This window comes from Capricornis sumatraensis, chromosome 10 (assembly GCF_032405125.1).
Source record: "Capricornis sumatraensis isolate serow.1 chromosome 10, serow.2, whole genome shotgun sequence".
NCBI classification, from domain to species: Eukaryota; Metazoa; Chordata; class Mammalia; order Artiodactyla; family Bovidae; genus Capricornis; species Capricornis sumatraensis.
Genome location: NC_091078.1, coordinates 23,032,333 through 23,104,421, shown reverse-complemented (window position 1 = coordinate 23,104,421; position 72,089 = coordinate 23,032,333). Strand labels below are relative to the sequence as shown.

The following is a 72,089-nucleotide window of genomic DNA, read 5'->3' as shown; positions in this document are numbered from 1 at the left end:
TGGAGAACACACCACTAATATAGATTAAATTAACACCTCTTTTCCTTTATTGCAACCTGACTGGGATTACAATATGGCACAAGGTAAGGAGAGGCTCCGAGTTTACCGCCAGACTCTGTTGGGGGAGCTCAAGGCAGCTGCACAGAAGCCCACTAACCTAGCTAGAGTAGGAGATGTTCAACAAGGCCCCACTGAGAGTCCAGCTGCTTATCTGGAAAGGCTGATGAAGGCCTTTAGACAATACACCCCCAAGGACCCAGAAGCAGAAGGCACTCAGGCTGCTTTGATAATGCATTTTGTCAACCAGGCGGCTCCAGACATCAGGAAAAAGTTACAAAAACTAGAACGCCTGGGAGAAAAGAGTATCCAGGACTTAATAACAGTGGCAGAAAGGGTCTGCAATACTCAAGAGACCCCCGAGGAAAAACAAGCTAAGGCAGCAGACCGCCAGACCCACAATATGGCGCACATCCTGCTACCGGCAACAGTTCCTGATTCGGGAGAAAGGGAGCGCCAGCTGCACCGCCTAGCGGCTGAAGGTAAGAGCCGCCCCCGTACGCAACCAGCATTAGGAAAGAACCAATGCGCCTATTGTAAGGAGGAAGGACACTGGACCAAAGAATGCCCTAAGAAAAAGAAGGGACCATGAAAGACCCCTATCCTGGCTGTCAATGAACTGAGTGACTAGGGGAGACGGGGTTCGGTGCCCCTCCCCGAACCCAGGGTAACCCTAAGAGTGGAGGGGACCCCAATTGACTCCCTTGTCGACACAGGGGCTCAATATTTGGTTTTGCTGGAGCCCCAAGGGAAACTGGCCAGAAAGACTTCATGGGTGCAGGGGGCCACTGGGATGAAACAATATCAATGGACTACCCGAAGATCGGTGGATCTGGGCACGCACCGGGTATCCCACTCCTTTATGGTCATCCCAGAATGCCCCTTCCCACTGTTGGGAAGAGACTTGTTAACCAAGATGGGAGCTCAAATTCACTTCCTCCCAGGAGAAACTAAAATACTTGATCAGGCGGGCAGGCTGATTCAAGTACTGACAATTCAATTAAAGGATGAATATCGGCTGCACCAAAAACCGACCCTTCCCCAAATGGACATCCAGGAGTGGCTAGATGAATTCCCTGAAGCGTGGGCTGAGACAGGGGGAACCAGCTTGGCTAGGCACCGCCCTCCTATATATCTCAAGCCAGGGGCCAATCCCGTCCGAGTCAGACAATATCCTATGACCTTAGAGGCCCGACAGGGAATCATCCCCCATATCTGCAGGCTCCTAGCCCAGAAAATCTTGAGACCCTGTCAGTCGGTGTGGAACACTCCCCTGCTCTCTGTTAAAAAACCAAATTCTCATGACTATTGGCCAATACAGGACCTGCGGGAAGTTAACCACGGAGTTCTAGATATTCATTCTATGGTGCCAAACCCATACAACCTCGAGCTCGCTCCTGCCAGATCATCACTGTTATACGGTCCTAGATCTAAAAGATGCTTTCTTTAGTCTATCCCTGGTGCCCAAGAGCCAGGAGCTTTTCGCCTTTGAGTGGTCCGACCTGGAAGAGGGGCTCAACGGACAGCTGACCTGTATGCGACTGCCACAGGGATTTAAAAATTCTCCCACCATCTTCGATGAGGCCCTCCATGAAAACCTGGGTGAGTTTAGACAACAGCACCCCCAACTAACCTTGTTGCAATACGTAGATGACCTCTTAATTGCAGCAAAAGACCAACAGACTTGCCTCATGGGCACCCGAGAACTATTGCGGACCCTTGGAAAATTAGGGTACCGAGCCTCAGCCAAAAAGGCTCAGATATGCCAACCAGAGGTCACCTATTTAGGGTATGTGTTAAAAGAAGGGCAGAGGTGGCTGTCAGAGGCACGAAAGGAGACGGTACTCAAAATACCGACCCCAGACTCACCTCGAAGGGTGAGAGAATTCTTGGGGTCTGCTGGCTTCTGCCATCTTTGGATTCCAAACTATGCGGAACTGGCTAAACCCTTATATGAAGCCACCAAAAGTACCACCCCTTTCAGCTGGACAGAACAGATGGAGGCCGCCTTCAAAACTACTAAAACGGCTCTGCTGTCAGCCCCCACCCTAGGGTTGCCTGACGTCACAAAACCCTTTCTCCTGTATGTGGATGAAAAACAAGGAGTAGCAAAAGGGGTGCTGATGCAACATTTGGGACCTTGGAAATGGCCGTAACCACGGAAACGCAAATTGTGTGGGCAGAAGCACTACCTCCGGGTACTTCGGCTCAAAGGTCTGAACTAATCGCCCTAACAAAAGCCCTTCAGTTGGGAAAGGACAAAAAACAACATCATCATCAATAGCCGATACACCTTTGCTACTGCCCACATACACGGGGCCATCTACAGAGAGAGGGGACTCCTCACAGCCAAGGATAAGATGATTAAAAACAAAGAAGAAATAAAAGCTCTCCTCTCAGCATTATGGCTTCCTAAAAAACTAGCACAAGAGACTTAGACTGGATAAAAAGCCTGCCTATGGCCCAACAGCTGGCCGGGTGGTGGAGAAGAGCAGACAGCTCTCTAATCCTCCCAGAAAAACTAGGAGAACAAGTATTACTAAAAATGAATCATGCCACTCACCTGGGAACTCGCAAGATGCAAGACCTGATTAGACATGCCAAGATTGCCATGAAAGATGTCAGGACGATAATAGGAGACATCGTATCAAACTGCAAATCATGCCAGCTTACGAACGCTGTTCCTCATCCAGCCGACCAAAGAATTAGAGAACGGGGGACAAGACCAGAAGCTTACTGGGAGGTGGACTTCACTGAGATAAAACCGGGTAAATATGGATACAAATACCTGTTGGTGTTCATAGATACCTTCTCAGGGTGGGTAGAAGCTTTCCCCACCAAGAAAGAGCACAGGTGGCAGCCAAAAAGCTGATTGAAGATATCTTGCCACGGTTCAGGTTTCTGGCACAGGTGGGGTCAGATAATGGGCCAGCCTTCGTGTCTCAGGTAAGCCAGGGGGTAGCCTGGGCTTTGGGAGCTAGATGGAAGCTGCACTGTACCTAAAGGCCCCAGAGCTCAGGGCAAGTGGAAAGGATGAATAGGACGCTTAAAGAGACATTAACAAAACTAATTGCTGAGACTGGCAGGGATTGGGTGGCTCTCCTTCCCTTTGCCCTGTACTGGGTGTGGAACTCACCCTACCAACTGGGACTCACCCCTTTTGAAATAATGTATGGGATACCTCCCCCAATAATCCCCAACCTAAAGGCAGAAGTGTTAAAAGAAATAGATAATCAGAAGTTGCTTTTTTGTCTCCGGTCCTTACAATACTCCCACAGGGACACATGGAAGAGGCTCAAAGTGCTATATGAATCAGGTCCTCCACCTGAACCTCACCGCTACCGGCCAGGAGACTGGGTGTACGTGCGCCGTCATCACCAAGAGACCCTAGAGCCTAGGTGGAAGGGACCCTTCCTTGTTGTCTTGATGACACCAACTGCTCTCAAAGTTGATGGCATCTCTGCTTGGGTCCACTACACCCACACACGGCCTGTGGACCCATTCGCCTTATGAGAAGAGTTCCTCCCCCAGTGGAAGGCCAAATTGGACAAAACTAATGCACTCAAGCTAAAACTGCGAAGACAACAAAAGTAGGTAAAATGGTAAAATGGCTACCCGGCTACTCCTGGTGCTCTCCCTCCTGGGCTGGAAGGCTTTAGGTGCGGCCCAGGACCAAAATCCACACCAACCTTTTAAAGTAACCTGGAAACTACTAAATGGAGAGACATACGAGGTGCTGAACTACACGGCTGCCACGCACCCTGTAAACACATGGTGGCCCGACTTATACTTCCACCTAAAAGAACTGATGGAGACTTCCTGGGCATGCGCTTATCTGCAGAAAATGGATTTCTATGCGTGTCCGGAGCACAAAAGAGACCAGATAAAGACTTGTGGTGGCATGCAGAGTCGTGACTGTAAGGCATGGGAATATGTGACTTCAAATGATGGCTGGTGGAAATGGAGTGTGGCCAGGCCGTCGGACCTGGTCACGATGACTTTTGTAAATCCTATCACCTCAGACATGTGGAACAAGTGATTTACCGGTAATTGCCCTGATTGTGACCTCGTCAAAGTCTCCTTCACTTCTGAAGGACAGAGGGACGTAAGATGGACATTGGGACTCGTCTGGGGTATACAGGGCCTCTGATTATCTTACTTTTGCTACTCACCTTCGGGCCGTGTTTATTGAACAAGTTAATGACCTTCATCAAGAGCCGCATCAACACTGTGCAGCTTATGGTACTCAGGTCCCAATATACAGCTCTGCCAGCAGCCCCCTTAGTGGAAGAAAATATAGAGCTGGTTACAGATCCATGATTGGGTCTGTCCTGGGTCCTTGAGAAGGGAGGAATGAAGAGCCTAAGCCACCTCATTTTGCCAAAAAAAAAAAAAAAAAGACTCCATTTTAGAGTTCTGAGGAAAAGAGACGTTGGAAATCCCCTGACCTCACCCCACCACCTGCGAGCCAATCACATCCCAGATCAAGATCTCCTGACTTTACATTCAGGACTTATGACCTGCCCAGGAAATTCGAATTAAGCCCGGGAAATGGGAACCAATCAGATCTAACCCTTCCACAGAAGGTAACCAATTAGATGTCTCTCAACCCAGAAACTCCAGTTTTTCGAATTTTTCACGTGAGAATACCCTATATAAGCAATGTAACCCAGAGTTCAGGGCTCCTCTCCTTAGCCGCTGCGTCGGCAACAGTGGGAGCCCCAGCTCGAGCTTGGTAATAAAAACTCTCTTGCCTTTGTATCTGATATCGGCTCCCTGGTGGTCATCAGGAGATTTCACGACTTGGGCATAACACATCTCTATTACTGCCCTGCAAATAGGTTCATCAGTACCATTCTTCTAGATTCTGTATATATGAATTAATATATATTTGTTTTTCTCTTTCTGACTTCACTCTAAATAACAGACTCTAGGTTCATCCAGCTGACTACCATGGACTCAAATTTATTCCTTTTTATGGATGCATAATATTCCACTGCATATATTTATACCACAACTTGATCCATTCATCTGTTGATGGACATCTAGATTGCTTCCATATCCTGGCTATCGTAAAGGCAGTGCTGCAATGAACATTGGGGTGCACATGTCCTTTTGAATTATGGTTTTCTCAGGGTATATGCCCAGTAGTGAGATTGCTGGGTCATATGGTAGTTTTCTTCCTAGCTTGTTAAGGAATCTCCATACTATTCTCCGTAGTAGCTGTATCAATTTATATTCCTACCAACAGTGCAAGAGAGTTCTCTTTTCTCTATGTCCTCTCTAGCGTTTATTGTTTGTAGGTTTTTTGACAATAACCATTCTGACTAGTCTGAGGTGATACCTCATTGTAGTTTTGATTTGCATTTCTCTAGTAATGAGCAATGTTGAGCATTTTTTCATGTATTCATTGGCCATCTGTATGTCTTCTTGGGAGAAATGTTTGTTTAGGTCTTCTGCCCATTGTTTTTAACTTTAAACTTTTTATTTTGTGTTGGGTATAGCCAGTTAACCGGAGAAGGCAATAGCACCCTACTCCAGTACTCTTGCCTGGAAAATCCCATGGATGGAGGAGCCTGGTGTGCTGCAGTCCATGGGGTGGCTGAGAGTCGGACACGAATGAGCGACTTCACTTTCACTTTTCACCTTCATGCATTGGAGAAGGAAATGGCAACCCACTCCAGTGTTCTTGCCTGGAGAATCCCAGGGATGGGGAGCCTGGTGGGCTGCCGTCTATGGGGTCGCACAGAGTCGGACATGACTGAAGCAACTTAGCAGCAGCAGCATAGCCAGTTAACCATGTTGTGGCAGTTTCAAATGAACAGCACAGGGACTCAGCTATATATATATACATGTATCCATTCTTCTGCCGATTTTTTAACTGAGTTTCTTGTTTTACTGATATTGAGCTGCATGAGCAGCTTATATATTTTGGAGATTGCAGTCCATTTCTGATGTTTCACTGTCATGTTTCTTTGGTCTTTCCTAGTCTATAGCATTTCCTCTTTTTTATTCACGACAAGAAAAATTTTTAAGAATATTGTCCAATTATTTTGTTGAATGTCCCACAATTTGGGTTTGACTGATTTTTTTTCATCATGAAAAAATTAAGGTAATGTGTTTTTAGCAGAAATGCTACCATGTGACACTCTGAGGTATAACCTTCTCAGTACATCACACCCGAAGGCACATAACATTAATATGCATTATTATTGGTGATGAGAGCTTTAGTAATTTGGTTAAGATGATGTGTGTCAATTTTCTCCTCTGTACAGTTACTATTTTTCCCTGTATTTTTAAGTATGTTGTGTGAAGATATTTCGTGCCTATGCAAATATACTCCTATTATATTTTTTATCACCAATTTTAGAATACAGTGAAGATCTTGTCTTAAAAATAATTATTACTGTTCGTGCATGCATGCTAAGTCACTTCAGTCATGTCTGACTCTTTGTGACCCTATGGACTGAGGCCAACAAGCTCCTTACTTTTTCTGTTTCTGATATTCTTTCTGTATTTATGAAATCAAATTGTTACTAGTAAGAGTTTCATTATCTCAGCTTATTTATTTATACTAATTGGATATTTATTTTGTTCTGTTTATATTAGAATGAAATCATGTGTATTTTGTTTACATTATCTCAGACTTGTCCATGGGAGGCCCCTTCAAATCGTTGCCTATTGGCATAATACCATATTCTGAACATTTCTTACTTTCCATTACTACAAAATATTCCAGGATCATCTGTGTTTTCCCTGCCAAGCAATCTTTATATTTGTGTGTATGCTCTTAGTCATGTCTAACTCTTTGCTACCCTATGGACTATAGGCCACCAGGATCTTCTGTCCATGGGATTTTCCAGGCAAGAATACTAGAGTGAGTTTTCATTTCCTCCTCCAGCATATCTTCCCAACCCAGGGATTGAACCTGTGTCTCCTGGGGCTTCTGCATTGGCAGATGAATTCTTTACCACTGAGCTATCTGAGAAACCCAAATTAGTCAGTAATATTTAGGAAATAAGATATGAACATTAGATATTCTCATTACCTTCTGTGTATGTATGTTTTGCCTCTAAGCCCTCTAAGCAGATATGCATACATATAACTGAATCTATTTATATGTGGTAAAGAGTCCCTGCCAGTTCAGGGGATGGGGGTTCAATCCCTGGTTCAGGAAGATCCCCTGGAGAAGGAAATGGCAACTCAATACATATGAACAGAGGAGCCTGGTGGGCTACAGTCCATGAGGTTGCAAAAGATTTGGACATGACTTAGAAACTAAACAACACATTATATACAAGGTATGATTTCACATCGTTATCTCTGAATCCAGTCTAACTCCATAGGGTTTATTCTAATCTCTATGTTTTAAATTCCTTCATGCAACATAAGAAACCTCTCATTTCTTCAGGCATTTCCTAATTTACTCAATCCTGGAAAACTTTATATTTTATGTTAAATGTCTTCAAAGTTGTTAGCATATTTAATTTTTTGAAAAAGATATTTGCTAAATGTCATTTTTTAGTTTTTGCTTTTAACTTTCCAGTATATAGTCAAAATTCCCTGTTCAAATTTACTTAGATGAGTTATTTTCTATTTAATATTCTTAACTGTGATTATGTCAATGATTTTTAATGCAGTTGGGTTCATTTTTAGATGATGGAATCTAGAAAAAAAATCAGGGAAATAAGAACAGAATAAATATTTTAGAAGATACTGTTTGAAAATTGTCCAAAATTAATGATAAATAGCAGACCACATATCAGAGGCACTCATAGGTCACCAGATTATGAAAAATGCTAACAAAAATGCAAACACACACACACATACACATACACACACATACCCTTTAACGTATATTATTGAAGCTGATGAAAACCAGGTATAAACAAAAAATTGTATCAATCAGAAAAAATGGCATATAAATAAAAAATAGTTATAATAGGTGGCTAATAAAAAACCAGGGGCAAGCCTGAAGAAAATTAAATATTTAAAGTATTAAAAAAAAAGCAACTATCAATCAGAATTCCATAATAGTTGAAAATAACTTTAAAATAATAAAGGAGAAATGGGGATTTTTCATATAAAGAAAAATAGACAACTGCCAATCAACCTCAACTAAAAAATGTTAAAGGATTCTTCAGGTGAAAGTAATATATTTAAAATAACTTGGATCTACCTAAGGAAATCAAGTTGTTATAAATGGCATACTGTTGCTGCTGCTAAGTTGCTTCAGTCGTGTCCGACTCTGTGCAACCCCATAGATGGCAGCCCACTAGGCTCCCCCGTCCCTAGGATTCCCCAGGCAAGAACACTAGAGTGAGTTGCCATTTCCTTCTCCAATGAATGAAAGTGAAAAGTGAAAGTGAAGTCATTCAGTCATGTCCGACTCTTAGCGACCCCATGGATTGCAGCCTACCAGGCTCCTCCATCCATGGGACTTTCCAGGCAAGAGTACTGGAGTGGGGTACCATTGAATTCTTCAAAAATGGCATCAGTTCAGTTCAGTTCAGTTCAGTCGCTCAGTCGTGTCTGACTGCGACCCCATAAATTGCAGCATGCCAGGCCTCCCTGTCCATCACCAACTCCCGGAGTTCACTCAGACTCAGGTCCATTGAGTCAGGTATGCCATCCAGCCATCCTCTGTCATCCCCTTCTCCTCCTGCCCCCAATCCCTCCCAGCATCAGAGGAGTCTTTTCCAATGAGTCAACTCTTTGCATGAGGTGGCCAAAGTACTGGAGTTTTAGCTTTAGCATCATTCCTTCCAAAGAACACTCAGGACCGATCTTCTTTAGAATGGACTGGTTGGATCTCCTTGCAGTCCAAGGGACTCTCAAGAATCTTTTCCAACACCACTGTTTAAAAGCATCAATTCTTCGGTGCTCAGCCTTCTTCACAGTTCAACTCTCACATCCATACATGACTACTGGAAAAACCATAACCTTAACTAGACAGAGCTTTGTTGGCAAAGTAATGTCTCTGCTTTTGAATATGCCATCTAGGTTGGTCATAACTTTCCTTCCAAGGGGCAAGCGTCTTTTAATTTCATGGCTGCAATCACCATCTGCAGTGATTTTGGAGCCCAAAAAAATACAGTCTGACACCGTTTCCACTGTTTCCCCATCTATTTCCCATGAAGTGATGGGACCAGATGCCATGATCTTAGTAGATGAAGGTAAATAAATATTTACATTGTCCTTATATTTAATAGTTCTGAAAGATAACTATATAAAGCAAAAATAATATATATGAGCTCTGTTCTTACAGTATATGCAAAATTTAAAAGAATGTCCAAATGTCACAGTTAGTGGATAATTTTATCCTTAAAGATATTTCTGACATGGGGGATTTTATCTCTCTCCCTGCAATTTTTTTTTCATTATTTTATTTGCTTACTTGTTATTTTTTGGCCATATCACAGGGCATGAGGGATCTTCGTTCCCATCCAGGATTCAAACCAACGCCCTATTTAGTGGAAATCTTAACTGTCTGATAACCATGAAAGTCCCTGCAGAATTTTAAATTATAGATATTAAGTATCTTACAGTATATGTGAAGGTTGAAATTGATTTATTAAATAAATATATTTTATTAGCACCTCCATTATTTTATTTTATTTTTTTTATTTTTATTTTTTTAAATCTTTAATTCTTACATGTGTTCCCAAACATGAACCTCCCTCCCACCTCCCTCCCCATAACATCTCTCTGGGTCATCCCCATGCACCAGCCCCAAGCATGCTGTATCCTGCATCAGACATAGACTGGCGATTCAATTCTTACATGATAGTATACTTGCTCTCATTTCCACTTTCATTTTAGTCTTGGGTCTACACATATATGTTAAAGTGTTTACCATCAGTCTTTTTGCTGAAGGTTGAAGCTTTTTGCCGAAGCTCATCCTCTAGCCGTTTCTTTAAGAAAGATTCAGGGATGCAGAATTCTCCCAGTTCTTTTACATTTAAAACCATTTTTTCCAAAAGCTTAATTCATTGATTTAGCACTGGTAAAATGTTCAGAATGTATCAGACACATAGGCAATATCTGAGATAGATTGGGAAATATTTGCTAAATGGGACAGGCAAGGATCTAGCAACCCCCAGCATCTACAACTCTTCAGTAGAGTTGAATTAGTGAGACTGCTTTGGACTTGAAGCCAAGGTGTAAGCATTCTACATTCCCTTCAAATGAAAACCAGGTCTATACATCCTGAAACACCTGCTTTATTTTATTATCACTAGAAAATTTGGAAAGTAGAAGGAATTAACTTAGTTTGCTTACCATAAGGAGAGAGGAAATGCAGGTGTTCATTGTGACTTGGTGTGGGCACACTCAAGGGACTGTACAGCCAAGGGATGGACTGTGTGTGCCCTTTTAATTAACCCTGTTGCTGGAGTTATTTTTGTGACCCCATGGACTATAGCCCACCAGGCTCCTCTATCCAGGCAAGAATGTTGGAGTTGGTTGCCTTTTTCTTCTCCAGAGGATCTTCCGGACCCAGAGGTCAAACCCAAGTCTCCAGCATTGGCAGGCAGATTCTTCACTGCTGAGCCAACAGTGAAGCTCTCAGTTAATCCTGTGGGTGATGGTGATCAGTCACTCGGTTGTGTCCAACTCTTTGAGACCCCATGGACTGTTACCTGCCAGGCTCCTCTGTCTATTGGATTTCCTAGGCAAGAATACTTGAGTGGGTTGCCATTTCCTTATCCAGGGGATCTTCCTGACTCGGGGATTGAACACATGTCTCTTGTATTGCCTGCATTGGCAGGTGGATTCATTCCCACTAGCGCCCCCTTGGGTACCCCTAGTTAATTCTGCCAACCAGCAAAACAGGGCCTCAGTTCAGTTAGTTGCTCAGTGGTGTCCGACTCTTTGCGACCCCATGGACAGCAGCACGCCAGGCTTCCCTGTCCATCACCAACTCTGGGAGCTTGCTCAAACTCATGTCCATGCAGTCGGTCCATCCAATCATCTCATCCTCTATCATCCCTTTTTCCTCCTTCCTTCAATCTTTCCCAGCATCAGGGTCTTTTCTAATAGCATCAAAATCTCTCAAATTATTTTAGCTACTTTTATTCCCCAGAAGAGGGAAGAAAAGACCGTTTACTATACTAATTCCAATATTCTCCCTTTCTGAGCAACCTTATTGAGTGCTTATTATGTGCTTCATTGTACTAAGCATTTAATATACATGCCATCTCTTATTGTAATAACTTCATAAGCTAGAAACAATGACAATGAATATTATACATGAGCAAGACATTCTGATGAAAGATGCTAGAGATGTCTGTAGCAGAGCTTCTCAGAATTGAGTGTATTAGCACCATCCTGAAGATTAGTTAGAATAGAGATTGCTGGGTTCCAACGTTGTGACCTTGATTCTGTGAGTCTGGAGTGGGGGTTCCACATTTGAATTTCTAACAAGTTTTTGAATGATGGGATTTTGTTGCCTAGGGAACCACATCCTGAGAACTGCTGCTTGGTAGAAACATGAGGGTAAAAGTAGAATATCCATTCTTCACCCTCCAATAATCTCCATGTTTTTGTCTCTTTATCTCAATAGCCAAGTATGGTATTAATTATAAACTTGAGTCTCCATAAGGCCATTCCTGTGGTTTCTAACAATGGCCCCTGGGATTTCTCTGTGACAATTACTAGAGAATTAGTTTATGCCCTAAGAAAGATCTAAATTCTGTCAACTTATATTGTATCACAGGTCAGTTATGTGTTTCAAATTATACCAACCATGTTGTTCAGTGTAACTCACCAGAGATTATACAATGAACTCAAGTATATAATGAACAAAAGCTCAAATTTGAACACTATCAGACTCACATTATTCAATTTCCACAGAAAAACAAAGTAATAAAATAACATACCCTTAAGCTAAAATTCAAAGATATTAAAAGCCAAACATTTTCCCTATTTGTTTGTTCAGTTCCCACCAATATATCTTAACAGATGAAGACTCAGCTCCTTGTTTCACTTTCCTGTATTTTCTTCCCAGTAGAACAAAGTTGGCTTCTCTGAATGCTCCAGATTTGAATTAATCCAATTGTAACCCAATCCTGTCTTATCTTCTTTTTCGAAACAGCCTATTAATGGATTTAACATTAAAAGAGGATAAAACCAGGATAAAACCAGGATTCTCAAGATGAATACATTAAAGTTTTTATTTTATTCACACTGATGTGAGAACTGGTTAGTAATTGCAACTAGTCCAAAGGATAATCCAAAGAACAAATATGTTTATAGGTCAGAAATATTGAAATAAACACGTAAATGGATGTAAAAATGGCCTTTCAGGATGAGAAAAGGGTTTCCCACTGCCAATCAGGATTCTTTTGAATACCTACAGACAAAATTAATTTTGCATTGCTATAACTTACCTGTGATTTAAACAATTGTAAAATAGCTCAGAGGAATTTAATGGCCAGAATGGATAACCTAGAAGGCTATACCCAGTAATGTATATTCTTTCTTTGGAGATACCTAGTAATCTTTCTGCTTATTCCAAATTTCCTTAAATCATCAGGAGTCACAAGTATGTCTACATGATTATCATAATACTACAGACATCTATAATGTTCAAGTCATACAGTCATTCCAAGATAATTTTTCTTGAACTAAATATAGAATATAAGATAAATCTCTACTGTTTGCATATCCAGAATTATGGTAGAGTCTTGAAAAAGAAGCTAAAGAGGAAAAAAAAATTACTAAAGAGAGATCATTATCTTTTTCAGCTTCTTTATATGAAGACATTAATTGGGATACTAAGCTTGCCATGTGATATTGGAGGAGATAGTTCTATATAAGCATATACCCTCTATTCTCAGATGGCAGCATTTGAAATCTTTTTGCAACATATACATACTGGTGGCACCCACCTCCACCAGCTTCCCATTTTCTGGACTCCCCTTTCCCTTTAATACTCATCCCACATATTTATAACCACTCAACATATTACCTTTGAATCTGAATATTTGGACTTCTCTGTCTACAGGATGACATGGTTAGAGAGCATCACCAATTCAATGAACATGAACTTGAACAAATTCCAGGAGATAGTGGAGAATGAGGAAGCCTGATGTACTGTATTCCCTGGGGTTGCTAAGAGTCGAACATGACTTAGCGACTGAACAACAGCAAATATATAGGGTTTCTCTCCTTTCCTCATTCCAAGTAGAATATTCAATATTTATAACAGAAAACACTGTAAGCAAAGTGCATTGTCATGCATTATGCACAGACATTATATCCTGTTCTCCTTTGTTCTCAGAGTAATCTTAATATGTTTTTAGTTGCTTGTCTTCATACTTGCAGATTCTGCTTTCTTTTCTGTAATTTTTCAAATGCATGAATTATTTTTGTCTCAATTGGAGGATCTCCACACAAATTGTTGAAATGAAACAACTAGTGATGTTACATTAATGTATACCACTAGAAGACAAATCATCTGTGACATGTCATCCCTCAAATTTGCTGTCCCTCAGCTGTTGAATTTCTTTAAGATTTTTTGACATGGATCATTTTAAAATACTTTATTGAATATTACAATATTGCTTCTGTTTTATGATTTTTTGGCTGCAAGTCTTGTGAGATCTTATCTCCCCAACTAGGTATCGACCCCACACCCCCTGCCTTGGAAAGTGAAGTCCTAACCACTAGATAGCCAGGGAAGTCCCAGCTATTGAACTTTCACCCAAAACATGGTTTCTTTATACATCTGTTCCTCAAATAATTATCTATGATTATAATATTTACCCCCACCAGTTACTATAAATCCAACTATATGTTTATCATTTCAAACCATTTCATATTTTAACCTTTCCTTACACATCCCACATACGCTTTTTACTGGATCTAGAGACCCTCCTTCTTTTGCTTTTATGTCCAATATTTACCTTCTGTCTTCTCCAGATTCTGTCTTGCAGAGTCTGCTGTCATGAGACATATAAAAATAATGAGCTTTGACTTTCTCAAAAACATATGTCATTAAAGTAAATTCAAATAATCTTCTCTCTCATGAACCCTTGATTTTTATTTTTTTCTTTTTTCATATCTCTGTGCCTTTATTTTGGAGAAGGAAATAGTCACCCACTCCAGTGTTCTTGCCTGGGGTATCTCATGGACAGAGAAACCTGGCAGGCTATACAGTCCATGGGGTCATAAAAGAGTTGGACATGAATTAGTGACTAAACAACAACAACAACATGCCTTTGTTTACAATTTATTTAAATTTCCCTGGCCAGGCCTCATAGTAACTCTATTACTTTAATATGCATTTAATGATTCTAAAAGTATTACACACTAATTTTATCAGCTCTTCTTCACTCAAACTCATCCAAATGTTGAATCATCTTGTAGCTAATTTAATCATTAAAATGTTTCTCAATTGCTTTTATAATTTATTTCTGATTGATAGCTTAAGAAAGAGTCCTTGTTATAGATCTGGGGAGTCCCAGTTCCTTTGGAGGCATTAATTGATTGGGCGTCTGAGATCACTTTGTTTTGTTTTTGTCCTTAGGTTTTTATTTATTTATTAGTTTCAGTGACCTTCCTAACAAGTAAGACTCAATTATTTCCTCTTTTTCCTAGTTCTATCTATAAAGTACACCTTCTTTTTCCATTGCATAGATGATAAATTGATCAATCAATTGATAAGTAGATTGACAATAGGTAAATAGACTTGGAGCTTAGTCTCTGAGATCTCAATCTTTCTCAAAATAAAATCATTTCTTTCCATCTGTCAAGTCACGTGTCTTCATGTCTTTCTTTTTGCCATGTTTCGATTTGAACTGCAAAATCATTTTGGATTTCAATTTATAACATTCATCCTACTGAACAAAACTGACAACTAGAAGATCTGGGTTTAAGTCTTTTTAATTTCCTTCCAACATTTTATTTTTGTAAAATTACATTAGATTATTCATCTCCCTCAATCTAAGGAAACAGTGTATCTCAACACAATAAGGATCCTCATTTTTATTTGTTATTTAGTGTTATAATTATCATTAATAATTATTTACAAATATAGTAAATTAATAGCATAATTAACCTACAAGCTATGTCTCTGAATTAAATAATATTTAGAGCTTATAAAACAGAACAAAATTTATACTGTGTACCTGTGATTGAAAATAAGCATCTTCATCTTGGTGAGGGCAAAATAAGAGTATGCAAAACAAAACAAACCTCCCTAATCAACTGAACTATGTTTAATTAACCTATATAGTGATGTTATCTTTTCTTTGAGGAGAGCCTTACCAGGACATTATCAAATTTTCCTGATAATCTAGCATCCAGATCATTGAATCATTTAGTAACGTCCATGTTCACAGAATAAGAAGCTACCGACTGGGCAGTTTATTTCTTGCTTGACCTAGGTCTGCTAAAGCTAGTTATAATGGTGTCACCTAAAGCCTAATTCACTATACAATACTTTGAATATTTTGATAAAACCTAAACCAGTGTTTATGTTTTATTTATAAGGATTTATTTTTAATCCCTCAATGCTTGCAGTGGCGTGGGGAGATATAACAGTAAGGCTAATACTCATTCCCCCTTTCTTTGGATTATGACCAATGAAGAATAGGCCCAATGAACTAGGCCTGGAATGGGTTTAAATTGGGGATCAACGTGTTAACTTTTTTAACTAGTCAGACAAGTACCCAGCAGCATGCTAGTCTGAAAAAACAAGATCATCTAGTAAAATTAAGCTGGAGAATACAGCTTGAATCAATGATCAAAGTGGAGGGCTCCTTACTATGTCTCCACATTTAGAACTCCATTATCATTGATGTAAAGAATTGGGTCTGCATAGATATTAGAGCTGATGACATTGATTTTAGATTTACTTTATCACATAATTGCAGGCAAGACACCAAACACAAAGTTAGGAGAAATGGGCCCATTCTATCTTAATGCAGCAGTTCTCGAATTCTAGTATAAATGTTAGATGCTCAATAATAAATTTCTTATCTCCTCTAAGAAGAGTGAGTTAATTAGATGGAAAGAGAGGCTGAAAGCATTTATTCTGATAATACACCCTTGTGGAGAAAGAAAAGTCATATTTTAACAGAAACATAAACATGGCTTTAGATGGAGGGGTTGATGGTCTAACCGTCGTGTTTTTAATGAACATCCACAATTAGCAAAATTGTCAAAAAATGAATATGTTAGAGAAGTAAAATATGATTCCGGTAATATTTTATAAAGATGTCAAGGAAACGGTATGATCAAAATAATTTAAATCAAGAAAAAGGATATGAGAAGAAAGAAGATGGAGGGAGGCTATAAGAATATGTTTGCATACAAAAAATAGTTGGAAAAACAATTGGGAGTAGAAATCACATGGGAAGTGAGGGACTAATGGAGACAAAGAAAGCACAGTTCAGTTCAGTTCAGTTCAACTGATCAGTCGTGTATGACTTGTTGCGACCCCATGAACCACAGCATGCCAGGCCCACTGTCCATCACCAACGTCTGGAGTCTAACCAAACCAATGTTCATTGAGTCAGTGATGCCATCCAAACATCTCATCCTCTGTCGTCCCCTTCTCCTCCTGCCATCAATTTTTCCCAGCATCAGGGTCTTTTCAAATGAGTCAGCTCTTCCCATAAGGTGGCCAAAGTATTGGAGTTTCAGCTTCAACATCAGTCCCTCCAGTGAACACCCAGGACTGGTCCCCTTTAGGATGAACTGGTTGGATCTCCCTGCAGTCCAAGGGACTCTCAAGAGTCTTCTCCAACACCACAGTTCAGAAGCATCAATTCTTTGGTGATCAGCTTTCTTTATACTCCAACTCTCACAACCACATGCTGCTGCTGCTACTGCTGCTAAGTTGCGTCAGTCGTGTCCGACTCTTTGCGACCCCGTAGATGGAAGCCCACCAGATTCCACCGTCCCTAAGATTCTCCAGGCAAGAACACTGGAGTGGGTTGCCATTTCCTTCTCCAATGCATGAAGGTGAAAAGTGAAAGGGAAGTTGCTCAGTCATGTCCAACTCTTCGCGACCCCATGGACTGCAGCCTACCAGGCTTTTCCATCCATGGAATTTTCCAGGCAAGAGTACTGGAGTGGAGTGCCATTGCCTTCTCTGTCACAACCATATATGACTACTAAAAAACCATAGCCTTCACTAGATGGACCTTTGTGGAAAAGTAATGTCTCTGCTTTTTAATATGCTGTCTAGGTTGCTCATAACTTTCCTTCAGAAGAGTAAGCGTCTTTTAATTTCATGGCTGCAATCACCATCCACAGTGATTTTAGAGCCCCCCAAAACAAAGTCAGCCACTGTTTCCCCATCTATTTGCCATGAAGTGATGTGACCAGATGCCATGACCTTAGTTTTCTGAATGTTGAGCTTTAAGCTGACTTTCACTCTCCTCTTTCATTTTCATCAAGAGACTTTTAGTACTTCTTCACTTTCTGCCATAGGGTGGTGTCACCTACATATCTGAGGTTGTTGATATTCCTCCCAGCAATCTTGATTCTAGCTTGTGCTTCCTCCAACCCAGCATTTCTCATGATGTACTCTGCATATAAGTTAAATAAGCAGGGTGACAATATATAGCCTTGATGTATGCCTTCTCCTATTTGGAACCAGTATGTTGTTTCATGTCCAGTTCTACCTGTTGCTTCCTGACCTGCATACAGGTTTCTCAAGAGGCAGGTCAGGTGGTCTGGTATTACAAACTCCTTCAGAATTTCTACAGTTTATTGTGATCCACACAGTCCAAGGCTTTGGCATAGTCAACAACACAGAAATAGATGTTTTTCTGGAGCTCTGTTGCTTTTTCGATGATCCAGCGGATGTTGGGAATTTGATCGCTGGTTCTTCTACCTTTTCTAAAACCAGCTCCATCTTGAACATCTGGAAGTTCACAGTTCACATATTGTTGAAGCCTGGCTTGGAGAATTTTGAGCATTACTTTACTAGCCTGTGAGATAAGTGCAGCAGTGCAGTAGTTTGAGCATTCTTTAGGGTTGCCTTTCTTTGGGATTGTAATGAAAACTGACCTTTTCCAGTCCTGTGGCCACTGCTGAGATTTCCAAATTTGCTGGCTAAGGAGTGCAGCACTATCACACCATCATATTTCAGGATTTGAAATAGCTCAACTGGAATTCCAACACCTCCAGTAGCTTTGTTTGCAGTGATGCTTCCTAATGCCCACCTGACTGCACATCCCAGGATGTCTGGCTCTAGGTGAGTGAGAGTGATCACACCATCATGATTATTTGGGTGGTGAAGATCTTTTTTTGTACAGTTCTTCTGTTTATTCTTGCCACCTCTTCTCAATATCTTCTGCTTCTATTAGGTCCATACCATTTCTGCCCTTTATTGAGCACATCTTTGCATGAAATATTTCCTTGGTATCTCTAGTTTTCTTGAAGAGATCTCTAGTCTTTCCTATTCTATTGTTTTCCTCTATTTCTTTGCACTGTTCACTGAGGAAGGCTTTCTTATCTCTCCTTGCTATTCTCTATATCTCTGCATTTAAATGGGTATATCTTTCCTTTTCTCCTTTTCTTTTTGCTTCTCTTCTTTTCACAGTTATTTGTAAGGCCTCCTCAGACAGCCATTTTGCTTTTTTGTATTTCTTTATCTTGGGAATGGTCTTGATTCCTGTCTCCTGTACAGTGTCATGAACCTTTGTCCATAGTTCATCAGGCACTCTGTCTATCAGATCTAGTTTCTTAAATCTATTTCTCACTTCCACTGTATAATCATAAGGGATTTGATTTAGGTCATACCTGAATGGTCTAGTGGTTTTTCCCACTTTCTTCAATTTAAGTCTGAATTTGTCAATGAGGCATTCATGATCTGAGCCACAGTCAGGTCACAATCTTGTTTTGCTGACTGTATAGAGCTTCTCCATCTTTGGCTGCAAAGCATATAATCAATCTGATTTCGGTGTTGACCATCTGGTGATGTCCATGTGTTGAGTCTTCTCTTTTGTTGTTGGAAAAGGATATTTGTTATGACCAGTGTGTTCTCTTGGGAGAACTCTATTAGCCTTTGCCCTATTTCATTCTGTACTTTAAGGCCAAATTTGCCTGTTATTCCAGGTGTTTCTTGACTTCCTATTTTTGCTTTCTTGTCCCCTATAATGAAAAGGACATCTTTCTGGGGTGTTAGTTCCAGAAGGTCTTGTAGGTCTTCATAGAACCATTCAACTTCAGCTTTTTCAACATTACTGGTCAGGGCATAGACTTGGATTACCAAGATATTGAATGGTTTGCCTTAGAAATGAACAGAGATCATTCTGTCATTTTTGTGATTGCATCCAAGTACTGCATTTTGGGCTCTTTTGTTCACTGTGATGCCTACTGCATTTCTTCTAAGGGAGTCTTGCCCACAGTAGTAGATACAATGGTCATCTGAGTTAAATTCACCCATTCCAGTCCATCTTAGTTTGCTGATTCCTAGAATGTTGATGTTCACTCTTGCCATCTCCTGTTTGACCACTTCCAATTTGCCTTGATTCATAGGAACATTCCAGGTTCCTATGGAATATTGCTCTCTGCAGCATCAGACTTTGCTTCTATCACCAGTCCCATCCACAACTGTGTGTTGTTTTTGCTTTGGCTCCATCCCTTCATTCCTTCTTGAGTTATTTCTCCACTGATGTCCAGTAGCATATTGGGCACCTACCGACCTGGGAAATTCATCTTTCAGTGTCCTATCTTTTTGCCTTTTCATACTGTTCATGGGGTTCTCAAGGCAAGAATACTGAAGTGGTTTGCCATTCCCTGCTCCAGTGGATCACATTCTGTCAGACCTCTCCACCATGACCTGTCTGTCTTGGTGGCCGCACACAGAATGACTTAGTTTCACTGAGTTAGACATGGCTGTGGTCCATGTGATCAGATTGGCTAGTTGTCTGTGATATAGTTTCAGTCCATCTGCCCTCTGATGCCCTCTCTTGGTGCCTACCCTCTCACTTGGGTTCTCTTACCTTGGACATGGGGTATCTCTTCACGGCTGCTCCAGGAAAGTACATCAGCTGCTCCTTACCTTGGATGTGGGGTAGCTCCTCTCAGCCACCACCCCTGACCTTGCACGTGGGGTAGCTCCTCTCAGCCACTCCTGTGCCATCGCAGCCATTGCTCCTGCACACAGCCCTCATTTAAAAGTTTGATAGAGCACGGAAATGAGGGACATAGTGAAGCTGTTTACATGACTGGACAGAATCACACATGCTTACAAAGACAGAAGGATCAAGTAACGAATTATATAGGAAGACTTCCTAGGACCTGAAGAAAGGGTGAAAGGAGTACTTTCACCTTCACCTGAAGAAAAGGTGAAAGTCAGAGGCGACTGAGCGACTAACACACACAGCACACACGTGCATACACACACACTTAACCTTATCAAAAATCTACCTGATTGTCCAATATTTGGTACAGAAAGTTAAAGCAGTTAATTGTGGAAATAGAAGTGCCAAGAAGGGATGGTGTTTGGGTACAGGAAATGCAGTAAGCTTTAGAGGGAATGAGAGAAGACCTTGTTAAACTTAAGGGATGTATGAGAAGATAGATTTAGAATTGTAGTTCTCAGTCTTTGGTGATCTACAGAGGAACTTCCCTGGTGATCCAGTGATTAAGACTTCATGTTCCCAATGCAAAAGGCCTGAGTTTGATCCCTGGTCAGCAAACTAGATCCCACATGCAGTTAATGAAAATCCCCAATACTGCAACTGAGACCTGGCACTGCCAAATAATTTTTTTTAAGGTTTTTTTTTTTTTTAAAGAATGATCTGCAGAGATTTTAAAAATTCTGATACTCAGGTCACACATTACCCAACAACATCAGAACTTGTGGGAACAGGAATCAGTTTTTTTAAACTTACAAAGTGATCCTAATCAGTAGCCAAGTGAGAGCCACTAACATAAAGCATGTTTCCTTAACATTTCTGTGGAAGATTAATACACTGCTTGAAATAATTCACACATTGAAATGACTTGGGGAAACTGTCTCCTCTGTATTCTTTCTAATTCAAAATGTAGTGTAGAATTAAAAAATAAAAAAAACTGAGAAATCCCACAACTGAATTGAGAAAAGTCAATTTCTATTGTTAATTCAGCATTCCCCCAAATTATTCCCCACAGGACTGAGTTCAATAGATGTCATTTCAGAACTTACAGGTGTAGGGGAAATAGGCTAATTAGAAATGAGATTATGTATGAGAATATATAGGTGATATTAATCTCTTTTCTTAAGTAAGCAGGGAAGACAAGAGGACAAGACATACTATGTACTAAACTAGCATGGGGTGCATGAGATTACTGACACAAAGCCTGGAAAAAAAAGGTTTCAAAGGGTGGATAGGGGAGTGTGATAGGGAATCAGAATAATGAAAGGGTGCTATGCAAGCATCTTATTCTCAGCTTTACTGCAGTAGTCTTTTTCATCTTCATATACACAATAAGTCAAATTTCTAAGTGGATAAGCTGATGTGACAGAAGTTATGCTAAATAAAGATCAATAGCAAATCTTCAGGAAATAAACAATTTTGTTTCATTTAAAATTCTCAAACTTAAAACTAGAGTTTTAATCAAGACCTATTTTTAGATCCAAAAATTGTAATAAAATTGTGAGGCTGTGATTATTATCAGTTGTTAGGCAAGAAATATGAGAATGATGTATTCTGTATTTATAAAGTTTGGCCATTAGTTTTAGGGCATAGAGTCAATGATTTGTAAAAGGACACAGGATTCTGCTATACTTATTTTATGTTGTATGAAATGACACAAGAACATTCAGAACAAGTTTTCCTAGCTTCACTGATAGTGCATTTATGCTGCTCTATATTTATAACCTGCCTAAGCATTGAGGTCCAGGGAAGCAATTCAATGATTATATTTCTTGAAATTTCAATACTAAAACAAAATTGAACTGAGCATATGCTCTTGTGATTTATTCACTAGGTTTTGCCAATAAGATATTAAAGCAGTTTTTTTGGTCATGAAATTTTATACCCCCAAAACAAATTTACCATGCTAAGGAAGATATTGGACAATCTCAATAGTATAATTTGCATGGATTCTTCATCCAAGAATTGTTCCTTAATAGCAATTCTTAAATCTTTTGTCAAAAATTTTTTTCAATGATACAATACTCTCTTAACTTGCAATTGGAGAAGTGGAGGCAGGGAAGTCAGACTTTTTAAAGATTTTAAAATTTAAAAATAAAAAAAAAATAAAAAAAAAAAACAAATACTGGATTTTTATCATGTATCGAGGGTCCATTTTTTAAAACTTAAGTGAAAGCAAAATGCATTGACATCATCTTAAACAGAGTTTGTTCTCTTGGTAAATTGATAATTAACCCATTTGTGTCAGTTGTTTCAGAATTCGTTTCACTTTAGTTCAGTCGCTCAGTCATGTCTGATTCTTTGCAACCCCATGGACTGCAGCACAGCAGGCTTCCCAGTCCATCACCAACTCTTGGAGCTTACTCAAACTTGTCCATCAAGGTGGTGAACTATCCAACCATCTCATCCTCTGTCATCCCCTTCTCCTCCCACCTTCAGTCTTTCCCAGCATCAGGGTCTCTTCAAATGAGTCAGTTCTTTGCGTCAGGTGGCCAAAGTATTGGAGCTTCAGCTTCAGCATCAGTCCTTAAAAAGAATATTCAGGACTGATTTCCTTAGGATTGACTGGTTGGATCTCCATGCAGTCCAAGGGACTCTCAAGAGTCTTCTCCAACACCACAGTTCAAAATCGTCAGTTCTTTGGTGCTCAGCTTTCTTTACAGTCCAACTCTCACATCCATACATGACTGCTGGAAAAACCATAGCTTTGACTAGATGCACTTTTGTTGCAAAGTAATGTATCTCCTTTTTAATATGTTGTCTAGGTTGATCATAGCTTTTCTTCCAAGGAGCAAACTTTTTTTTTTTTTTTTTTTAATTTCATGGCTGCAGTTACCACCTGGACTGATTTTGGAGCCCCCCCAAATAATGTCTCTCACTCTTTCCAAATTTTTCCCATCTATTTGCTCTGAAGTGATGGGACCAGAGGCAATAATCTTAGTTTTCTGAATGTTGAGTTTTAAGCCAACATTTTCATTTTCATCAAGAGGCTCTTTCACTTCTTTGCTTTCTGCCATAAAGGTGGTGTCATCTGTATATCTGAGGTTATTAATATTTCTCCAAGTAATCTTGATTCCAGCTTGTGCTTCATCCAGCCCAGCATTTCACATGAACTCTGCATATAAGTTAAATAAACAGTGTGACAATACACAGCCTTGACATACTCCTTTTCTGATTTAGAGCAAACCTGTTGTTCCATGTCCAGTTCTAACTGTTGTTTCTTGACCAGCATACAGATTTCTCAGGAGGCAGGTCAGGTGGTCTCGTATTCCCAACTCTTTAAGAATTTTCCAGTTTGTGGTGATAGACACAGTCAAAGGCTTTGGTGTAATCAATAAAGCAGAAATTGATGTTTTTTTCTGGAACTCTCTTGCCTTCTCTATGATCCATTGGATGTTGGCAATTTGATCTCTGGTTCCCCTACCTTTTCTAAAACCAACTTAAACATCTGGAAGTTCATGGTTCACATACTGTTGAAGCCTGGCTTGGAGAATTTTGAGCATTACTTTACTAGAATGTGAGATGAGTGCGATTGTCCAGTAGTTTGAACATTCTTTGGCATTGCCTTTCTTTGGGATTGGAATGAAAACTGACCATTTCCAGTCCTGTGGCCACTGCTGATTTCTTCCAAATTTACTGGCATATTTAGCATGGCACTTTCACAGCATCATCTTTCAGGATTTGAAATAGCTCAACTGGAATTCCATCACCTCCACTAGCTTTGTTCATAGTGATGCTTCCTCAGGCCCACTTGTCTTCACATTCCAGAATATCTGACTCTAGGTGAGTGAACACACCATCATGGTTATCTGGGTCATGAAGATCTTTTTTGTATAGTTCTTCTGTGTATTCTTGCCACCTCTTCTTAATATCTTCTGCTTCTGTTAGGTCCATACCATTTCTGTCCTTTATTGTGCCCATCTGCAAAGAAATGATCCCTTGGTATCTCTAATTTTCTTGAAGAGATCTCTAGTCTTTCCCATTCTATTATTTTCCTCTATTTCTTTACATTGATCACTGAGGAAGGCTTTCTTATCTCTCCTTGTTATTCTTTGTAACTCTGGATTTAAATGGGTATATCTTTCCTTTTCTCCTTTGCCTTTCACTTCTCTTCTTTTCTCCTCCTCAGACTACCATTTTGCCTTTTTTCTTTTTTTGGTGGATAGTCAGGATTAAGGGTATAAAATTTTATCACACTGTAGAAGTTAGATAAGAATGATGGTGCTTGACAGAATCCTAGAAAAGTGTTTTTTTTTTTTTTTTTCCCCCACAGAAGATAAGGGTAAGGGGCCCTGTTTAACATCTTTTATCTGTAAAGTTATAAATTGCAGTGTGAATTAATTCATTGAATGATTTTTTAAGACTCTATATTTTAACAAATTTGCACTTTATTATTTACTGTTTAAATGATACACATTTTTAAATCATATGGTTGGCTTTTTGGTATATCCTATTTGCTATGAATCTTGGTCATTAAAAATAAAATGATGAGATAAGTTTGAACAAAGTCATATCGTGAAGTTAAAGTAAATCCATTCCTGAGTGTCCTGGGGCCCTATCAGTAATGTATTGAAAATATTTCTCTGTGAAACATACCCCCAACATGGCAAATCATAGCAGGCTTCTCTACCCATGGCCAGGGGTTATGGCTATATGAGTGTTTGCTGTCTTCTAGTTTGCCTGCATGAGTGCATGCTAAGTCAACTCATTTGTGTCTAACTCTGTAACCCTACGGACTGTAGAATGCCAGGCTCTTCTGTCCATGGGGTCTTCCAGGCAAGAGTACTGGAGTGTTTCCATGCCCTTCTCCAAGGGATCTTCTTGACCCAGGGATCAAATCCTCATCTCTTACATCTTCTGTATTGGCAAGTGGGTTCTTTACCACTAACACCACCTTAGTTCACCTAAAGGGGAGCAAAATATTTTCTATGAATAATTCTTAAAAATTCCATTTAGGAGCATTTCATATAAAATGACAACTTGCTTAAATTTCAAAGGAAGAATAAACATAGTGTCCCTTCTGTGTTTTTTCATAGCAAACTTCATGTTTCTAACCAATAGCAACTTTGAAAATTTTATGACAGGCAAGATCAAAAGAATTTATTACTATAGACTATTTTTAACAAAACTCTTTGTAGAATTTTGTAGCTGAATATACTTTTTACATGTGACAGTTCTTTCACACTCTAAACAAGTGTCATTTTATTAAGTATGTGAATTTACAAAATGTGACATAAGCCTTAACATTTCTGCCACATTTACTCCTAAAAGATCATGGACAATTGAAAATCATTAAGTATGTTTAAGTCTTTCTAGGCAGTAATTTTGAGAGATTATGTTAGAGTGATGAAAAAGGGAACATAGGTGAGAGGTATACAGCATTTAGTGTACACAGCCTCTCAGGAGGATAGGAAACCCTCTGGCCTCACAAAATACAGCCTGAAAAGAAGCCAAACAACTGTGCCATGGACCCTCATCTTTCTTTTCTTGATGATCTGCAGATATTGGTGATACAGAGAGAGTTTACTGTCATTTGTGTGAAATGCAGAGGTTGCTAAGTGCAAGGACAAAGCACTGGGAGAGAATGACACTTCAGGATTTCTCCATCATATCAATATCAGGCCAGGTCTCTGCCTGAGTCTCTGTTTTATAATGAAGAGGCTTTTTTTTAATTTTTATTTTTTTAGTCTATTCAAGAGTTAGCATGAATATAAAGGCAGTGGTAGTGTTTAACATGACTTGTTAATTGATTTTCCTTCCATTACATTAACTATTTTTAAAGGCATTGATCTAGTCTATGAGAATACTTTTGCACTTATAGAATAGTTATGAGACTAGTAAAGAGAGTTCCCAAATAGCTGAACTTGGTTTTCCCTATTGTTAATACTGCTATGGTACATTTGTCACACTTAAAAAAAAAATATCCATTCTTTATTATTATATGAAGGGCCTTTATATGTTCGAGTCTCTTTTCTATAAGTCTTTGGCTTTTACACACACCTGTGTCTCCTGAATACAGTAATTGTTTTTGTTGTTCAGTCACTGAGTCGTGTCTGTCTCTGTAACCCGATGAACTGCAGTACGTCAAGCTTCCATTCACCATCTCCTGCAGCTTGGTCAAACCCATGTCCATTGAGCTAGTGATGCCATCCAACCATCTCATCCTGTGTCATTCCCTTCTCTGCCTGCCTTCAATCTTTCCCAGGATCAGTGTCTTTTCTAATGAGTCAGTTCTTTGCATCAGGTGGCCAGAGTATTGCCGCTTCAGCTTCAGCATCAGTCCTGCCAATGAATATCCAGGGTTGATTTCCTTTAGGATTGACTGGTTTGATCTCCTGGATTTCCAAGGGACTCTCAAGAGTCTTTCTACTATCCCTTCTCATGTTCTAGAATCCCATCCAAGATACTACATTACTTGTAGTTGTGTCTCCTTAGTGTTCCCTAGACTTCACAACTGCTCAGAACGGCATTGTTCTTTATGACCTTGACAGTTTTGAGGAATACTTGTCAGATATTTTACTGAATGTTCCTCAGTTTGATTTATTTGAAGTTTTTCTTATGGTTAGATGGGGTTTTGTGGTTTTTCAGAGGAAGAACACAGAGGTAAAGTATAATTTGCATTATATCGAAAGTATAAAGTATCATTGTGAAACATTACTCATCATGTTAACCTGGTTCACCTAGCTGAGGTAGTATTTGTCAGATTTCTCTGCTCTAAAGTTGTTTTCCTTTTTTCCATGTGACTTTAGAAAGAAGTCGCAGTTTACAATGAACACTCCAGAATGGGGAGTAATTTGCCATATCTTTGAGGGAAAAGAATCTATATAAATTATTTTATAATTTTATTTTCTGTATGAGAGATTTAATTTCTCTATTTATTATTTAAACAATTTATGTGTATCAAAATGGTCTCATAGATATTTATTTTGTACTTTGGACTATAATCTAAATACTATGTTATTTACTTCATTGCTCAAATTCTTTGGCCCAAATGGGCTATTGTATTTTGTTTCTGTGCTCCTTTGACAGATCTCCACCATTTTGTGTTTATAAGCACATCTTCATTTTCTGGCACTATAGGATAATTGAGACTCATTTTGTATATTCTCTGCCTCAACCCTAGAATTAGTAATTTCTCCAAGAAGCTTTGATTCCTTTTATTGGAAAATGGTATTAAAAGCCAAGATACAGGTGAGGGATATGTTTGTTGCTACCAGCGCATCATTGCTTCAAAACTCTCCGTGAGCAAAACTAGTGAAATATGAGTATGTACCAACTTGTGTATACATATGTATCTATAGTTATTTCCATATGTAACCATCTCAATATATTATGAAAGGAATACCAAAATGGAGCCACGTTTGCTAACAGCTCTCTAAAATGAAACCAGGAAATTTGAGGAAGTGTGACTTATACATATCTTAGCCTGACTGGAATCTGACCTTTTAACCACTTCTTGGCTTAGCATAGGCATTAAGCACATCTGCCAAATATTCCAGAAACTCAAAATAATCACCAGGCTCTTTCCCTAAAATAACTCATGACAGCTTATCCCTGAAGGACAAATAGTCCCTTTTTTGTGCCAGAAACAATTATAATTCTGGCAGAGGACTTGGACAATGTTCACCTTTATAAGTCCTTCACTCTCTTCCTGATAACTCTCTTTCGGTTTTACTGAATTGCAATTCTTAAGACCCCAAATGGGTTTCATTCCTATCTCAGATAGTAAAGAATCTGCCTGCAATGCAGGAGACCTGGGTTTGATCCCTTGGTCAAGAAGATCCCATAGAGAAGGGAATGGTTACCCACTCAAGGTTTTCAGCCTGGGAAACTCCATAGACAGGGGAGCCTGGAGGGCTACAGTCTGTGGGGTCACAAACAGCCAGAAACAACTGAGCAACTATCACTACTAATACTACTACTAAAGACCCAAAATAAAGCTTTCTTCTTTGCAGCTTTGATACTGATTGTGTGTGTGTGTGTGTGTAAAGCTATTCCAGGTATTCATACAGATGTTTCCAACTCTAATCCATTACCATATAGTTCTTTCTAGGCTTCACCCTCTGCTTCCATGTAATCCTCTGCTCCAAAATTGAGAAACCGACTTCTCATTAATCACCATCCAATCCCAGGATTGATGCAGAGTGATTTCAGAGTTGTATAACTATGTCCCCTGTCTTGGGCAGGGTGGAGAGAGTTTCTCAAGAGTACAGTTCCTTTCATTTGTAATCTTATAGTTTCCAATTATTTTCAAAATTACTGAGGTCAGTATCATTTTTCTCTAATTCCCTTCAGTGAGATGATGTCAAAAATGTGTGATATAGTTAGATCCCTTTATCACAATCTACATTCCATCTTTGGGTTTCTCAGTCTCCTAACTTTTTTTCCCTAATTCAGTTCAGTCAGTTCAGTAGCTCAGTCATGTCTGGCTCTTTGCGACCCCATGGACTGCAGCACACCAGGCCTCGCTGTCCATCACCAACTCCCAGAGTTCACTCAAACTCATGTCCATTGAGTTGGTGATGCCATCCAACCATTTCATCCTCTGTCATCCCTTCTCCTCCTGCCTTTAATCTTTCCCAGCATCAGGGTCTTTTCCAATGAGTCACTTCTTTGCATCAGGTGGCCGAAGTATTGAAGTTTCAGCTTCAACATCAGTCCTTTCAATGAATATTCAGGACTGATTTCTTTTAGGATGGGCTGGTTGGATCTCCTTGCAGTCCAAGGGACTCTCGAGAGTCTTCTCCAACACCAATTTTCCCTAATTAGTATACATTAAAATTCACTCTTTAGACTGTAAAGTTCAATGTGTTTTGGAAAAACTCATAGTGTCATATATATACCATGGTAACATACAGAATAGTTTTACAACCCTAAAAATCTTCCGTGCTTCTCCAGTTCAACCATCCCCAAGTTCCCAGTCCCTGGCAACTACAGACCTGTTTCCCATATCTGCAAGTTTTCCATTTTCAACAGATAATGTAAATAAAATCATACAATATATAGTCTTTAACTTAGAACCACACATATAAGATTCACGTGTTGTTCTGTGTATTGAAAGCTGATTTCCTTTTAAAACTGAATAATATTCCAGTGTGTGGAGTGTACAGTGTTTTCCCTTTCAACTATTTAAGGACATTGTCATTGCTTCCATATTCTGGCAAGCCCTGATAGAGCTGATATAGATATTGGCATGCAGGCTTTCCTGAGAATAATATTTTATTCAGATGTATAAATACCTAGGAGATGATTTTATGGTAAGACTGCTTATCATTGTAAGACACTACCAAAATGTCTTTCAATATATTTGTACTATTTTTCATTTCCATGACTAACTAATGAAAATTTTGGTTTCTCTTTATCCTAGTTAACAACTGAATATTGTCAAAGTTTTAAATTTTAACAATTTATTAGGCTCATTGTTATATTCATATTTTTCAACATGGAATTGGCTGGTTGGTATAATTTTAAATTTAACTATCATTGACTTACAATATTATATTAATGTCAAGTATATAACATAGTGATTTAATATTTTCAATATAAAGGTATTATAAACTATCAGCTATATCCCTATGCTATGCACTGTATCAGTATATCTTACTTATCATAGTATTTTGGATCTCTTTAATTTTTTTGCCATACCATGAGGCTTATAGGATCTTATTTCCACAATCATGGATCAAACCCAGGTTCTTTACAGTGAAAGAGTAGAGTCCTAACCACTGGACCACCAGGGAATTCCCTGGACCTCTTAATCTCATACCTTTGTCTTGCTCTATCTGCCTTTCCTCTCCCTACTAACTAACACTAGTTTGTTGTCTATGTCTGTGAGTCTATTTTTGCTCTGTTTTATTCATTGTTTTGTTCTGCGTTTTTTACTCCACATGTAAGTGATGATATAGGTATTTATCTTTCAGTGATCTATCTCACTACACATAATACTCTCTAGGTCCATTCATGTTGGTGAAAATGGCAACAATTCATTCTTTTTATGGCTGAGTAATATCCCATTGTGTGTGTGTGTGTGTGTGTGTGTGTGTGTGTGTGTGTTTGAGTATATACATACCACCACCTCTGTTTCCATTCATTTGTTGATAGACACTTAGTTTTTGTCCATATCTTGGCTATTGTAAATCAATGTTGCTATGAACATTGGAGGGCATGAATCTTTTTGAATGTTTTTTTCCCCTTCTTTGAATGTATATTCAGGAGTAGAATTAATGGATCATACGGTAGTTCTATATATAGTTTTTAAAGAAGTATCATACTGTTTTCCATAGTGATGGCACCAATCTACATTCCCACTAGTGGTGTATGAAAGTTCCCTTTCCTCCACATCCTCATCAACATTGTTTATGTGTCTTCTTTTTGATGATAGTGGTTCAGACAGGTATGAAGTGATATCTCACAGTTTTTATCTGCATTTTTCTGGTGATTAGCAAGGTTGTGCACTTAACACCATGGTCCTATCAGCAATACAACCTATCCCTTCATTTGGGTTTTCTTCATTATCTGCAATCTCCCGGACCAAACAGACTAGGCAGCCATACGTTAAGTGTGAAAACAGATGAAATATGAATTGTATGAGCCATGGTCTGTTTGTTTTATGCAATTAGGCATCAGCTGTTCTCCCAGAGAACTAACCCACAACCAAATAAAGAATGTGATGCTTTGAGTACAATTCATCTAAGAAGCGCTATCTCCCTGATGGCACATCACAAACAGGTGGCACTCGTTTTCCATTACCCTTCAGAAGTTAACAAAAACATCATAACGTTTCATCTGAGATGCAGTTGAGAGTAAATGTCTACTTTATCATCTCTTTAAACATTAGTAGATGAGCAAGGGGAGGAGGATTTAACTGCCTGCTCTTTTCTACTTATAGCCATGGACAGAAGTAGAAACTTACCCAACTAATGGACAGTACCACAAAGGTGCACTACAGTTATATTGGAATGTGTGCATCTTATTATTCAAGTCCCATCTTGAACAGATGTCTCAACATCTTCAATCAGGATTCAGAGCATTAGATAGCAGTGCAGCCGCCTAGATAAAGGAATATCAGTGAGGAACCCAAAGATGTGTGAGTCAACCCAGGTGTTATCCCTAATTACCAAATGTGCTGGCTAAAGTCATACTTTTATTATTGGTATTAGTCCTGAAAGTTACCGACAATTTACATAACCTAGGCAACAATCAAATTGTGTAACAATCTTTAGCCTAATATAGGGCAAAAATTGACTTTGCCAGAGTCTAGCAAACATAATGATGGGACAGAGGAACTGGTAGGAATAGTAATGAGGATAGAGGGGAAAATCCGGCAATCACTTTTTTATTACCATACCCCAATAACTACTTTCTTTTCTGTTATATAAAGGAAAAGAAAACCGTGGCATCTGGTATGCCTTCCCACTCTGAGGAATTGTGCTCAGTTCTAGGCCTTTAGCATAATTAGATTGGTTGATTTAATTTGATTAATATTTTAAGATGAACCATCTTAAAATATTTAGAGTTTGCCTTGGAGGAAGTTCCTTTAAAAATTTTTAATTGTGAACATTAACTATTGTAAAAGACCCTATCAACTATCCCTTATCATTTAGAATCATTATTCTGAATGTTTCAGTTTTCTTGTTTTGTGTTGGAGAGCAAAAATAGTAAACACTCCTATTGTGATTGTTATTATTAAGTGACTATATTCATATAAAGTGCTTAGCACAGTAAGAGGCATATAAAAGTGCTATCGTTATTATTGTTTCTAGTTTTGTGAAAATCCTATGCTTCTACAAAACATGATATTTAAACATCAAGGAATACAATTTCTGGTGTCAATCAGAGTTCTATCCAAAGATAGGCAATCTTTTCTGAATGTTATATTGTCTCTGTGGACATTCCAAAGTGTAATATGCTAATTCTATTTTTTGTAAGGTTTCTTAAGATTCTATGGTGCTTCCAGTGTGGTTAGAATTTTATAATTCAACATTGCAGTTATCATCTCTAGCTTAATAAGCCTCCAAGGACATCCAAGATATCTGTAAGTGTTTATGTGAGGAGGAGGAGGAGTAATAGTTGCAATAGTGTTTCTCTGTTTATGCCCTGGCTAGGAAAAAAGGTGCCTCTACTATTTAAGAAAGCAAAAATAAATGAAAAACTCCACCATTATCAGTGGACTGGACTGAAGAAGACTATTATTACAAATGGAGTTTTGTGGACTACTCCTTTTAATGCAGCATGTTATTTACTGTAAAAAGCAATTTAAGTTCATTGAGAAATTTCTAAAGCAAATTTGTGAATGATGCCATGTATAAACCCCCATATATGAAACCAAGCAAAATTTTAGGGTATTATGACTATTTTTCCCCCTTTTCCATCTCAAAAAGTCACATTTGGTCTCTCCACAAAGACAATAGTAATGGTGGAAGGAATGCAAAGAGGGGAGAAGGAATCATCAGGGCAAAGGAGTATATATGTTTTATATATATAACTAGTGATTATATATATATCACTAGTCATGGGAATTTAGCACCATACAGCAAAGGGAACTGTTTAGAAGACTGAATGGTAGCTCAGAAGTTCCATTCACTTTATTTTGATGGCATTATTTTTATTATTTTTTGTTAACATCTCTAGTTGGGAATGAACACAAAATATGCCATTTTCATTATAAAGTGTTTAATAGTATTTTGAAACGTATTCAGAGTTACACTAAAGTAAGATAGAGCCTTTGCTTTTTTAATCTAATTTTCTTCTTTCTCTTTCTTCTTCCCACCCATACATTTAATTTCTTTTCCAACTCTCCACATCTAATTGTTTTAATTTTTTTATAGTGGTAAGACAATGTGAGATCTACTCACTTAACAGTTTTAAGTGTCCAGCAGAGTATTATTAACTATAGGCAATATGCTAAATCATAGATCTCTCCAACTTATTCATCTTGAATAGTTCAGTTCAGTCATTCAGTCCTGTCTGACTCTTTGTGACCCCATGAATCTCAGTATGCCAGGCACCCCGGTCCATCACCAACTCCCAGAGTTTACCCAAACTCATGTGCATCAGGTCGGTGATGCCATTCAGCCATCTCATCCTCTGTAGTTCCCTTCTCCTCCTGCCCCCAATCCCTCCCAGCATCAGGGTCTTTTCCAATGAGTTAACTCTTTGCAAGAGTTGGCCAAAGTATTGGAGTTTCAGCCTCAGGATCATTCCTTCCAATGAACACTCAGGGCTGGTCTCCTTTAGGATGGATTGGTTGGATCTCCTTGCAGTCCAAGGGACGCTCAAGAGTCTTCTCCAACACCACTATTCAAAAGTGTCAATTCTTCAGTGATCAGCTTTCTTCCCAGTCCAACTCTCACATCCATACATGACCACTGGAAAAACTATAGCCTTGACTAGACGGACCTTTGTTGGCAAAGTAATATCTCTGCTTTTTAATATGCTATCTAGGTTGGTCATGGAGATGGCAACCCACTCCAGTATTTTTGCCTGGAAAATCCCATGGACAGAGGAGCCTGGCAGGCTGCGGTCCATGGGGCCGCAAAGAGTCGGACACGACTGAGTGACTTCCCTTCACGAGGTTGGTCATAACTTTCCTTCCAAGGAGATCTTGCATAACTGAAGCTTTATATACACATTGAGTAACAATTCCCATTTTTCTACCCCCCACCCAGGCACTGCTAACCACCATCCTATTCTCTGCTCCCATGTATTTGAGTATTTCCGATACTTCATATAGATGGAATGATTCGTTCTTCTATGATTAACTGATTATTCTTAGCAGTGTTGTCCAGGTACATCTATATTTTTACATATGGAAGGATTTCCTTGTTTTAAAACCAATGGCCAAACAGTAGTCCATTCTGTATGTATACTCAGTTCAGTTCATTTCAGCCGCTCAGTCGTGTCCGACTCTTTGCAACCCCATGACGCAACATGCCAGGCCTCCCTGTCCGTCACCAATTCCCTGAGTTCACTCAGACCCACGTCCATCGAGTCAGTGATGCCATCCAGCCATCTCATCCTCTGTCGTCCCATTTTCCTCCTGCCCCCAGTCCTACCTTAAAAAAAAATAATAATGATGGCTATCCTAACAGATGTGATATATAATTTTGAAATGCATTTCCCTGATGATTAGTGATGTTGAGCATCTTTAATCTGCATCTTTGTCCTTTGTCTTCTTTGGAGAAATGTCTATTCAATTTCTTTGTTCATTTTTAAATTGGGCTATTTGTTTTCAGTATTGAATGCTATAGGCTTCCCAGATGGTTCAGCAGTAAAGAATCCATCTGCAATGAAGGAGATGCAGGAGACACTGGTTTGATTCCTGGGTCAGGAAGATCCCTGGAGGAGGAAATAGCAGCCCACTCCAATATTCTTGACTGGAAAATCCCATGAACAGCAAACCCTGGTGGGCTATAGGCCGTAGGATTGCAAAGGTCAGACTAAACTGAATACAGCATAGCACATTGAGTTCTATGAGGTCCTCATATTTTATATATTAAACACCTGTCAGATACACAGTTTACAAATTCTTTCTCCCTTTCCACAGAGTGTACTTTCAAGTTTGTTGTAGTTCCACTTGTTTGCTTTGCTTTTGTTGCCTGTGTTTTTGGTGTTTTATCCAAGGAATAATTATGAAGAAAAATGTCAAGAAGATTTTCTTCCATGTTTCCTTCTAGAAGTTTTACCATTTAAAATCTTGAGTTTAAGGCTTAAAAAAAAATATATATATATATATGGAATGGCTCATAAATTTGTGTGTTATCCTTTTGTAGGGGCCATGCTAATCTTCCCTGTATAGTTCCATTTTAATAAATGTGTTCCAAAGCAAGCAATTGAGTTTAAGTCATTAATCCTTTTTGAGCTGATTTTTGTGTACGGTATAAGATTAAGATCCAATTACAGTTTTTTGCACTTGGACATCACTTTTCCCAGAATCAATTGTTGAAGAGACTACCCTTTCCACATTTTATATTTTCAAAATGCTTGTCAAATATCAGTTGCTAAAATATGTCTGTAAATACATTTTAGTAATACCATTCCAATTCATGAACACAAATTATCTTTTCATTTATTTGTGTCTTCTTCATTGTCTTTCATCAGTGTTTTATAGCTTTTGGTATACAGATATTTCACTTCTTGGTTAAATTTATTCCTAAATATTTTATTTTTTTCTGATGCTATTTTAAGAGGAATTGTTCTCTTAATTCCATTTATGGAGAGTTAGTTGTGAATGTATATAAATCGAGCTGGTTTTTATGTTTTTCTATCTTTTACTGAATTTGTTTATTTTATCCAACAGTTTATGTGGAGTATTAGGATTTTCTTTTACTTCTAAAATGCATCATCAGCAAAAATATAATTTTCCTTTCTTCAAATCAGATGTCTTGTCCATTTGCACTGGCTAGGACTTCCAAAACGGTGTTAAAGAGAAGGATGGGAGGGCATGGGCATCCCTGTTTTGTTCTTGATTTTAGCAAAACTTTCAATGTTTCACCACTGAGTATAATGTTAGCTATCAGCTTGCCATATAAGGCCTTTATTATGTTGAGGTAAATTCCTTCTCTATCCAATTTCTTGAAAACTTTCATCATGAAAATGTACTAAATTTTATGAAATGCTTTGCTTGCATCTATTGAGATAATCATGTGATTTTTAACCTCGATTCTATTAATGTTGCACATTGCATTAATTGCTTTATATACATTGAACCATCCTTGAATTCCAGGCATAAATCCAACTTGATCATGTATTGGCACCTGATTTCATTTAGTTGTATTCTCTTATAGCTCACTGAACTTTTTTTAAGATAACTACTTTGAATTCCTTCTCAAACAATTCTTAGACCTCAATTTTTTAAGAATCATTTACTAGAGATTTTTTTTCCCCTTTCTGGGGTCATATTTCTTAAAACATCATGTTTCTTGTAGCTTTTTATTGGCACTTGTGCATCTCTGAGTCTTTTCAGACTGGTTTTATACAAAAAAAAAAAAGACCTTCACCAATCAGACTGGATAGAGATTCTGGCAAACTTGAAACTTTTCTACGAATGTACATGTTTTACTTCTCTCATTTCTTCCTGGAAGATAAAAGGTTGTGCAACTTTTCTCAGTCTCAGAGTTGTCCTGGCCACAGTAAGCCTCCTGTCCCTTTCCTGAGACAGTGCACTAAAAGACAGAAACACAGGATGCACACTCAGCTCCTGTCCCACCCTCCTTTCTTTAAATATTTATTTATTACGTTTTGGTTGCTCTTTGGCTTTGTTTTTGCTGTGCCCAGGTCTTCTTAGTTTTGGAGAGTGGGGACAACTCTCCAGTTGCAGTGTGTAGGCCTCTTACTGTGATGGACTCTCCTGTACAGCACATGTTCTAGGTGCACAGGCTTCAGTAGTTGTGGTTTGTCAGTTCAATAGTCGTGGCTTCTGGGCTCTAGAGCACTGGCTCAGTAGTTGTGGCACAAGGGCCTAGTTGCCCCATGACATGTGGGATCTTCCTGGACCAGAGATAGCACCAGTGTCCCCTGCAGTGCAAGGTGAATTCCTAACTACTGGACCACCAGGGAAGCCCCTCTCCCTCCCTCTTGATGAACAAGTCTCAGGATTGAGCATCTTCTCCCAATGTCCGCAGAGCCATACTGGTTGCTGAGAGTCATTCTGTCCTTTTCCCTAGGCCAGTGCACTGAAATTCTGGGCCTTGAGTGGAAGCTCCATTTCTCTTTCTCCTTTCTGAAGGAAAAGTCTCAATATTATGTCCCTTTTCTGAATTTTTCGGGGCCATGCCAGCTGTTGAGACTATGTCAATGCCTTCAGCATTGTGGGTGAGATTATATAGTAACAGGTCTCTCTGAAAGTGGCTTGAGGGTTGTTGCATAGTTAACTCTTTCCACTCATGGAGAAATTGATGGCTGAGGGGATTTCTCTTGCTCCTAAGTTATGCTGGTTTAGAAGGACTGACAGAGGTTAACTGAAATTGCTTTTACAAATTTCAGTGTGACTGTTCTCAGTTTTGAACTCATCTAGGGTACTGAAACTATTTAACTGGATTCTGGAGTTTTCATAAAGGTATTTTGGGCCTTAAAGTGTTATTAAATTAGTGCATTTGTTGGCCAATGACAGCTGCGATTTCCTATTGTGGCTTTTTATTGATATCACTGCTTCTAATCTTTTTTTTTTTTTTTCCAGTTGGAGGCTAATTACAATATTGTGGTGGGTTTTGCCATACACTTTCATGAATCAGCCATGGGCGCACATGTGTTCTCCATCCTGACCCTTCCTCCCCCTTCCCTCCCATCCCTTTCCTCAGGGTCATCCCAGTGCACCAGCCCTGAGCACCCTGTCTCATGCATCGAGCCTGGACTGGCGATCTATTTACATGATAAAGTATACATGTTTCAGTGCTATTCTCTCAAATCATCCTACCCTCACCTTCTCCCACAGAGTCCAAAAGTATGTTCTTTACATCTGTGTCTCTTTTGCTGTCTCACATATAGGGTCATCATTACCATCTTTCTAAATCCCATATATATGTGTTAATATACTGTATTGGTGTTTTTCTTTCTGACTTACTTCGCTCTGTATAATAGGCTCCAGTTTCATCCACCTCATTAGAACTGATTCAAAGGCATTCTTTTTAATAGCTGAGTAATATTCCATTGTGTATATGTACCACAGCTTTCTTATCCATTCATCTGCCGATGGACATCTAGGTTGCTTTCATGTCCTGAATACTGTAAACAGTGTGGCAATAAACATTGGGGTACATGTGTCTCTTTCAATTCTGGTTTACTCAGTATTTATGCCCAGCTGTGATATTGCTATGTCGTATGGCAGTTCTATTTCTAGTTTTGTAAAGAATTTCCACCCTGTCTCCATAGTGGCTCTACTAGTTTGCATTCCCACCAACAGGATAAGAGGGTTTCTTTTTCTCCACACCTTCTCCAGCATTTATTGTTTGTAGACTTTTTGATAGCAGCCATTCTTACTGGCATGAGATGGTACCTCATTGTGTTTATGATTTGCATTTCCCTGATAATGAGTGATGGTGAGCATCCTTTCATGCGTTTGTTAGCCATCTGTACCTCTTTGGAAAAATGTCTGTTTAGTTCTTTGGCCCATTTTTTGATTGGGTCATTTATTTTTCTGGAATTGAGCTACAGGAGTTGCTTGTATATTTTTGAGATTAGTTGTTTGTCAGTTGCTTCATTTGCTGTTATTTTCTCCCCTTCTGAAGGCTGTCTTTTCACCTGGCTTATAGTTTCCTTCATTGTGCAAAAGCTTTTAAGTTTAATTAGGTCCCATTTGTTTATTTTTGCTTTTATTTCCATTACTCTGGGAGGTAGGTCATAGAGGATCCTGCTATGATTTATATCAGAGAGTGTTTTGCCTGTGTTTTCCTCTAGGAGTTTTAAGTTTCTGGTCTTACATTTAAATCTTTAATCCATTTTTTAGTTTATTTTTGTGTATGGTGTTAGAAAGTGTTCTAGTTTCATTCTTTTACAAGTGGTTGACCAGTTTTCCCAGCACCACTTGTTAAAGAGATTGTCTTTTCTCCATTGTATATTTTTTACTCCTTTGTCAAATATAAGGTGGCCATAGGTGTATATATTTATCTCTGTGCTTTCTATTTTGTTTGATCTGTGTTTCTGTCTTTGTGCCAGTATCATACTGTCTTGATGACTGTTGCTTTGTAGTATAGCCTGAAGTCAGGCAGGTTGATTCCTCCAGTTCCATTCTTTCTCAAGATTGCTTTGGCTATTTGAGTTTTTTTGTATTTCCATACAAATTGTGAAATTATTTGTTCTAGTTCTCTGAAAAATACCGTTGGTAGCTTGATAGGGAGTACATTGAATCTGTAGATTGCTTTGGGTAGTATACTCATTTTCACTATATTGATTCTTCTAATCCATGAACACAGCATATTTCTCCATCTATTTGTACCATTTTTGATTTCTTTCATCAGTGTTTTATAGTTTTCTGTATATAAGTCTTTTGTTTCTTTAGGTAGATTTATTCCTAAATATTTGATTCTTTCATTGCAATGGTGAATGGAATTGTTTCCTTAATTTCTCTTTCTGTTTTCTCATTGTTAGTGTATAGGCATGCAAGGGATTTCTGTGTGTTAATTTTATATCCTACAACATTATTATATTCATTGATTAGCTCTAGTAATTTTCTGGTGTTGTCTTTCGGGTTTTCTATATACAGGATAGTGTCATCTGCAAACAGTGACAGTTTTACTTCTTTTCCAATGTGGATTCCTTTTATTTATTTTTCTTCTCTGATTGCTGTGGCTAAAACTTCCATAACTATATTGAGTAATAGTGGTGAGAGTGGGCATCCTTTTCTTGTTCCTGACTTTAGGGAAAATGCTTTCAGTTTTTCAACACTGAGGATAATGTTTGCTGTGGGCTTATCATATGGCTTTTATTATGTTGAGGTATGTTTATAACCTCTAATCCAGATTTTTAAAGAATCCTAACCAAAATTATGTCTACTCATCATTGGGATAAAACCTTTTTTAACCCCCAAACTCACTTTGTTGTAGGATAACACCTATAAAAATGTAATTACCAGATACCCTTTGTGAGTGAAAAAATAAATTACCAACTCCTTTTTCACTAGTATATCTCAGTTGCATGACTACCTATATATCTGAAATGAGTTTATACACTTTATATTCCCTCTGAATATGCCAAAAGTTTACAACTGAAAAATCATATTGCTACTGTATCATCTAGGTCCACATAGATTATTTAAGAATCAGAACAGGATAGAATAAGTGTTCTAGTGCAATTACAATGGTTCAAAGATTACAATAAGGGCTCAACCCACATGTTTTTGAAAATATAGAGGTGAAAATATTTGTATGATAGCTACCATTAAGAAAGAAAATTCATGAGGTCATATGGTCCTATATTTTCTTATATTTTCTGATCTTCAAGATGTAAAGGTTAATCATTAATGTTCTTTGTAAGGTGACCCACAGCTCTTGCAAATGAAGCAGATAGGCATTGTTATGGATCAGTATTTCCATAGAAAAGCAGTCCCCTTCCTTTTTAGCACCAGGGACCAGTTCTGTGGAAGACAATTTTTCCACAGCTTAGGGAAGGGGGGAAGGTTTCAGAATGATTCAGACACATTACATTTATTGTGCACTTTATTTCTAATCTAAAGCTGCTGCTAATCTGACAGAAGGTATCAGTCTGTGGCCCAGAGGTGGAGGACCCCAGCCCATAATACCTGAGGTGATTCAGGCCACCACATTGTGGGGAAATTGGGTTTAGGCTTCTATTATGGTGGAACCAACAGATGAATCAATTCCATATTTTTGAAGGCAGCCAGTTATTATTGAACAAAGTATTCAGTGATTCTACTTAAGACAGCATTAAAAAGAGATGTCAAGGAAGAAATATTTTGGGAAGTAGAATCTTTTGTTGTTAAGTTGAATTATCACCAAGTTTTATGACCTTAATTCTGTTATTAAAGTCCATTTTTAACAGATTCAGTAATTGGAAAATTAAAGTTCAACCATAACCAGATTTAATAATTTATTCAGTTCAGATCTTAAATATTTTAATTATTCAATATGTTAAAACAGCTGTGCAAGAAAATGTCTTACAATATATAAATCAAGAACTCTCTCTAAACTATATTTAAAAAGTTGTATCTTCTACCCACTCAACTGCCCATCCTTCTATTCCACACCAACTCACTACCTAACTCTGTCCACACCTATCTGATACTCACCTCTGTCAAGTTTGTAAAACATATTATCTTCTGCACTGATAAATATCAGGATTATGGATTATTTAAAAAAGAAAAATTTGTCCTTATATACACAAACTTTTTTCTCTTTTTACAAGAGAAACATTTCTGGGAAAGTCTCTAAATAATGTCTTTAACAATTTTTTTGTATCCTAAGAGTGGTTTCAATCTGTGTGAAAGTTTGTGGCAGTCAAGTTGCACATTTATATTTATGAAGAAAAAACAATAAAAATGAAACTGTTAGGGGAACACTAACTGCCCATTCTTATCCTGGTCAAGGTTCCCTGTCTACAACATGTTGTTCAGCACAGTCTGGTTGAGAATTACAGAGTCATGATTGAGTTCTTGGCCTTTGTCATCACCTTATTGATGGTGCTCTGGAATTCTCTAGGAAGTCAATTCCTTCACCCTTTCTTCATTACTTTATATAGTTAAAATGTTACTAATTGGTCAATATACTTCTGAGAAATGGAAGTTCACCAATTTTTCCTTTTATTTTTTAATTTAATATTTATTTTATATTAGAGTATATTCATGTGGGTGTGAGTGGTCACTCAGTCACGTCTGACTCTTTGTGACCTCGTGGACTGTAGCCCACCAGTCTTCTCTTTCCATAGAATTTTCCAGGCAAGAATCCTGGAGCAGGTGGCCATTTCTTACCAAGGGACCTTCCCTACCCAGGCATCAAACCGGCATCTCTTGCATCTCCTGTACTGGCAGGCGGGCTCTTTACCATTGTCCCATCTGGAAGCCCCATATTAGAATATAGTTGATTCAAAATGCTGTGTTAGTAACAGGCGTAAAGTGATTCAGTTATGCATATACATGTATCTATTTTTTTCAGATTCTTTTCCCATATAGGGAAATATAGAATATCAAGTAGAGATCCATGTGCTATGTAATAGGTTTTTGTTGATTTTCTGCTTTATATATAGTAGTACATATATGTTAATCCCAAACTCCTAATTTATCCCTTCCCCCACCTCACCTTTCCCCTTTGCTAAACTTACGTTAATTTTCAAAATCTGCAAGTGTTGTTCTGTTTTGTAAATAAGTTCACTTGTATATTCTTTTTTTTTTTAGATTTCACATATAAGTAATATCATATGATATTTTCCCTTCTCTATAAAATTTATTTCATTTAGAATGATAAACCTAGGTCCATCCATGTTTCTGCAAATTGCCTTATTTAATTCTTTTTATGGCTTAGTAAAATTCTATTGTATATGTGTACCATACCTTCTTTTTCCATTCCTCTCTTGATGGTCATTCATATTGGTTCCAAGTCTTGGCTGTTGTAAAGAATGATGAAAATAACACTGAGTTGCATTTTCACAGAGTTAGAACAAGATATATTTTTTTTTTAATTTGTATGGAAACATGAAAGACCCTGAGTAACCAAAGCAACCTTGAGAAAGAAAAATAGGGCTAGAGGAATCAGAATCCCTCACTTCAGACTATACTACAAAGCTACAGACATCAAAGCAATGTAGCACTGGCACAAAAACAGAAATATACCTCAATGAAACAGGATAAAAAGCCCAGACATAAATAAACCCACATACCTATGGCCAATTAATCTATGACAAAGGAGTATATGAAGGAGAAAAGACAGTTCTTCAATGAGTGGTGCTGGAAAAACTGGACAGCTACATATAAAAGGATGAAATTAGATCACTCCCCTATACTATACACAAAAATAAACTCAAAATGGATTAAAGATCAAAATGTAAAACTTGGTACTACTAAACTCTTAAAGGAAAATGGTCAGAATACTCTTGGATATAAATCACAGGAATATCTTTTTTGATCCACCTACTAAAGTGATGGACATAAAAACAAACAAATGGGACCTAGTTAAACTTAAAAAACTTTTGCATAGCAAAGGAAACCATGAACAAAATAAAAAGACAACACACAGAATGAAAGAAAACACTATCAAGTGAAGCAACTGACAAGGAATTAATCTCCAAAATATACCATGCAGCTCATTAAAAACAACCGTATCAAAAAATGAGCAGAAGCTCTAAATAGACATTTCTCCAGACAAACAAATGACGAGAAAGCAAATGAAAAGATGTTCAACATGAATGGGTTGCCATTTCCTTCTCCATCAGTAATTATTAGAGAAGTACAAATCAAATTTACAGTGAGGTATAACCTCACAGTGTAAGTTCATCATCTAATTTTGAAGTAATTGCTGGGAATAGAAGTGTTAAACTTATGGGAAAGGCAAACTTATAAATATATATATTTTTAACCTTTGAAAAGCAAATTGGAGAAGCTATGGGTCAGAAAAGAAGCACCATTTCTTTCTATTTTAGTCTTCAGTTCAGTTCAGTTCAGTTCAGTTCAGTTCAGTTCTGTCGCTCAGTCGTGTCCCATTCTTTGCAACCCCATGAATCGCAACATACCAGGCCTCCATGTCCATCACCAACTCCTGGAGTTTACCCAAACTCATGTCCATAGAGTCGGTGATGCCATCCAGCCATCTCATCCTCTGTCGTCCCCTTCTCCTCCTGTCCCCAATCCCTCCCAGCATCAGGGTCTTTTCCAATGAGTCAACTCTTCGCATGAGGTAGCCAAAATATTGGAGTTTCAGCTTCAGCATCAGTCCTTCCCATGAACACCCAGGACTGATCTCCTTTGGGATGGACTGGTTGGGTCTCCTTGCAGTCCAAGGGGCTCTCAAGAGTCTTCTCCAACACCACAGTTCAAAAGCATCAATTCTTAAAAGTAAACAAAAGGGCCTTAATATTCTGTTCAGCTTGAAAAAAACTTTAGACAGCTTCCTTCCTGACTATAAGCTCCTGATTTCCTTTTTCTTAGAGTATTTTCTTTAGAAAACTTATAAGTGTAAATCCTTTCTTTGTCCATACAAGGTGTAAATATTCTCACACACATTTACAACCCAAATATGCCTTAGTCAAAGTCCTACAAACCATACCTTTCAAATGTAATCATCAAGGAAAATAGAGTGCCTATCTCGGAATCTCCATAGAGGAGTAGGAGCCAATCTTAGATCAATACCAATTAGCCAGCAATCATATTGACCACCCCCACCTCAATTAACATCTTCCAGTATTTATCCACTAGCTCACCACAGTATTTAACAACTCTCCCACTTTTTGTTTCAGAGCAATTGAGTTCATTCTTTCTCCTTTATATATTGAATATAGTTTTCCTTGACTATTTAACCTGTTTGGTACAGAGTGACCAAATAGAAAGTCCTAGAGAAAGTTTAGAAATTAGCAAAAGCAGAATATATAAGCATTGTTATGGTGGTAAGAATTTGGCAGTTTCTAGGATTTGGGTCAATGCTTTTTGTTTTTCTGAAAAGGGCACAAAATGCTGATAATTACAGCTAGAACAATTATATCCTTCAAGCAGCTATGAAGGAATTCCCTAATATGACAAGCGGAGAGGACATTTCAGCCTTTACACGTATTTTCCTTTAACATTCTTCTCTGTCCACCCTTATTTATTTCCTCTTGCAAGCCTGTTGTAAAATTCTTATACTATTTCAAGCTTCTTTGGCCTTTGCCTTCTATAAGATGTGTCTGTAATTTTTTTTTTTTTAATTTGAAAAATCTATTAAGACATTTTTCATTTTATTACATAGGCTTTATTTTTTTAAATGCACTTTTAAATCCATCTCCATACCTCAACTCATAACATATCCCTTTACTCTGGCCCTTTTTAAACAGAAGGTAGCATAAACATTTCTAAGGTTTGTCTTTTCTGGGGGACAAATTTTAGCACATGATTGCTGAAATAGAGTCTTAGACAATTTACTGCTTAGAGTAAATTGTCTGAAGGAGTTTACATTTTGACTCCTTTCTAATACCACCCCAGCCTTAGGCGAATATTGTTTTCCTTTTCTCTATTTTTTCAAATGGACAAAACACTAAATGTTCCTTCATTTTCCCTCCTCCAGTAAAACATGTATGTTCCATAGGAAACCAAAAGGGAAATTTGTAGCAACAAAAATTAAACAAGACACAGCCATTCAGTTTGCATTTTTCAAATTTGATTTTCATCAAAATTTATAAAATATATAGAAGTGGATTACTCTCATTAAAGTCAAATTATCTAGACCTCTTCCTCCTTCTTGGTCTCCCTCCTGTTTCCTGTTTTCTGAGAATCTTTCATTAAACTTTAGATCTTTGAGAAACTCAAATTGAAAATTATGGATCTAGAAAATTGGAGTAAGTGTATACAAATCAATGGGAATCACTTGAAAACTGGAATAGACCATTATAAAAGGGGAGTACTGGGCCATATCTTATAAGCAGGGAAAATAAATGAGAAATTTTATTTTAAAAATTTCAGGAGGCTTAGGAAGAGCCTGGTAGGCTGCAGTCCATGGGGTCATGAAGAGTCGGACATGACTGAGCGACCTCCCTTTCACTTTTCACTTTTATGCATTGGAGAAGGAAATGGCCACCCATTCCAATGTTCTTGCCTGGAGAGTTCCAGGGATGGGTGAGGCTGGTGGGCTTCCGTCTGTGGGGTTGCACAGAGTCGGACACAACTGAAGTGACTTAGCAGCAGCAGTTTATCCCTATGGGGAAGCGGAGTGGGGAGGAGGGGGATGGTGGTGGTAGTTTTAAAGTTAAAATTGACTAAGTGAAGGGAAAGGTAGACAGCTGCAAAAATGACTAATTAGTTAAATTACACTCTTAAAATGGTTAGCAATTCATCTTCAATTCTGGTATACAGTGTCTGTTTCTCATTTTGAGTTCCAGGGATCCTAGAGTGGTATCTTTTCTAACATTAAAAGTATTGCTTTGGAAATATAATTAAGACATCTAACAAGGACAAAGTATCCTTTATTCTACTTCTTGCCTTGTTTTCTGTGCTCAAAAAAAGAAAATGTTGACAGTTGGCTTGCCATCTGTTCTCATAGGGCCAAAGTCTAAAACTTTGAGATATTTTTCAATGGAGTCCTTGATTATAGATAACATATTATGTTCAGAATATATGTCTGTTACTCATTAAAATATTAACCAACAAAGCAGTTGATCTGAAGAGAAACTTCAAGAACAAAGTTGACACACTTCTTCCCAAGGTATCCATGATTTTTTTCATATTAAAGCTACTTCAGCTTCTCTTTTATTTTATTTTTGATTGTGCTGGGTTTTCATTGCTGCACACAGATTTTTTTTTTTCCCTAGTCGTGGGGGCAGGGGCTACTCTTTACTTGCAGTTTACAAGCTTCTCATTGTGATGGCTTCTCGTTGCAGAGCATGGGCTCTAGGCACTTGGGCTTCAGTGGTTGTGGCACTCGGTCTCAGTATTAATAGTTTCAGCTTGCAGGTTCTGGAGTGAAGACTCAGTAGTTTGGAAGACAGGGTTACTTGCCCTGTGGTCTGTGGAATCTTCCTGGACAAAGCACGAAACCAACGTCCTCTGCATTTGCAAGAGGACTCTTAACCACTGGACCACCAGGAAAGTCCAAGTTACTTCAACTTTGAAACATGTGCGATTAAAGTATAGGGATGGTGGATAGTACACATTTATAACTTTCTAATTCTTCATTGCTGACTGCATGGGATAAAGAATAACTGGCCATTTTTATTATATTATATTATTATACTGAATATTATATAATGGTGGAACAGTAACAACTGGCAAACTGTTATGGGGTAATTTCTTTGGTCATTCAATGAGAAAAATGGAAACTGTAATTTCTTCCAACATCATTCTGTAGCTAGTAGCAAGTACTTTTATTTTGAGCCTTCTGGAAAATTTGTGCAATGAATCTATAGCAGTTCACTTTCTAGATCACCAGTTTTCTCATCTGTAAAGTTGTTGTTGTTGTTCAGTTGCTAAGTCATGTAAACTCTTTGTACTTCCATGGACTGCAGCACACCAGGCTTCTCTGTCCTTCCCTATCTCCTGGAGTTTACTCAAACTCATGTCCATTGAGTCAGTGATGCCATCCTGCCATCCCATCCTCTGTCACCCCCTTCTCTTCCTGCCCTCAATCTTTCCCAGCATCAAGGTCTTTTCCAATGAGTCAGCTCTTCACATCAGGTAGTCAAATTATTGGAGCTTCAGCATCAGTCCTTCCAGTGAATATTCAGGATTGATTTCCTTTAGGATTGGCTGGTTTGATTTCTTTGCTGTCCTAGGAACTCTCAAGAATCTTCAGCACCACAATTTGAAAACATCAATTATTTAGTTCTCAGCCTTCTTTATGGTCCAACTTGCACATCCATACATGACTACTGGAAATACCACACTTTTGACTATACAGATCTTTGTCAGCAAAGTGATGCCTCTGCCTTTTAACATGTGGTCTATGTTTGTTATAACTTTTCTTCCAAGAAGCAAGTGTCTTTTAATTTCATGGCTGCAGTCACCATCCGCAATGATTTTGGATCCCAAGAAAATAAAATCTGCCACTGTTTCCACTTTTTTCCCATCTACTTGCCATGAAGTGAAGGGACCAGTCGCCATGATCTTAGTTTTTTGAATGTTGAGTTTTAAGCCAACTTTTTCTTGCTCCTCTTTCACCCTCATCAAGAGATTCTTTAGTTCCTCTTTGCTTTTTGCCATTAGGGTGGTATCATCTGAATATCTGAGGTTGTTGATATTTTCCCCTGCAATCTTGATTCCAGTTTGTGATTCATCCACCCCAATGCTTTGCATGATGTAGTCTGCACAGAAATTAAATTAGCAGTTTGACATTATACAGCCTTGCCACACTCTTTTCCCAGTCTTGAACAAGTCCTTTGTTCCATGTACAGTTCTAACTGTTGCTTCTTGACCTACATACAGTTATCTCAGGAGACAGGTAAGGTGCTCTAGTACTCCCATCTCTAAGAATTTTCCACAATTTGTTGTGAGCTACCAGTCATAGGCTTTAGTATAGTCAATGAGGCAGAGGAGATGGTTTTCTATAAAGCGTAAATCTGTAAAGTGTGAATACCATAAGCATCCTACCCTCCTAGGCACATTGTGCCTTCATACTACTATCAAGAGAGCCCAGTTAATCAACCTTACTGATTTTTCCCATAGACTCTGAGAAATATGACTCTTACCTGCAGTCAGTGTACATGGTGAGAGGTGGTCCACAAAGTCATGTAGTAGTGGCCCTCAGTTGACTAGTCTTGTTCAGGTACAACTTATTTACATGTATCACAATGGAAAAACACTGAGAAAAGAATCCACAAATATTAATAGTTCTCAGCCCACTCCACCCATTTCTTCTCATAATTAGCTACTACTTTTCCATTTAGTTATTTTTGATATTAGTATCAAGTTATTGGAATGGTAGAACTTGGAGGAAAGAAATCCATCCGTTCCCTCCCAAACCATCCTAGACTGATGCATTCATTCAATTTTTCATGTCCTTGTACAATTTCACCAGTAACAAAACTTCTTCTCTTTTATGCAGATAAATTTTAAAACCATGGTCTATAGTCATAATTCTTTCTATTGGGTCTCCTCTTACTCTGTTATAAGTACTGACAGTGGAAAATCTTCATTGCAAGTCTCCAAGTAAGATTTTAAAGTGGATCCCTTACCCTTAGTTAATTATAAAATAAGTACTTCTCTTCCTTTAAGTGTCCTCCTGTCCAGCAGGGATTGTGTTGGAGGAAACCTCAACTATGAAAACCTCTGTTCCCTCTCTGGGTAGTCTCCACTTATGTGAAGAACATCATTACTTTGTCCTTCAAATTCCTTCTCTCCAGAATGAATAAACTCAATTTCTTTCATCTTTCCTCTAGGGCTTTCTTTTCCATGCCTTTGTCATTTTCTCCTTGTAGGAGACATCCAGAAATAACGATCTATGAGTGAACAAAGTTAAATGTTATAAATGTACAATTAATATATCCAATTTACTCCTCCATGGTATATGGGGAAAAGTAGTTTAAAAATGAACTTTTCATTTCATAATATTCAAACTCAAAAGTATTATATTTTGATTGTTTTTACATTAGTATCATTTTTGTCCTAACCAAAAATATCACTTGTTTTTAATTTCTTGCAGTGGATACTGTCTAAGGTAGAGCAGGATTGTTTAACTTCTATACCTCTCAACCTGCTGTGTAATCTAATGGTTTAGTTACTGAACAAAGACAGGTCAGAGACATTTAGTCTTCATTGCAGCATGTTAGCTTAACAAAAGTATAATAATAATCAAAAAGAAATCTGATAACAATAGAAGTGAAAAAAAGGAATAAAAATGTATTACTCTGTTAATGTGCTAGCACTGCCTAATGAAGACAAACTAAACTCTTCCTTGCCAGCTAAAGGTCAATGTTAACTTGAATCTCCTGTATTTACATATGTCCCTAATACCTCTGAAGAACTTGGGAGACTTGAAGGAGTAGCATGTGTGTTATTATACAGAATAAAGTCTAATAGCACTCTAAATCTTACTTCCAACCCTAAGTAACCAAGGAATGATTTGAAGATGCACTTAAAATTGTTTTCCTATTCACTGTCTACCAATACAGACCTGCTACATGTAACCAACCCCTCTAAAATATTTTAAACCTTCAAATGCCTGAAACAATAACCTTAAAAGTGTATTGAAACTAATATATGTACAGAAAGGTCCTTGCTGCTGCTGCTGCTGCTGCTGCTCCTGCTGCTACGTCGCTTCAGTCATGTCCGACTCTGTGCGACCCCATAGACGGCAGCCCACCAGGCTCCCCTGTCCCTGGGATTCTCCAGGGAAGAACACTGGAGTGGGTTGCCATTTCCTTCTCCAATGCATGAAGGTGAAAAGTGAAAGTGAAGTTGCTCAGTCGTGTCCGACTCTTCGTGATCCCATGGACTGCAGCCTACCAGGATCCTCCATCCATGGGATTTTCCAGGCAAGAGTACTGGAGTGGGGTGTCATTGCCTTCTCCGTTAAAAACGGAAGAGTAGAGTATGTCAGTAGGAAGAGGAGGATAGTGGTTGTATCTGATTAAAGAGGTATTTTAATTATTAAATATTTTAATATATTGGGGTTGTTTGATAGTGACGGTATATCATTGCATCATTTTGCATGATTTAAAAATAAAAAACAATAACTTTGGAGAAATTAACATTCTCAAATAGTTCAAAAAACTTTGTAAATTGATTAAAATTTTTACTTGAAATGTGGTACCTATTAATTCTAGATATTTTCTTTTCTTTTCTGACAAACATTTATATAAGTTGAAAGCTAACCAAAATAAAGCATTTGGATGTACCTGCATTTGCCAAAATGTCCAATATTAGGAATACATTCCTGGAAGTAACTAGAAAAAAAAAAATCATGATATATCCCAGATCAATTCAATCAACAGAAATAAAAAGTAAAATTTGTGGCTACATCATTTGATTATTCGATCTATTTGCATTAGCAACTGACTTAATCTCAAGAATGAGTCTGTCAAATTCACATATTCTGTCTCATGGTATTTAGGTCTTTTTAAGAAAAGATTATTTATTAGGTACTTAAAAATACTGCCTAATAAAAATAAATTTTGTTACTGTTTTCACACCATTTAACTGAGAGGTATGCCAATATGCCATCAAAGCAATAAACAAATTACTGCCTTTAATTCATACTGTTCCCTGATGTGGAACTCACTCAGTAAATGCTCCATAGAACACTGATGACATCCAATGGTCAAACTGATAATTTGCAGAGTTTCAGCTGCTCAGTATAGGGCCTTCCCTCAGGTGGTATCTATACCTCTTAGCACCACCCACCTATGGTATCTTCACCATAGGAAGAAGATTAAGTATAATTTCCTTATATGGAGAGAGGCATGAAGAAAACAAGGGGAAAAACAGTGGAAAATGGAGAGAGCCATCTTTAAAATACCTTGCAAAGCCAGTCTCTGAGGAGAGATCATCACTGCAGTGAAACCTCATTTATGTGCATGCTCTTATGCTTCAACTACGTTTGGTGTGAATATTGCATAAACAGTAATATTTTGGTGATAATTAGATTTTCTGAAATCAGAGGGTACCATACCACAAGTTAAAAATAATTGAGGAAATTGAAGACCCAAAGACACTATTGTAAAATACATCCATTCTTGTGGTGAATGAGTTCTGTTCCCTGATTTTGTTACAGTTACATCATGTCCATTGACACTAATAACACAATTGTTAACTTCCAGAATGACTGTTACTATATCATTTTTGTCTTGGTTAATAGCCTGCTTCATTACCATTAATTTAAAAGTGGCTTGTGACAAAATGAAGAATAAATCAACTGTGAAACAGAATGAAAAATGGGAACTGTTTCATGTAGCTCCTGTTCACCTGTTCTGTGAATATGTTGTGCGTTTTACTATCTTTGTCTTTGCTTACACTGATTCTTAAGACTGAACTCATATTCTTTCTACTTCCAATAAGCTAAAGTCAACTCATATTGTCATAATTATATATAAACATATATTTTTTCATGTCATTTTTATTGAAATATATTTGATTTATGATATTAGTTTCAACATATAGCATAATGAGTCAATATTTTCATAGGTTATGATACATTTAAAATTACTGGAACCTGAATTGGAGCTTCAGGTTCAACATCAGTCTTTAAAGAATATTCAGGATTGATTTCCTTTATCTGTTTTATACATAGTAGCTTGTATCTCTTAGTCCATTATTCTTGTCTTTCCCCTCCCCACTTCTCTCCCGCAACTGGTAACCACTAGTTTGTGAATCTGTTTCTGTATTTATTTATACATTTATTTCCTTTTTTAGATTCCATATGTGAGTGATAACAGTAATTTTCTTTCTTTGTTGAACTTATTTTACTAGCATAATACTTTCCAGATGATCATGTTGTTGCAAATGACATGAATTCATTATTATTGTGACTGAGTAATATTTCATAAATGCCATAGTTTCTTTGTCCATTTATCTGTTGATGGACAGGAAGGTTTCTTCCATATTTAGGCTATTATAAGTAGTGTTATAACATTGGAGTGCATGAATCTTTTCAAATTAGTGTTTTTGTTTTTTTCAGTTACATACCTATAACTGGAGTAGAATGGCTGGATCATATAGTTATACTTTTAGTTTTTTTTAGAAATCTCCATACTGTTTTCCAGGGATTCCCTAGTAGCTCAAATGGCAAAGAATCTGTCTGCAATGTGGGAGACCTGGGTTAGATCCCTGGGTCAGGAAGATTCCCTGGAGAAGGAAAGGGCAACCCACTGCAGTATTCTTGCATGGAGAATTCCATGGACAGAGGAGCTTTGGCGGGCTATAGTCCATGGGGTTGCAACAAGTCAGACATGACTGGGTGACTAATACTTTCACTTTCATACTGTTTTCCACAGTGGCTACACCAAGGTGAATGTGTTGGACCTATAAACAGAGTGTGAGAGGTCCCTTTTCTCCACACTCTCACCAGCATTTGGTATTTGTGGTCGTTTTGATAACTGCCATTTCTACAGGTAAAAGGTAGTATCTCAGTGTGGTTTTGATTTGATTTCCCTGACAGTGATGTTGAGCATCTTTTCATGTACCTGATGGCCATCTGTATGTCTTCTTTTGAAAAATGTCTACTTAGGCCTTCTGCCTGTTTTTTACTTTTTTGTTATTTTTAAATATTGAATTATATGAGCTATTTACATTATTTGGATATGAACCCCTTAAGTTATATTATTTGCAAACATCTATTTAGTACATTGTTGTTTAGTTTTGTTGATACTTTTCTTTGTTGTGCAAAAGCCTGTGTTTTTAAAATTTTTAATTGGAAGATAATTGCTTTAGAATATTTCATTGGTTCCTGCCATACAAAAACTTGAATCAGCCATAAGTGTACATATGTCTGTGCTCAGTTGCTCAGTCATGGCCGACTCTTTGCAACTCCATGGACTGTAGCCTGCCAGGCTCCTCTGTCCATGGAATTTTCCAGACAAGCATACTGGAGTGGGTGGCTATTTCCTTCTCCAATACATATGTCTCCTCCCTCTTAAACCTCCCTCCCGTCCCCCACCACACCTTATCCCATCCCTCTGGGTTGTTATTGAGAACCAGGCTGAGCTCCCTGTGTTATATGCCAGCTTCCCACTATCAGTTTTATATATGGTAATGTATGTGTTTGAATGCTACTCTTTCAATTTGTCCACCCTCTCCTTTCCCCTCTGTGTCCACACGTATCTTCTCTATGTCTATGTCTCTACTTCTGCCCTGCAAATAGGTTCATTGATACCATTTTCTAGATTCCATATACACATGTTAATATTTGTTTTCTCTCTTTCTAACTTACTTCACTCTGTATAACAGACTCGGTCAAAAGCTTATAAGTTTAATTAGGACCCATTAGTTTATTTTTACTTCTGTTTCTTTTGACTTGGAGAAAGATAAAAAAATATTGTTATGATTTACATCAAAGAGTGGTGTGCTTATGTTCTCTTCTATGAATTTGATGGTTTCACATATTGCGTTAGGTCTAGGTCTTTAAACCATTCTGTTTGTTTTATATATGGAGTGTGAAAGTGTTCTAAGCTCATTCTTTCACATGTAACTGTCCAGTTATCTCAGCACCACTTACTAAAGAAACTGTCTTTTTCTTAATTGTCTATCCTTGCATCCTTTGTCATAGATCAATCGACCTGTAAGTGCATGAGTTTATTTCTAGGCTCTCTACTCTGTTCCCTTGCTGTATGTGTCTGTTTTTGTGCCAGTATCACACTGTTTTAATTTCTGAAGCATTGCAGTATAGTCTGATGTCAGGAAGCTTAGTACCTTCAGTTTTGTTCTCTTTCAAGATTGCTTTGTCTATTCAATGTATTTTGCGATTTCATAAACTTTAAGATTATTTGCTATCGTTTTGTGAAAAATATGGATATTTTAATAGATTTGTATTAAACACATCAATAGATTTGGGTGGTAGGGACATTTTAATAATGCTAGTTCTTCCAATTCAAAAGTAAGAATATATCATTTCTTTGTTTCACCTTTAATTTCCTTTATCAAATTTTTTATAGTTTTCAGAGGATAAGTAACATCTCTTGGTTGAGTTTTTTCCTTAGGTATTATATATTTAGATGCAATTTCTGTTTCTGATAGTTTATTATTTGTTATAGAAAGACAACAGATTCCTGTATTTTATTTCTTGGAACTTTACTAAATTCATTTATTAGTACTAGTATTTTTCTAGGGGAGACTTTCATAGTTTTCTATATAAAGTATCATGCCATCTGCAAATACTGACTTTACTTCTTCCCATTCAATTTGAATGTCTTTTACTTCTTTTGCTTGTCCAATTGCTATGGCCAGGACTTCCACTACCATGTTAAATAGAGTGGTGAGTGTGGGTATCTTTGTCTTCTTCCTGAAGTTTAGAGGGAAAGCTTTAAGTTTTTCCCTATTGATTATGTTAGTTGTGGATTTATCATTAATAGCCTTTATTATGCCGAGATATGTTCCCTCTCTAACCACTTTGATAAGACATTTTATCATAAATGATGTTGAATTTTATCAAGTGCTTTTTTGCATCTGCTGAGATGATCATGTAATTTTTATCCTGCCTTTTTTTAAAGTGTGGTCTATTATATTACTTTTGTGAATTTTGAACAATCCTTTGTCCTGGAATGAATCTACCTTGAATGAGTTGTATGATCCTTTTTATTAATATATATGTTGGAGTTGGTTTGCTAGCATTATGCTTAGAGTTTTTACATCTATATTAATCAGAGAAATCAGCATATATATATATATATATATATATATATATTTTTTTTTTTGTAGTGTCTTCATTTGATTTTGGTTTCAGGGTAATTATATCCTCCTAGGATGAGCTTGGGAATGTTCCATCCATCTCAATTTTTTGGACTAGTTCAAGAAGGATATGTATTAGCTCTTTTTGATAAGTCTGCTAGAATCTGTGTAGCCATCTGATCTTAAACTATTGTTGGATTTTTAAAATTCAAGTTCAGGTTTGTTTCTAATGAACAATGTTTTCAAATTGTGTTTTCCTTCTTGATTCAGTCTTAGCAATCTGTATGTTTCTAGAAATTTGTCCATTTCTTCTAGATTGACCAGTTTGTTGGAATATAACTTTATAGTTTTATATTATGACTTTTTAAATATCTCTGTGATTTAAATATCTCCTTGCTCCTTTCTTAATTTATTTCAATCTTCTCTCTCTTATTCTAGGTGCATCTGGGTAAAGATTAATTTATTTTGTTTATATTTTTGAAATTCCAGTTCTTTGTTTCTTTAATATTTTCTTTTTTTAATCTCTATTTATTTCCTCTCTGGAATTTCTTTCTTTCTTTCTACTGACTTCAGGCTGGCTTTGTTCTTTTTCTAACTTCTTTAGAAAGTAGTTTAGGCTGTTTATTTGAGGTTTTTATTTTCTCCTGAGGTAGGCCTATATTGCCATGAATTTCCTTCTTAGAGCTGTTTCCACTGCATTTGATAGACTTTGAGAAGTTTTGTTTCCATTTTAATTTTTCACAAGGGATTTTCTGATCTCTGGTATGATTTAATCATCGACCCATTGCTTTTTTAGTAGCATGTTTAGACTCCACATGTTTGTTATTTTCCCATTTTTGTTCCTATATTTGATTTCTAATTTCATACTTTTGTGGTCAGAAGAAAAAAAAAATGCTTGACATAATATCTATCTCCTATAATTTATTGAGACTTGTGACCTAGTGTGTGATCTATCCTGGAGAACATTCCCTATACACTTGAAAAGAATGTGTGTTCTTCTGGTTTTGTATATCATGTGCTGTCAATATCAATTGTAGAGCAAGATCAATTGCTCTATGTCATTTAAGACCACTGATGCTTTACCAATTTCCTGTGTGGATGATCAGTCCATTCATGTCAGTGGGATGTTAAAGTTTTAGTTGTTGTTCAGTCACTCAGTTGTGTCTGACTCTTTGTGGCCCCATAGATGTCAGCACGCCAGGTTTCCCTGTCCTTCACCATCTCCCAGAGTTTGCTCAAATTCATGTCCATTGAGTTGGTGATGCCATCCAACCATTTCATTGTCTGTTGCCCGCTTCTGGTCCTGCCCTCAGTCTTTCCTAGCATCAGGGTCTTTTCCAGTGAGTCAACTCTTCACATCAAATGCCGGAAGTATTCTCTTCTATTAGGTGTACATATATTGACAAGTATGATATCCTCTTCTTTTATTGATCCCGTTATAATTATATGTCACCCTTTGTTGTCATTTGTCATACTTTGATTGTAGCATTTAGTTCACAGATAATTATCAATAGATATGTATGCATTGCTATTCTACTATTTGTTTTTTTGTTGTTTTGATAATTTTTCTCTATTCATTTCTTCTTTTTGTTTCTTCCATTGTGGTTTGATGATTTTCTTTAGTGGTACATGTGTCTTTTTTTTCTAATTTTTATGTATCTGTTATAGGTTTTTCATTTGCATTTACCATGGGATTTATATATGTTGACCTATAATTATATATATTTGTTTTAAACAGATCATCCTTAGATATCTGACATATTCTAAAAGATCTACATTTTTTACTCTCCACTCCACATTTTAGGTATTGTATGTCATAATTTAGATCTTCATGCTTATTCCTCTCTGTTTATTGTAGTAATAGTCAATTTTACTTTTGTTTGTTGCTTTGTACTATGTTATTTTAACTGATTGATCCTCAGCCTTCACTGTGTATTTGCCTTTACTAGTGGGATTTTTCCCTTCCTGTACATTATTTTGTCTTATTGTAGCCTTTTCTTTTTTTTTTTTTTTTTAACTTAAAGACACTTTGATATTTCTTTTAGGATAGGCTTACTATTGATGAGCTCTTATTGTTTTTCTTGTCTGAGAAGATATATTTTTTCTTCTTAAATTCTAAATGAAATTCCTGCTGGATTGAGCCTCATAGGTTGCAGTTTGCTTTTGTTTGTTTGTTTCTTTTTTTCTGCACTTTGCATATATCATAACATTCCCTTCTGTCCTGCAAAGTTTCTTCAGAAAAATCAACTGATGATCTTATGAGCATTTGTTTGTATGACTCTTTGTTTTTCTCTTCATGCCTTCAGCATTATCTATTTAATTTTTGCCATTATAATTGTGATATGTCTTGGTGTGGATCTGTTTGGTTTCATCTCTTTGTGGGACTCTCTTTGCTTTTTGTACCTGTACATCTATATCATTCTTCAGGTTTGGGACATTTTCATCCATAATTTCATTAAGTACATTTTCAACTTCCTTCTCTCCCCACATCTTGGCACCCCTATAAAACATATTTTCTTATGCTGAATATTGTACTACAGGCCACTGAATCTATTCTCATTTTTAATATGTTTTTCTCCTGGCTGTTCTGACTGAGTGATATTCATTATTCTATCTTCCAGGTCACCTATACATTCCTCTGTATCACCTAGTCTGCTTTTAATTTCTTTTTGTGTTTTTCATTTCAGTTATGATATTATTTACTCCTGAATAGGTTTTTTATATATTCTAGTTCCTGGTTAACATACCCCTGTGTTCATCTGTTCTTTAATCAACTAGCATTGTTATTATTGATGCTTTGATTTTTTTTAATCTGATAAGTCATTTCTTTCTGCTTCATTAGTTATTTTTCCAGGATTTTCTCATGGTGTTTCATTTGAGACACAAACCACATAAGGAAGTTTGTCCTCCCTCTGTTGGGCCCTAGCTCCGGGGAGCCCAATATGTGGCTTGAACCACTCACTCCCCAGGGAGATTCTCCACTCAAGTAACCTCCCTTTTCCTTTGTGACCCCTCACAGGACACATGTCCTCACCTAATTATTTCTCTTCCCTTCACACCGATTCTACATGGATCTGATAGGGACCAAATAAAGGGATAAAGTAGATGACTAAATACTTAATCCCACTAGGGACTGTAATTTAAAAATATGAGAGGCTCCTGTATGTTAATACTTACTCAAGAGAGCAGGTTAGCTTAGCAACAAAATCATGCAAGAGAAGCAAAAGACATACCCTGAAACAACAAAGCAATTGTGGCATGAGACCTACATTCTATCTGGTGAGCTCAATAAGTTAATGATCCCTAGGCCGTGTTCTCTGCACACATAAAAAAAGCAATAATTTGTGGGCCTAGCTTGACCATGTAGGGACAAGAAAACTTTCCTGCCCAACCTGGAAGAAGAACTAATGATGGAGGCATGACATCTACTAAAAAATAACAAAGAACATCTTCTCCCCCTCCCCACTTTTTATTTGATTATAAATCAAAGTATAACCCCACTAAATTTTTGGATCCAGTATCCTCTTGCCAGCCCACTTGTAAGCCTTACAAGCATCCTATTCTAATAAATCACATCTTATCTATTATTTTGCTTCTCACTGAATTCTTTCCATTCTGAGACATAAAGGACTGTGGTACCAGAGCTCCTTGAAGCTCCCAAAATGCTACCAAATGCTTTCATATCCTCCTTAGAGTCTTCATTATATGAGTCTTTTTTTTTTTTTTCCAATCTCCTGTTAGTTTTCAGTGACAATTGTTTCACATGCAAGATATATTTTTGATGTATTCATGGGGAAAGGCAAGTTCCTTGTCTTTATTTTCTGCCATCTTCATGCTTCCTGACAATTCAGTATTTTAAAATAGACTTATTGAACCAATCTATTTGGAATTATGCATTTGACACCCCACTGCAGTACTCTTGCCTGGAAAATCCCATGGACGGAGGAGCCTGGAAGGCTGTAGTCCATGGGGTCACTGAGGGTCAGACACGACTGAGCGACTTCACTTTCACTTTTTACTTTCATGCATTAGAGAAGGAAATGGCAGCCCACTCCAGTATTCTTGCCTGGAGAATCCCAGGGATGGGGGAGCCTGGTGGGCTGCCATCTATGGGGTCACACACAGTCGGACATGACTGATGTGACTTAGCAGCAGCAGCATTCTTTCCTTGGTAGAGGTGCAGCTTTGTTTCTCACTTTCAACTAGTTTCTGTCACATTTTACCCTTTGTATCAATTCCCAGCTCTCAATTTTGACATATTTGAGAGCAAGAACCAGGTATTAACCATGTCTGAGTCTTCTGTAGTAATTTAGCAGGTGCTCAGATCATGTTGGTTTTATTATTGTCTTCACATTATTACACTGTCTTATCTATTCTCAATAGTCATTTAAAAAATCTGTCAACAACACTAACACATTGTTTTAATTTTCCCTGCTTGGGACACTTTGTTCATTTGATTTTCAGGACAACAGAGTTTCTTGTATTTCATTGTTCTTCCTGGCCGTAAATTTTATTATTCTGGTTTTGATCTATCTGTACAGCTTCCAAGGTAGTAGACTGAAGACTGAAAATTCTCTACTTACCTTCATTTCCTTGGGAGAATTGTCCTATATTTTGATGAATATAAACTTTCTATTTCTAGCCCAAACTGTACTTTAAACCACAGATGATCATCTGAATTCCTGATCTTCAGTCTGAAGCATTCCTCTCCTATCGTCTTTTTGAAAGCAGCAACTGGCAGTTTTACCTTCCAGATCAGTTCAGTTCTGTTCAGTCACCCATTCATATCCGACACTTTGTGACCCCGTGGACTGCAGCATGCCAGCCTTCCCTGTCCATCACCCACTCCTGGAGCTTTCTCAAACTCATGTTCATTGAGTCAGTGATGCCATCTAACCATCTCATCCGCTGTTGTCCCCTTCTCCTCCTGGCTTCAATCTTTCCCAGCATCAGGGTATTTTCCTATGAGTCAGTCCTTTGCATCAGGTGGCCAAAGTATTGGAGTTTATTTTCAGCATCAGTGCTTCCAATGAATATTCAGGACTGATTTCCTTTAGGATTGACTGGTTAGATCTCCTTGCAGTGCAAGGAACTCTCAAGAGTCTTCTCCAACACCACAGTTCAAAATCATCAATTCCTTGGCGGTCAGCTTTGTTTATAGTCCAACTCTCACATCCATACATGACCACTGGAAAAACCATACCCTTGACTAGATGGACCTTTGTTGGCAAAGTAATGTCTCTGCTTTTCAATATGCTCTCTAGGTTGGTCATAACTTTCCTTCCAAGGTGTAAGCGTCTTTTAATTTCATGGCTGCAGTCACCATCTGCAGTGATTTTGGAGCCCCCCAAAATAAAGTCTGACACTGTTTCCACTGTTTCCCCATCTATTTCCCATGAAGTGATGTGACCAGATGCCATGATCTTCATTTTCTGAATGTTGAGCTTTAAGCCAGCTTTTTCACTCTCCTCTTTCACTTTCATCAAGAGGCTCTTTAGTTCCTCTTCCTTTTCTGCCATGAGGATGGTGTCATCTGCATATCTAAGGTTATTGATATTTCTCCCGGCAGCTTGATTCCAGTTTGTGCTTCATCCAGCCCCGTTTTTCATATAATGTACTCTGCATATATGTTAAATAAGCAAGGTGACAATATACAGCCTTGTCATATTCCTTTTCTAATTTGGAACTAGTCCGTTGTTCCATGTCCAGTTTTAACTGTTGCTTCTTGACCTGCATACAGATTTCTCAGGAGGCAGGTAAGGTGGTCTGGTATTCCCATCTCGAAGAATTTTCCAGTTTGTTGTGATCTGCACAGTCAAAGGTTTTGGCATAATTAATAAAGTAGAAGTAGATGGTTTTTGTTTTTGTTTTTGTTTTCTGGAATTCTCTTGCTTTTTCTATGATCCAACAGATGTTGGCAATTTTATCTCACAAATTGTGGCAACTTGTGCTCCACACAGCCAAAGGCTTTTATGTAGTCAATAAAGCAGCTTAGACTTAAAAACCTTGAAATGATACTTATCATATGTGCCTCATTCACAATGTACAGTGATTCATCATGAAATCCAGTCAACTCACCTTCTTTCTCACTTGTCCGAACAGTATAATTATTAATGTGCCTCTAGCAATAATCTTTCAACTTGTCTTTCCACTTCTGCTGTTGTCTAAATTGAGTCTATTTGTAGTACAGGACTCAGATTACTTTATTATAAGCCAGATTAGATCATTTTTGGCTCAGAATCCTTCAATGAATTTTTTTTCTTCATCCAAAGACCTACAACAACCTGTAGTATAACCTCCTTGGCTTCATCTCCTTCTACTTTTCTCACTCACTCCACTTCAAATTTACTGGTTCCATTTCAGATAAAGTCCCTACTTCAGAGTGTTCATATTGCTTTTCCATTTTCCTAGAACACTCTTCTCTCAGAGAGGCATAGCTATCTCCATTTCTTTCTAGTCTTCCCTCCCAAATATCACCAATTACAATATTTGGTATCCTCTGTCTCTCCCTGATCTCCACATGAAAACAAGACTTTTTCTTTATATTGTTTTATTTATTGTAAATATATAATTATGTTTATTATCCAAACATTTACAATAGCACACAACAAACAGAAGGCACCCAACAAACGTTCCTTGAATGAAAGAATAAATGAATAAACGATTGAAGCAACATATTTGCTCAGTTTGTCCTTGTGTTCCTAATACTAAGTAAAAGGAGAATCATGACTGAAATCTTTTCTAAATATATTCAGACAACTACTTTTAAAATCAATAGATGAATACATCTACCTCTTTGCATTTTAAAGTTAAGCACTTCTTTCCAAAACCCTAGGGCAAGACAATCTATAGATGATATTTTAAATATATTTAAATGTAACTTATGCAGTTATATACATTGATACTATAAATCTGCATTCAGTTCAGTTCAGTCGCTCAGTCATGTCTGACTCTGTGATCCCATGAATCGCAGCACACCAGGCCTCCCTGTCCATCACCAACTCCCAGAGTTCACTCAGATTCATGTCCATGGAGTCAGTGATGCCATCCAGCCTTCTCATCCTCTGTCGTCCCCTTTCCTGGTGCCAATCCCTCCTAGCGTCAGAGTCTTTTCCAATGAGTCAACTCTTCGCATGAGGTGGGCAAAGTACTGGAGTTTCAGTTTCAGCATCATTCCCTCCAAAGAAATCTCAGGGCTGATCTCCTTCAGAATGGACTGATTGGATCTCCTTGCAGTGCAAGGGACTCTCAAGAGTCTTCTCCAACACCACAGTTCAAAAGCATCAATTCTTCGGTGCTCAGCTTTCTTTATAGTCCAACATTCACATCCATACATGACCACTGGAAAAACCATACCCTTGACTAGATGGACCTTTGTTGGCAAAGTAATGTCTCTGCTTTTCAATATGCTCTCTAGGTTGGTCATAACTTTCCTTCCAAGGTGTAAGCATCTTTTAATTTCATGGCTGCAGTCACCATCTGCAGTGATTTTGGAGCCCCCAAAAATAAAGTCTGACACTGTTTCCACTGTTTCCCCATCTATTTCCCATGAAGTGATGTGACCAGATGCCATGATCTTCATTTTCTGAATGTTGAGCTTTAAGCCAACTTTTTCACTCTCCTCTTTCACTTTCATCAAGAGGCTTTTTAGTTCCTCTTCACTTTCTGCCATAAGGGTGGTGTCATCTGCATATCTGAGGTTATTTATATTTCTCCCGGCAATCTTGATTCCAGCTTTTGTTTCTTCCAGCCCAGCATTTCTCATGATGTACTCTGCATATAAGTTAAATAAACAGGGTGACAATATATATTAAATATTGTCCATGATTTTTATTATAGAAAAAGTGATGATTGTAAAAGATTATATGTAGCCATTTTTCTTTGAGAAGTGGAGTAGAATGGAGGAAAGAAATAAATAAACCATTTGAAGAATATAGGCCAACATGTTTTCAGAAGTTACCTATGAGTAAAGTCATTTTCTCTTTTTTTCCCATTTTTTATACATTTTACAACTGAGCAATATTAATCAGGAAAATTATAGAAAAAAGAAAGCTTTATACTGATAGAGATCATGACTTGTGCTTGAGCTACCATTTTCCTTGTTTAAACTAAGTTGCTAATTGATAGGACCCTATTCTTAAACCGAAAAGAGACTCAATATTTTCTCCCTTCAGAATTCATGTTGGAACCTCACCTTCACCCACTTACACATTTTCTTCTACTTTCTGCTTTTGTTGAAAGTTGATACATTCTTCTTTAGGGATCTGAGATTTAAGACTTTCAGTCCTTCTCTCTATGTACTTCACTGTTATCAGTTGTGTTTCTTGTCCATTCCATAGTTTATCTCTCCAAGCAAACAAGCAAACATGCAAAAAAAACTCCCACACACAAAAAAGGAAAAATACATTAATAAAGTCACAAATAGCTTTCTGAAGAACACTTTTTTAAAAAACCTCAATACTTGTCAAAGTAGAGCCTGATTCATTTCTAAATAATTTTTGAGAACTCAGCTTGCTTGTACAGTAATAAAGAAAACAACTGTCATCACTTCTGTTCAAACAAATAGATTTATTTAAATTCACTTTTCATTTTAAAAAAGTATGAAAGTAAATTTAATTGTCATTAGCATGGATATCAAATTAACTATTAAGCATTTTCTAGGTGGCATTATTTTCCTTTTTAAGCATCTTTGTAATATTTACTTTCCTTCTCCATACTTTGCTCTTTGAATTTTGCCTCACAACTTTAACATCCTTATTTTAATGTCAATAAGAAATTATTTTTTCAGCGGTTTTATTTGCTTGACTACACTTTTGACTTTCTTGAAGATTGAAGCACTGTGGTATTCATCACTTAAAACTGTATGGCCTAGTTAGGTAATAAATGAAGCTAAAATATCAGATTTACAATACCAAAGGATGATTTTTTGTTTAGAGTATTCTTTTGACTCTTGAACAATATGTACTTGAACTGTAGAGATCCACTCACGTGCAATTTTTTTGTTTTTGTTGTTCAATAAGATATGTACTACAGAACTACATGATCATCCCTGGTTTGTTGAATCCACAGATATGGAACTGTGGATATGGAAGGTCAACTGTAGACGTATACACAGTTTTTGACTGCACAGAGGGTGGGTGCCCCTAATCCTGGTGTTATTCAACAGTCCGCTTATGCATGTATATATATGTATACTGCTATATATTGTCTTCATTCCAGTATCCAACTTGAGGAAGCAGCCTTTATCTGGAATATGGCTGAGCTTCTATAGGAATAAATATAGTGGGCAATCCCATGATGGTCCAGTGGTTAGGACTCTGCTTTCACTGCTGAGGGTGTGGGTTCAGTCCCTGGTTGGGAAACTAAGATCCCATCCCACAAGTTGTATGGCAAAGCAAAAAACAAAACAAAACGAAACAAAAAATAGGAAAGAAAGAAACCTGGTAAATCACAGCAGGCTTTTTCTTAAACTTCCTACCTGGAAATGACACATGTCGTTGGAACTCACATTCTATTACCAAGGTACATCAAATGACTACTTACAAGTTCATTAAGATGGGAATGCATAATACTTGTACAGAAAGAAACAAATTTTCCTTGCTTTATAACTTATCACATGACTTTATCCCAAGTCTAGGAAAATATTCCAATCCCCTCCATAAAAAAAATCAGAAATGGAGTTCTAGAGGAGGTGAGCTTGGAGTAGGGTTTTAAAAAAGAATAAGTAAATTATGATACAAAGGGTCACATATGAAAGTGGGGAAGAGAAGTCATAGGAAGGAGGCCAAAGTACAGAGGTTTACATGGCATGTGACTCTCTAGATTAACTTTTAGGTGGCTAAATTTGTTAGTAAAGGAAATGGCACTGATAAGGACTTAAAGGTTAGCAGTACATTTCACACAGGGAGAGAGCAGACCACAATAATCTGTGTATTGAGCTGATGTAATTTTAAAATAACACTATGATGTAGACATCTAATATTGAGTGGATATAGGCAGTGAAGTTAGAGTACCATTTAGCAGCTGGAGACATTCAGCATGCTCTGTTTATCTTTGGATATGTGTACTTCTGCCCATGTGATGTACGATTACTTGAAACTTTGCGATTGATAACTACCGCTGAATGACTGCTATGTCTTTAAAAATACTATACCCATCCCAATTAAAAGGTTTCTCTCCATTTTAATGCATTTTTTCATATCTTTAAGGAATTATTGTTGATTTACAATGTTATATTAGGTTCAGTGTAAACATCGTGATTCAATACTTCCATAGGTTAAAATCCATTTAAAATTATTTTAAATCTGCCAGAATGACAAATAACCTGTGCTATCACTTAAATGGGGAATCTAAAGAATAAAACAAATACATGTATATGATGAAACAGAAACAGACTCACAGATATAGAGAACAAACTAGTGGTTAGTGATGGGAAAAGAGAAGGGGTTAGGGGCAAGATGGGGGTATGGGATTCAAATACAAATATTGTATAAAATAGACAAACAATTAGAATATATTGTACAACACAGAATTATAGCCATAGTTTATGTCAGAGTGTTCTGCTTATGTTCTCTTCTAGGAGTTTTATGACTTTGGGCTTTACATTTAGGTCTTTAATCCATTTAGAGTTTATTTTGTATATGCTACAAGGAAACGTTCTAAACTCATTGATAAACATGTAACTGTCTGGCTTTCCCAGCACCACTTCCTGAAGAGATGGTCTCTTCTCCGTTGTATATTCTTGCCTCCTTTTTCACAGATTAATTGACCATATTTCTGGTCTTTCTCTTCTGTTCCACTGAGCCACGTCTGTTTTTGTGCCAGTACCATACTGTTTTGATTACTGTAGCTTAGAAGTACATTTAGAAGTCGCAAAGTGTTATACGTCCAGCTTTGTTCTTTTTTTCTTAAGATTGCTTTGACAATTCAGGGTCTTTTGTCATTTCACACCAATTTTAAGATTATTCTTTTGCACTTATGTGAAAAATATTCTGGATATTTTGATAGGGATTGCATTACATCTGTAGACAGCTTTGGGGAGTATGGATATTTTAACAACATTTAATTCTTCCAATCAAAGAGTAGAAAAACTTTTCAAATTCCTTCATCAGTACTTCATAGTTTTCAGAGTATACATCTTTTACTTCTTTGATTAAATCTATTCCTAGATATTTTATTCTTTTTGATGCAATGTTATATTAGATTATTTACTTGCATTCTCATTCTGACAGTTCATTATTAGTTACAGAATACAACAGACTTTGGTACATTAATCTTGTATCTTCAACTTGGCTAAATGCGTTTATTCAGGTGGTTTTCTCATAGTGACTTCAGGGTTTTCAATATAGAGTATCATGTCATCTGAAAATAGTGGCAGTTTTGTTTCATCCCTTCTAATTTTGATGGTATTTATTTCTTGTCTGTTTACTATAGCAAAGAAATACCATACTATGTTAAATGGAATGGAGAAAATGGACATATATGTCCTGTTCCTGATTTTAGAAGAAAGACTTTCTGCTTCTCACTGTTCAATATGATATCAACTGTGAGTTTGTCATACATGGTTTTTATTATATTGAGATATGTTACCTCTATACTCATTTTGATGATGGTTTTAATTATGAATGGATGTTGAATTTTGACAAATGCTTTTTTGCGTGTTTGTTGGGACAATGTAATTTTTTCTTAGTTTTGTTAATGTAGTGACTGATTTGTGAATGTCGGATCATCCTTGCACCCATGGAATAAATCCCACTTGAATATAATACTTTTATATAGCATTAGATTTGGTTTGCTAATATTTGTTGAGGATTTTAGCATCTGTATTCATAATTCATAATGATATTTGCCTGTCATTTTTTTTTTGGTAGTATCTTAATCTGATCTCATAATCAAGGTAATGTAGCCTCATACACGGACTTCCCTGGTGGCTCAGAGGTTAAAGTGTCTGCCTGGAATGCAGGAGACCAGGGTTCGATCCCTGGGTCGGGAAGATCTCCTGGAGAAGGAAATGGCAACCCACTCCAGTACTCTTGCCTGGAGAATCCCATGGAGGGAGGAGCTTGGTAGGCTACAGTCCATGGGTTTGCAAAGAGTCGGACACGACTGAACGACTTCATTTTCAGAACTTTCACCTTCAGCCTCATAAATTGAATTTGGGAGTGTTGTTCCATCCTCTTTAATTTTTTGTAATAGTTTGAGGATTAAAGTTATTAGTTCTTCTTTATAAGTTTGGTAGAATTTCTCTGAATTTTCATTTGCTGATGGTGTTTAAATTACTAATTCAATTTGATGTGCAGTTATCAGTCTGTTCATATTGTCTCTTCCTTATCCAGTCTTGGCAGATGGTACACTTCTAAAATTTGTTCATTTCTTCTAGATTGTCCAACTTGTTGGGATATAATTATTTGTAGTAATCCCTTGTATTTTTAGTAACCCTGTGGCATTCGTTGTTATTTTTCCTCCTTTATTTCTTATTTTATCTGGATTTTTCTCTTTTCTTCAACTAGACTAAATGTTTATTTTGTTTATCTTTTCAAGCAGTCTTTGCTTTATTGATTTCTTTTTTGTCTCTATTCTCTGCTGTTGCTAAGTCACTTCAGTCATGTCCAACTCTGTGCAACCCCAGAAACGGCAGCCTACCAGTTTCCTCCATCCCTGGGATTCTCCAGGCAAGAACACTGGAGTGGGTTGCCATTTCCTTCCCCAAAGCATGAAAGTGAAAAGTGAAAGTGAAGTCTAGTCTTCATCATTTCTCCCTTCTCCTCTATTGGGATTTGTTTGTTCTTATTTTTCTGATTCTCTTAGATGACATGTAGACCTTCTATGCGATCTGTCCTGGAGAATGTCCATCTTCACTTGAAAAGAATGTATATTCTGTTTTTGATGACCTATCCTCAGGTACGTATTCAGTCCAACTGCTCTATTATATCATCCAATGTGGAGGAGCTGGAAGGCTTTGAGCAAATACTGAAAATGTATTTGCTCCACTCATGACAAAGGTTGGAAGTTGGAAGGAGCATAACAAAGGGTTATGAGCGTTCACCAAGTGCCTGAGGCTGGGAATGGATAACGAAGGGTTATATGCCCGGCCTTGAGGCATTCAAAGGCTTCCTTCTGACCACCTGTTTCTGAGAGCAAGGACTGTTGTTTCATAATAAGACTCCCTTTAGAGTTTCGCCAAAGCTATGTTATGTCTTGGGTGGTGGGAACTGTATTTTATGCTTGAATGCTTTGATGTTTATCAAGAAAGTCTACGTGCAAGTCTGCTTTATGCTCTGTTCCCTGAGACTATAAAACTGTGCAGCTGGATAATAAACTTTGTCAGTCCACTAGAGGCTGTCCCTGAGTGTTCCTTTCAGAATGCAGTTCTCCGAGCCTTACAATCCAAGACTTCAGTTGCCTTTTTAAATTTCTGTCTGGATAATCTATCTATTGTTATCAGTGGGAGTATTGAATTTCCCCACTCTTATTATATAACTGTTTTTGTTCAGTTACTCATTTGTGTCCAACTCTTTGTAACCCTATGGTCTGCAGCATGCCAGGCTTTCCTGTCCTTCACTATCACCTAGAGTTTGCTCAAACTCATGTCCATTGAGTCAGTGTTGCCATCCAACCATTTCCTCCTCTGCTGTCCCCTTCTCCTCCTGCCTTCAATCTTTCAAAGCATCAGAGTCTTTACCAACGAATTGACTCTTCTCATCAGGTTGCCAAAGTATTGGGGCTTCAACTTCAGTATCAGTCCTTGCAATAAATATTTACAATAGATTTCCTTTAGAATTGACTGCTTTGAGCTCCTTGCTGACCAAGGGACTCTCAAGACTCCTCCCACACCACATATCAAAAGCATCAATTTTCAGTGCTCAGCCTTTTTCATTGTCCAACTCTCATCCATACATGACTCTTGGAAAAAACCATATCTTTGGCTATACGGACCTTTGTTGGCAAAGTGATGTCTCTGCTTTTTAATATGCTGTCTAGGCTTGCCATAGCTTTTCTTCCAAGGAGCAAGCATCTTTTAATTTCATGGCTGCAGTCACCATCTGCAGTGATTTTGGAGCCCGAGAAAATAAAGTCTGTCACTGTTTCCATTTTTTTCCCTATCTATTTGCCATGAAGTGACAGGACCAGATGCCATGATCTTCGTTTTTTGAATGTTAATTTTTAAGCCAGGTTTCCCACTCTCCTCTTTCACCTCCATCAAAAGCTCTTTAGTTCCTTTTTTGCTTTCTGCTATTAGAGTGGTATCATTTGCATCTCTGATGGGTTTGATATTTTTCCTAGCAATCTTGATTCCAGTTTGTGATTCATCCAACCTGGTATTTCACATGATGTACTCAGCATAGACATATCCACAGCTGAGCATCATTTCCACTTTGGCCTGGACCCTTCATTCTTTCTGGAGTTATTTCTCCACTCTTCCCCAGTAAAATATTGGACAACAATCAACCTGGGTGGCTCATCTTCTGATATCATAGCTTTTTGCCTTTTCATGCTGTTCAAGGGATTTTTGAGGAATGACTACTGAAGTGGTTGGCCTTTCCCTTATCTGGTGGACCACATTTTGTCAAAACTCTCCACCATGACCCATCTATCTTGGATGGAACTGGACAGCATGGTTCATAGCTTTATTCAGTTACACAAGGCTGTGATCCATGTGATCATTTTGGTTAACTTTCTGTGAATGTAGGTTTTGTTCTGGATGCTATGGGATTGTAGTTCTTGCTTTTTATGTCTGCCCTCTGGTGGATGAGGATAAGAAGTTGTTCAGACTTCCTGATGGGAGGGACTGGCTCTGGGAAATCTGGGTCTTGCTCTGGTTGGCAGGATCATCCTCAGTAAATCTTTAATCCAATTGTCTCTGATGTGTGGGCCTGTGTTCCCTCTACATTAGTTGTTTGGCCCAAGGCGACCCAGCCTGAGAGTCTGCAGGCTCTACGGTAGGAATACTGGTGACTTCAAAAGGGCCTCTGCCGAAATGTGCCTTCTAGGACTGCTGCCGCCAGTGCCTGTCCTGTAATAAGCCACTGCTGACCCATGCCTCCACCACAGACCCTCAAACACTCACAGGCAGATCTGACTCAGTCTCCTTTTCCCTGGTTCAGTCTACACATAAGGTTTTGTTGATGTCCTCCAAGAGTTTCTGTTTCCGCTTGTGCAGAAGTTCTGTAATCAGATCCCGCTGTCCTTCAAAGTCAGATTTCCTGGGGATTCCCAGTTCCTTTGCTGGCTTCCCAAGTTGGGAAATCCAATGTGGGGGCTAGAACCTTCAAAACAGTGTGAGGACTTCCTTGATATTATTGTTCTCCAGTTTGTGGGTCACCTATCCTATGGGTATGGGATTTGATTTTATCATGATTGCACCCCTCCTACCATCTAATTACTGTTTCTCCCTTGTCCTTGGATGTGGGCTATCTTTCCTTGGTGGGTGCCAACATCCTCCTGTCAATGGCTGTTCAACAGCTGGTTGTGATTTCGGTGTTCTCACAGGAGAAGAAGAGCTTATGTTCTTCCACTTCCCCATATTTGGATTGAACTTACACATGACAATATTTGAAAACAGGGCTCTGTGCTTTAAAAGCACATTTAGATTGTGAGGCTCTTTTATGCAGATTTTCAAGACTCTTTCACTGGATTTATTTTAAGTGAAGACAACACTTTACTATTCCTAAAGCACTTCCACATACATTCTTTCAATGATCCTCTCAAGAACCTAGTGAGGAAAGTATGTCACTTGAGCATTGGTGATTAGAGCTACATATAATATTCAGTCAGTAGAAAAAAACTTATCACCTCTTTTGAAAGGTGAAAGAGAGATAACTATTTTCTTCATAGTGGTTTTTGCTCAGTCTCTAACAGGCTCATTCTGACCAGGAAAAATGGATTTGGGTTGGGAAAACAAAATGTGAAGTCAAAGTGTTTCAGGAACATGAATTTTCACAGAGGCCTCTGAAATCACCATATGTCTAGCTACTAAACCCCATTGAAACTATTTTCTTGCTATAATGTTGTGATGTACAACTTGAGCATATTCTAGTAAATAGAGATGCTTCCATGATCCTTGCACTTCCCACCCATTCTGGCAGATCTCAGCACATCTGAGAATTATGACAGCTGATATTAAAAGATATAATGGTACACGGATTGTGTTTTCTCCTTATGACTTGATGTAACAAGGGAAAAACATGTCTCTAGAGTTGGCTATTTCATTCTCATTTGCACCAATTATTTAAAAGTGTCATTTATATACAGACCCTACGGCAATATCAGTGCAGCTGGAGTTTAATTTAATCCATTTACTCATTTGTTCAATTAACATTCAGTGAACACTGAAAATATTGTGCCTTAACTGCAGGTGTTCTGAAGTAGTGGGAGAATTGAGATCATCCAACCAATCCCAGCAAGCAAACACAACATAAGTAATAAAGCATTGGAAAATGGGAAGATCAAATATGTCACTGCCACCTATGGTAATTTAATATCCAACACTACCGTTAAGATTCACAAAGAGTTTCTGGTCTTAAGAAACATACCTATTAGAAATATAAATGTGTATGAATATATATATATATATGACCCCCACTATATATACACACACAAACACACACACACACACACACACACACACACATATGGCCTTACTTCAGCATTTGAGAGTTAAAATGCATACACTGGAATCTTGCTGCTACAACATCACTAGCCATAACCATATGGGGTGAGTTTGTTCTTTCTCTTAGGCTCAATTTTCTCACCATCTGGTGTGTCCAGGATGAGCTGCTTTATGGAAATTTTGTGAGGAGCAGGATGAAGCATGTAAAACACGCAGTGCAATGTCTGATGTAGTGGTGCAGGAATGATTTTGATGATGATGATAATGTTACCTACTATTGTTTTTCTGTTACCTGAATGTTAGAAGACAACCAGCAGTGGCTGAAACAGAGAAGTAAGATACCAGTTCTTCAATGGTAACAACACAATTTTATCTACCAACTTCTCTTCAAAGATCACTTAAAACTTGGACTCCATTTTTGAGAGGTTTGGTTTGTGTAATAGTATCAGTAGATGATGTGCAAAGGGACACCAATCACAGTAATTGTAGAAGCCTCCTGAGACCTGAAGAACCAGGCTATTCTACCCAGGCGATATGAGATTTTGACAAAGTAGAAGAGGATGAAATAGGTTTACAATTCACATACCACCCCCAGCACACATATGTTCAATATATTAAAATATGTATTATATAATATTTGACAATCATGTTAATTGTTTTTCATTGTGCACTTACTATGGACCAGGCTCTACACTAAAAATGTATATGCATAATTGTAATTAATCCTTAAAACAACCATTTGTTTTTGATGTTTTGTTGGTTGTGACCAATTCATTGTGACCCCCATGGACTGCAGCCTGCCAGGCTTCTCTGTCCATGGGATTTTCCCAGGCAAGAAAACTGGAGTGAGTTGCCATTTCCTACTCAGGGGACCTCCCTGACC

General features: G+C 37.8%; 1 non-coding gene across 1 annotated transcript; it reads right to left on the bottom strand.

The window, feature by feature from the left end:
* Window positions 1-34,885: 34,885 nt before the first annotated feature.
* On the bottom strand, window positions 34,886-34,990 carry LOC138088057 (U6 spliceosomal RNA). The gene has a single exon (XR_011145648.1). It is a non-coding gene; the product is annotated as a U6 spliceosomal RNA (small nuclear RNA).
* Between the last annotated feature and the right edge of the window lie 37,099 nt (window positions 34,991-72,089).